Source organism: Aquarana catesbeiana, linkage group LG08 (assembly GCF_042186555.1).
Source record: "Aquarana catesbeiana isolate 2022-GZ linkage group LG08, ASM4218655v1, whole genome shotgun sequence".
NCBI lineage: Eukaryota > Metazoa > Chordata > Amphibia > Anura > Ranidae > Aquarana > Aquarana catesbeiana.
In genome coordinates, this window is record NC_133331.1 from 51,800,142 (window position 1) to 51,872,230 (window position 72,089).

Here is a 72,089-nt window from a genome sequence, read left to right on the forward strand (position 1 = left end):
GTTGACCAGAAGGAAGATATGGGGCTAAAAAACCCAGGTTAGAACTGCTACTCCAGAGGTCTTACCTTGTGAGTAAATAGTGGCTCAAAGGGTACAGGACAGTGTCGGCTGGTGCTCAAAATTTTGGGGGGGGCGCAAACAAACTGAAAAATTCTGAAAAAAAAACATCAATTGCAGCCTCACTGTGCCTATAAAATGCAGCCACTGTGCCATCAAATCCAGCCACTGTGCCATCAAATCCAGCCACTGTGCCCCATAAAATGCAGCCCCTTTGCCCATCACATGCAACGCCTGTGCCCATCATATGTAGCCTGTGTGCCCATCATATGCAGCCTCTGTGACCCCTCATATGTAGCCTGTGTGCCCATCATATGTAGCCTCTGTGCCCTTAATATGTAGCCTGTGCCCATCATATGTAGCCATTGTGCCCATCACATACAGCGCCTGTGCCCATCATATGCAGCCTCTGTGACCCATCATATCTAGCCTGTGTGCCCATCATATGTAGCCTCTGTGCCCATCATATGTAGCCTCTGTGCCCATCATAGGTAGCCTGTGTGCCCATCATACGTAGCCTGTGTGCCCATCATATGTAGCCTGTGTGCCCATCATATGTAGCCTTTGTGCCCATCATATGTAGCCTGTACCCATCATATGTAGCCTGTGCCCATCATATGTAGCCTTTGTGCCCATCATATGCAGCTTGTGTGCCCATCATATGTAGCCTGTGTGCCCATCATATGCAGCCTGTGCGTTCATCATATGTAGCCTCTGTGCCCATCATATGTAGCCTGTGCCCCTCATATGTAGCCACTATGCCCATCACATGCAGCACCTGTGCCCATCATATACAGCCTGTGTGCCCATCATATGCAGCTTGTGTGTCCATCATATGCAGTCTGTATGTAGCCTGTGTGCCCATCATATGCAGCCTGTGTGCCCATCATATGTTGTAGCCTCTGTGACCCCCCTTGCTCGCTGTCTGACCGGCACACACTTACCCCATCCTGGTGGTGGGTGGCGGCGGCGAGCGGTGCGACATGCAGCTGGTGACGGCGGCAAGCTCCTGTGTTCTCCGTGGCTCTCTGTCCTCCCGTTCTTTCATTCCAATCAGGATGCCCATGCCTTCAGCCAGTTAGGGGATCAGTATTAGATCCACGCCTCCTTATTGGCCGAGAGGCGGTTAAGTGTTAGCAAAGCAAATATTAAGCCACTCTGCCCATAAAATGAAGCCACTATGCCCCATAAAATGCAGCCCCTGTGCCCATCAAATGAAGCCACTGTGCCATCAATTGCAGCCACTTTGCCCATCAAATGCAGCCACTGTGCCCATCAAATGCAGCCACTGTGCCCATAGTGATAGCAAAAATTATACATATAATGAGATCAAAAAACCTCAAAAATCTAATAAATCAAAGTGAACTATCAAATGATTGGAATTGATAGCTGTATAGTAAACAGAAATATGTGAAGCAAAAAATATATTAATGGAATAATATCAAAGCCCATATATGACAACATGGTGACTTGAAAAAACTTGGTACAGACAGTTTGTCAGTAGACAATCCACCACCGATATATAAAAGGCTTACCGGAAAAGTTGAACCCAAATAGGCGTACGCCTAATGAGTCAATAAGGCTTGTGGTGTAATACACCCAAGGGGATCATTCGGCACAAACGATATCCAATGGAAGGGAGAGACTTCTATAGTCCTTCTCTGTATTTTTTAAGTGGATGCCCACCGAAGGAATATTGGCCAAAGGATATATCAGAGAATTTTCCTCCCGGGTATATATTTATAAGAAGAAGGAATAGGCCACATAGTGTCATTCCGTTATGGATAAAACATTTATTTGTATATAAAAAAAGGGAACACTCACATTTTATAAAGATAAAAAGCGCTTTGCAATATTGGTAAAAAGTGACGCAGTGGCATCAGCAGAGTCCTTCTAACGCGTTTCGTCTAATAAGACATCATCTGGGGTCAGAACCCAAAAAGGCGTATGCCTATTTGGGTTCAACTTTTCCGGTAAGCCTTTTATATATCGGTGGTGGATTATCTACTGACAAACTGTCTGCACAAAATTTTTTCAAGTCACCATGTTGTCATATATGGACTTTGAAGTTATTCCATGAATATATTTTTTGCTTCACGTATTTCTGTTTACTATACTGCTAACAGTTCCAATCATTTGATAGTTCACTTTGATTTATTTGATTTTATGAGTTTTTTTGATCTCATTATATGTATAATTTTTTGCTATCGCTATTTGCAGTTACTGCATTGGCGATTTAATCATTTTATCTTGCCATACAGTAATTTGATATGATTGTGTTCTTTTACATGTGAGGTTTTGCGCTGCACCTGTGGTCACATTTGTTGTCTAGTATATCTGACATCATATTAGCCATTCCTTAAAGAGACAGCGAGGTTTTGTTCACATATATTTACACAGAAGAGGGTGGCTGGAGAGAGAGAGGGTGGCGCCCGTGCGCCCTTATGGACGCACCGCCACTGGTACAGGATCTGTCCACATCAGGCTGGGGAGTGGGATCTAAACCATTTCCCCTAAAACTGCTCTTTACACCTGAATCCCAGGATGTTTTTTTTTTTTTGCATAATTACATTGGCCCAGCTGGCCAATACCTGACCAATCCCTGAAGAAGCGAAGAATCACTTTAAACGTTCTTGCTACTACAACGATCCTCACTGTCTTCTGGTTTCTGTGCCAAGCAGGTGCCCCTCTGCATAGTGGACACCAGGGGTCTCTATCTTGGCACAGGCACCATTCAGAGAACACCTTGCATTTTTCTTAATGAATGGATGAGGGGGAGAGGTTGGACGGTGATGTCATGATATGGTCCTATCCAATCAGAGAACGCTTTGCATTAATTGAGGAAACTGCAAGGTGTTCTCTAAATTGTGTCCATGCCGATCAAGCAACTCTGGGTTAACTATGCAGCAGGCCAGCCGCTTGTCCCAGAACGCAGAAGATGGCGAGGCACATGGTAGTATGGTGGTTCCTACAGCAATTCTCTGCCTTCTGCAGGTCTGGCAGATGCACACTTAACATTGGTCCAAGCTGGAATTCAACTTTAAATCCTCCAAAAGAGGATGTCTATTATAAAAGGATGTTCCTAAATGTCCACATCAAAAATTCACTCATTATGTTTGGCTTGTAGGGAACAAACCAGGTTGCGTGTGCGTACTGTCTGCACTCTCCTATTGTGGTGCTTTTCACCTTTCCAAACTTTACATATAGAGCTTCTTGGTTATGAAGGTCATTTGTTTTTTTTTTGTTTTTTTAACAATTTCCATAAAATGTAATTTACTTGTAACAATTAATAATATGAAACTTCAGTGAGCAGATGGATGTTTCTTTGTCAGTCACCCGTTCAGCATCTTCGCCATTTTTGTTCTCTTTCACAACAACAACAAACAGAGCAAAACATTTGAAATTTGTCTGCCAGCTTTGGAGCAGAAGGTCCTGGAGAATGAAATGTTTATTGGGATGTTTACGCTTTGACTTTCCTGTAAATCAGGATGGGGGGGGGGGGGGGATGGACGCGTTGGCCAATTTCCACCAATCTCATGGAGCGTTGTCTCTTGTGCTGGCACTGTGATCGCTGATGCTGGGCACTGTGCTGTGCCCTGCGGACTGTACATCTTGTAATCAGGAGTGGGAGGGCCCTCCAATATTTCAGCTTGTTCTGTCCATAAAATATAAAAAGAGAGTTTATGATATCATCTAATAATAAAGCTGGTGGAATTGAGCCTGGAAATGTTACCAGAAATACCACCCCCCCCCCCCTCTTCCCTTCCTTCCCCCTTTTTATTTTTAGTGCACCTCATCCTTGCTACTGCATAAGAAACCTGTCATTGCATTATGTCTATACCCTTGGTAACATTATTGTATTCTCATTCTATTATACTCTTCCTCTATATGTCTCATTCGCTGGATATGTCAGGCATTGTATCATGTCACCATGTATGACTTTATATTGTATCTCTATTGTCTCAAATAAAGCACTCCTTGTTTGTTAAAAAAAAAAAAAAAAAAATACCATTAACACCTATGCATTTTTTAGTGCATTTTCAGTTTTGCAGAAACACCCTACAGTCCATTTAACATTGTTTCCTATGGATGTAGTTCACATCTGTGCATTTTATGGAAAGGGCCAGGGACTTTTTTCTGTTTTTTGGTTCCATAGACTTCAATGGATCAAAAACGTGTATTGAAAAACGCAAAATGCACCTGCAATATGCAAACTGCAACCTGCATAGGTGTGAACTAGGCCTAAAAGTGATTGTAAACGATCACCTTGTATAGCAACCCATTCAGTTTAAAACTGAAATGAAAGGCAAAACATTTTTCTATAGATATAAAAAAACATTATAAATACCTTTTTTCCCCCTTGATCACATTCCCTCTGTTCTCAGCTGCATAAGAGCTGGGGGGGGGGGGGGGGGGGAGGGAGAAGCAGCAGCACACTAAGCTTTTCAGTGAATGGCTGTGCAGGACAAGCCTGATCATTGGAGGAGAGCAGGCTGAGTTCCCAGCATAGCTAGAGAACTGACCACGGTGTGCTCTCCTATGTTTTTCTTATATGCATAAAGATTTAAAAAAATTAAAAAATCCCCCCAGCCCCGCCTTATTACCTGAGTCCAATCTCGATCCACGCTGTGCCCCAGAGCTGTGGCTCCCTCCCTCCTTATAGGCTCACAGACAGCAGCGGGAGCTGCTGTCAATCACAGCCAGTGAGGAGGGAGTAGAGGGGTGGGGCTGAGCTGTTCTTTGAGTGGACACACAGATCCGGCTCAGGAGCGAGCCCACACGAGCGCTCCCAGTGAGGAGGGAGAGGCGGGCCGAGCTGTGCTTTGTGTGGACACACAGATCTGGCTCAGGAGCGAGCCCACACAAGTTGCCCCCATAGCAAGCGGTTTGCTATGGTGGGCACTTGGCGGTGAGATGAAACAGGAGCACCAGATGGGGACCTCAGAAGAGGAGGATTATGGCTTTACAATCACTTTAACACTTGTTATAGAACATTACCATGCATTATGTTGACAGGGGTAGGCAACCTGGGGCCCTCCAGCTGTTGTGGAACTATATTTCCCATGAGGCATTGCAAGGTTTCCTGTTACAATTACTCCCAGAGGCTTGATGGGACTTGTAGTTCTGCAACAGCTGGACGGCCCCAGGTTGCCTACCCCTGCTTTACGGTAAGGCAGCCCACTTATTATGAACAGGCTGCCAACAGAACACGCAGTTACATAGTTAGCTAGCCAGGTTGAAAGAAAGACACAAGTCCATCTAGTTCAATAAACATACAGAAAACCTATATACACACAATTGTATACCTTCAGTTGATCCAGAGGAAGGCAAAGAAAAAGCTGAACTTATGGCAATTTTTTTTTAAATCTGTCCAATGCAATTGTTGGGATACAGGAGTTGATGTGGAGACGTGAGCGCTAAAACTGAAGTATGGCCTGAAGAGACTTTTGTACATTTGCACAGTAAAAATAATTTAACTGTAGAGAAGTGTGCCCCATCTCTGGCTGCTACAGCTTTTGTTAAATCTCTTTTATTAAAACCATGGATGTTTAAAAGAAAAAAAACCCTGCAAAGCAATGGCATAATGTGCTAGTATGCATCGCATACTAGCACATTATAAAATACTCCCCTTGGAACCAAGCCTTCCAGCGTTGTACTGTCAGCGCTGAGACAGCTGACATGTTCCCCCGGTCTTTCTTCTGGTTTTGCGCTCTCGGGCTATGCGATTGGCAAGGTATGCCGGACCTTCAGAGCGCATGCGCCAGTGAGGTCCCTGGCTGCATCCGGGTAAGATATCACTTTTAGGAGATATTCATTTTATCTACTGGTAAACCCACATATAGTCGCACCTGTAGGTAAAAAAAAAAAGCGTGGTTTAAAAACTGCTTTAAGCCCGCAGTCTCCTGTGAGTGCTTCAGTGCAGAGACTTGTAGTTCCAGCTGCAATGTACTGATCACAGTGGGTCACTCACTTGGCCCCTCCTCAATCCAGAAATATTCTTGCGTTCTTTTCACAAAATGCAAGGTGTTCTGTGAATGGAGGAAGTGTGGATGAACATCACAGTCTCCTCTCCTCCAATCACAGAACGCCTTTCATGTTGTAAAAAGTGCAAGGAATATTCATAATGGAGGATGTGGGTACAACAAGCGACCCACTGTAATCTGTGTCCTACCACTGGAATTACAAGTCCTGACTCTGGTAGGAGACTGTGGGCTGAATAACTTATTACCCTTACTGCCAACCTGACCCCACTGCAACCTGGCTTGTTCCACTATGCAAATCTCGACATTCACAGAGAAAAGTGGAGGGCTGGTAAATCTGCCTTCACTACTTCTTATTGGTTCTTCCATGTGCTGGGAGACCTCAGTGTCCAATAGGGAGCTGTTGGAAGGGGGGGACTTGCCAATAATTTTTTCCGAAAAATCTGAAATTTACATATTAGAGAGCCCCGCCTCTGAGGGCTCCTGGCACACTACTGAAGATAATGAGAGGTACAGCCACATCTGAGGCTATATGCATTTCATGCCAGCTTCAACTGAAGTCACAGAAATAGATATGCAACCAGATAGAACTTGTACTCAAACACTGCCCAATTCCATATTCCCTTCTCTACATTCTGTTACAGCAGTTGTGTCGGATGTGTAAGCATTATTGCACAATGCAATAGGCACCAGAGCTAGACCTAATACACCCAGTACAGTGTGTCACTCTGCAACAGACCAGGTCAGACACACCCCTCCACTTCTTAGCATTATAAGTCTATGTGGAGGGGTGTGGCTGTTACTCAGCTCCGCCAGCACATAGCACTGCGGTGTGAGATCAGGAAGCAGCATTTTCAAGCACAAATCATTACACATGGGGGTACAGGACTTAAAAAATAAAAGCAGTTATACTAACAAGGATCATTTTTTTAATTACTGTTTTTGTGAATAAACTTTTCCTCAAATGTTGTCAGATTTTCCATCAAACTGGTTAATGAATACAATTTTGGAAAGCGAAGTGGTAAATCACTAAATTAGCTGAATCAAACTACTTCCTTATAATTTACGGTTTATACTCATCCGGAGGAGATACAACGAAGGGACGGGGTGTGCGATTCTTGCAACGCTCTCTCCTTTTCCATAATCTGTCTGCTCTGTGGAGATAATGTTGAAGCTCTCGCTCACCCACACTAGGCTGAATGACATTTTTATTGTAATAACAGATAAAATTTATACACAAATCTCAGCAAATCCACCTTTTCCAGCAGTTGGTGAGGGGATTTACAGTTAATCTGTCTCTAGCTGCAGTATCAGTTATTAGCAAGAGAGCATGGGGCAATGTGGTCAGTGTCACAGGGCGGGGGGCACCAATCAGTGTCACAATTGCAAGGGAGATCCCTGTCATCAGTGTCACAGTGCATTGGGACCCTGTGGTCAGTATCACAGTGCATTGGAACCCTGCGGTCATTGCCACAGTGCAGGGAGGCCCTGCGGTCAGTGTCACAGTGCATTGGGGCCCTGCCATCAGTGTCACAATGCATTGGGACCCTGCGGTCAGTGTCACAGTGTATTGGGGCCCAGTGATCAGTGTCACAGTGCATTGGGGCCCTGCAGTCACTATCACAGTACATTGGGGCCCTGCGGTCAGTGTCACAGTGCATTGGGGCCCTGCAGTCAGTATCAAAGCGCAAAGGGGCCCTGCGGTCAGTATCACAGCGCATTGGGGCCCTGCGGTCAGTATCATAGCGCATTGAAACCCTGCGGTCAGTATCACAGTGCAGTGAGGCTCTGCGGTCAGTATCACAGTGCACTGGGGTCCTGCGGCCAGTGTCACAGTGCATTGGGGCATTGCATTCAGTGTCAGTGCATTGGGGCCCTACAGTCAGTATCATAGTGCATTGGGACCCTGCGGTCAGCGTCACAGTGTATTGGGGCCCTGCGGTCACTGTCACAGTACATTGGGGCCCTGCGGTCACTGTCACAGTACATTGGGGCCCTGCGGTCAGTGTCATAGTGCATTGGGGCCCTGCGGTCAGAGTCACAGTGCATTGGGGCCCTGCGGTCAGAGTCACAGTGCATTGGGGCCCTGCGGTCAGAGTCACAGTGCATTGGGGCCCTGCAGTCAGTATCAAAGCGCAAAGGGGCCCTGCGGTCAGTATCACAGCGCATTGGGGCCCTGCGGTCAGTATCACAGCGCATTGAAACCCTGCAGTCAGTATCACAGTGCAGTGAGGCTCTGCGGTCAGTATCACAGTGCACTGGGGTCCTGCGGCCAGTGTCACAGTGCATTGGGGCCCTGCATTCAGTGTCAGTGCATTGGGGCCCTACGGTCAGTGTCACAGCGCATTGGAACCCTGCGGTCAGTGTCACAGCACATTGGAAGCCTGCGGTCAGTGTCACAGCACATTGGAAGCCTGCGGTCAGTGTCGCAGCACATTGGAAGCCTGCGGTCAGTGTCGCAGCACATTGGAAGCCTGCGGTCAGTGTTGCAGCACATTGGAAGCCTGCGGTCAGTGTTGCAGCACATTGGAAGCCTGCGGTCAGTGTCGCAGCGCATTGGAACCCTGCGGTCAGTGTCACAGCGCATTGCAACCCTGCAGTCAGTGTCACAGCGCATTGCAACCCTGCGGTCAGTGTCACAGCGCATTGGAAGCCTGCGGTCAGTGTCACAGTGAATTGGAACCCTGCGGTCAGTGTCACAGTGCATTGGAACCCTGCAGTCAGTGTCACAGTGCATTGGTACCCTGCGGTCAGTGTCACAGTGCATTGGTACCCTGCGGTCAGTGTCACAGTGCATTGGAACCCTGCGGTCAGTGTCACAGTGGAAGGGGTCTACAGCTACAGTCAGAAGGACAATTGTCTCAGGAGCTCTTCATACAACCTTCTACAGCTTTTTATCCTGGGAAGAAACAAGTGCCCAACTTGTGGAACATCAAGAAAGAACAGGAAATTGCGCTGTATTGCATTTACCATCCACACTGAGCCGGCCACAGACAGACATGAGAACATGCCCTCCAGCCTGCTTGTGTCCAACCCATTAGGGTTGAATCAGTACCATATACAGTACTGTCCTCAAGGACCCTTAACAGCACATCAGTATCAGTTCTGTTCCCAGATTGACCTGAGAAATTAGTGTTTTCTTATCACACAAAAATGTAAATTCTACATTTTTAATATAACTATTTTATTATAATGTATTTGCTTGTTTGTGATTTCAAATTATGATTGCAATTACATGTAAAGTCAATCTCTTGAACAAAATCATTTATTTTTTGCACACTGTAAAGGAACAAATTTGCTCTTTTATTCCACAAAGTATAAACAGTTCATACTTTACAATAATCAACAAAAAAAGGACACAAAAATAAGGCACAGCTGCTACACCATATATACAAGTAAATACATTAATGGTATACAAGCAGTGACTTCAACCAACAAAATAAATCCCAGTGTCAAAACACATGGAGATCAAAAAGTACCATTTACAGTTCATATACAACAATCATCTTGTATTGAATATTTATCCAAATCCCTGAGCTTCACCTTCACATGTAAAATTTACCCCTTATCCACTTGCCCTCTGGAAGATTTACCCCCGTCATGACTAGGCCATTTTTTGCTATATGCTACTGCATTACTTTAACTTACAATTGCAGTCATGCAACACTGTACCCAAATAAAATGTATGTCCTTTTTTTTCCTGCAAACAGAGCTTTCCTTTGGTGGCATTTGATCAAATCACCACTGCGTTTTTTTGGGGTTTTTTTTTTTGAGCTATAAACAAAAAAAGGCTGACAATTTTGAAAAAAACAAACAATATTTCTTACTTTTTGCCAATATATCCAATAAGAAAAAAAAATAAAAAAAATCGAACTTCTTCAAAAAACTTGAAGCCAATATATTCTGCTACATATTTTTGTTAAAAAAAAAGTGTATATTGATTGGTTTGCGCAAAAGTTATAGCAGCTACAAACTATGAGATATATACTGGAATTTTTATTTATACTAGTAATGGTGGCGATCAGTGGCTTATAGCTGGACTGTGATATTGCGGCAGACAATCTGACACTTTGTGGGAACCAGTGACACTAATACAGCCATTAGTACCAAAAATATACACTGTCACTGTACTAATGACACTGGCTGGGAAGGAGTTAACATCTAGGGCGATCAAAGGGTTATATGTGTGCCTAACCACTGCTTTGTGTTTACTATGTGGTGCTTGTACTAAAGGATGTGCTGGATTTTATTCCCTGCTTTGTAGAGAAACAAAATCCAGCTCATCCCCGCTGACAGGACAGAGCTCTGCCTGGTTTACGTAGGCAGAGCTCTGTTCTGTCGTTCACCTCGCTGATCAGCGTGTGCCGGCAAACATCCATTGGCCGGCACACGCTGATTGGCTTGTGCTGTGACTAATCACAGCACAAGCAGTGCGCCTTCTACCTGGAAGTGGTGCAGGAGAGCCACTCTGCCACCGTAGATGGTCGTTAGGCGGTGAAAGCCAAGTGAAGGGAAATCTCTCCAAAAAGGGGCACAGATGGCAAAAAAAATAAATAAAAATTGACAAAAGTTATAACCTACCTTACTCTATCCAAAAACAGAAAAAAGTTTTGCCTTTTATTGCGCTTAAATGAAAACGAGGTCTGCAATGCTATCATTGATGCTCCACACCATTTACCACTGGAAACCTTTCCTCCAGGTCCTCTAACACATTAAACTTAAGAAAATATTGTCTAAATAGATTTATCATGTGTATTTTTTGAATCTCGGCGTGCTTTGTGTATTTCTTCCAGATCTGTGCAGTAACGCAGTGTGAGACTTTTCCTGTAATGAAGACCTCTCACTGCTGCTCTCTTTCTTTGTGCAGAGTGACTGGTCAGGTCTCCGCCCTCTCCTGTAGTTTTCTGCAGGCAGCCTGCAGTGGGTGGAGTTGATGGGCCCCTCCCACAGCTCTGCTCTCTGCACAGGCTATGTACAGCACAGTAATGATGGATCAAATATCTGGGTTTGCAAAGGGTTTTGGTACACACAAACTGGATTTATATCTTTTGTGGCTAATAATCAAACAGTTTTATGCCAGGAGTTTAGCTATAAAATAGAACCAAGGTTTTTTTTTTATTTAAACACTTTGAAATTGAATGTTTTTGCACAGCAGCTGGGAAACCTATTGAGAAAACCACAAGACATAATTTTGCATGCATTTTTTTTTTACTTGCTATTTCAGAGTGTTTGCATTAGAAAACCATACTTTACAGAAGACAATTTTAGTCATGTAATACCTTTGAAGTGTTTTCCATAAAGGAAAAGCAGATTACTCACCAGTAATATGTGCACTAAGCACACCATGCAAAGTTTTAAACATCCAGCACAGTGTCATGACGTACAATACTGGAATTCTTTTGTTTTTCAGTATAATTCTATGCATTGCTGAGCTCTTATAAAGCCGAGGTTTAATTTGCTTGGAGTTACCCTTTAAGTGAAATAAGTTTAGAGTGGCTGATGGTGCAGAGAGTCCATTATAGTGCAACAGTCCTCCTCTCAGGTTTTATTTTTGTCCGTGTTTCCGAAGGGGGAGATTGTCCCTCTCTATTTGCCCTGGGGACACCGAGACAGAAATGGGATGGAAGACCCAAAATGTTACAATTGTCACTAGAACAGGAATAGAGAGGAGATCTTCCAATAGGGATACCTGTACCAGTGATACACTGCTTGTTCACACGAACATTACTCTCTAAAAAGCACTGAACATGCAGCGAGGGGGTGTTGTATTTCCTCTTCACCCCCTGCAGCAGAGCACTGCAGTTGCAGAGCAGCTCCATTCACTTGCGACAGGTGGTATAATTCTCACTGCAGCTGCAAAGCATCACAACTGCAGCACATGTACATCCCTGGCCGCTGCCTCTGCAGCTTTACGTGTTTGTAAACCTTTGTTGTTTTTATTTTTAAAAATAAAATTTCAAACATGTGATACTTACCTGCTCTGTGCAATAGTTTTGCACAGAGCAGCCCCAATCCTCCAGGCCCCTCCCCTTCACCGGATGCCCCCATGGAAAGCCGCTTTCCCTGGGTGCACCCGTGTGAGCTCGCTTCTGGGACTCACACCCCCCCCCCCTCGCGTCACAGGATTTGATTGACAGCAGTGGGAGCCAGTGTCTCATACTGCTATCAATCTGTCCAATGAGGAGAGCGACAGCTGCACATCACTGGATCTGATAGGACTTAGGTAAGAAAAAAAAAAAAAAAAGGGGGGGGTGAGCTGCAGGTTTTTCACCTTAATGCATAGAAAGCATTAATGTGAAAAACCTTGAGACTTTACAACCCCTTTAATAGGTAGGGGTGAAGGAGCCCTAAGGGAGGACGACTCATTCTTTGGAAGAGATTTGCTTTGCTGTGTCTCTTGGACAGGAAGTGAACAGAATAACGGAATTCAGGCAGCCAAAAATAAAATACTGACTGGGTTCTACCCCTACCCCCCCAACAAAAAAAAATGGCTACAAATAATGAATGCTGTGGAAAAGAAAATACATTATATCCCAGTAGTGATTAAAGTTTTTGGGTAAAAAGGAAGCCGTTTTTGACAATGTGGTTGGAGATGCTGCACAGAGCATGACAATCAGTAGTCAAAGGTAATAACATATGAAAAAGAACATGTTATAAAACAAGCAGGCACTAAAATAGTACTATAGGTTAGGGTTTGGTGCCAAAGAGTGAACGGCCCCTCGTGATTGTTCTCTATTCAGGGGTGTCCATGCATCATGAAGGGGAAATATGTTTTTATTCAGTATGAAGGTTTCCTACACTGCTCTGCTGCCCAATTCCTGAAGCACCAATGATGCTGATAAATGAGTCTTCAAACCGATTCCCAGGAAGACGGGGCTCATGAATCTGCCAGATTGAAATCTCTTTTGAAGGGCTTTTTTTTCTCATCTTTCTGGATGTGCAATTCACATGTGGACAGTTTATAAAGTGGCAATCCAGCGTCACTCTCCGGCAGGCTCGCGCACCTCCTCTGTTCTAAGCCGTTTGGCCCCTGGCTTTGCCGGAAGGAGTTGGGAATACTCCTGTAAGGACTGGGCGACCTGTTCAATGCTCCAGCTGTCCTCTCTAAGCGCATGCACCTCCAATGTGAAGGGGCCCTGCTTGGTGCGGATCAGCTCCTTCACGCTGGCACAACTTGACAGGGCTGTCAGGAAAAGAAAAAAAAAAAAAAAAAGACATGAAAACCACAAACACCAACACTGTGAAATTATCAATGTCTAAGGATTTAACTCTCATCAGCTGAAAATCATCCAGATGAGCAGGGAGGGTCTGAACTGGCAGACACGGGGCTTCGCTAATGCGGGATTAGAGACTGTCATGGGTGGGGGAAGGTTTATCCGTTTATGCCCAGAGTAGTAGGGGGCGGGTGAGGTTGGAAGAAAAATTCTACTGCGGATCAGAGTTATGCTGAATAAAGACAAGAAGTTCATTGGGATTAACCAATAAAAAAAAAAAATATATATATAAGAATAAATAAACCTGCATTTACAGAATGTTTTACCCACAGTTGATTCAGAGTAAAGCAAAAAAAAAAAAAAAAAAAAAAACAACCCTTATAAAGCATTGTCCAATTTGTTCCAACAGGGAAAATAAAATCCTTCTCCTGACCCTCTAAGTCAGCTGGATATTTCCTGGATCAACAACCTCTGGTGTTATTGCTTACATGTGTTAACATACAATTATATTGTAATGCGGGGTCGGCAACCCGTCGATTGCAATCTACCTGACGATTGGGTACAAGTTGATCGCCTCCCTGGCTTATGGACCCCCCGGTCTAAACTGCTTTTCAGAGGAGCAGGGAAGAAACATACCTTGCGTGCACCATTGATACCCACCCCTTTCTCTCAAGTCAGCTGACCAGAAGAACAAATAGAGTGTAGCTGGCACTTCACTGTTCTACCTGTGCAGGAAGTTTCTGCCCTGCTGTAACCGCTGCACACACTCTACATCTGTATGGGCTGTGTCTCTCTCTCAGAACCCCCCCACCACCACCACCACGATAGCGGCCCTGTGTGCAAATGACTGCCATGCTGAGCACCTCCAATGCCCCACCCACTGCTTACTGGCCACCCATTGCATACTGACCATCCACTGCCCCACTGCTTACTGACCACCCACTGTTTACTGACCGTCCACTGCCCCACTGCTTACTGATCACCCACTGCATACTGACCGTCCACTGCCCCACTGCTTCCTGGCCACCCACACATACTGGCCATCCACTGCCCCACCCATTGCATTCTGACCATCCACTGCCTCACTGTGTACTGGCCACCCATTGCATACTGAACATCCACTGCCCCACTGTGTACTGAACATCCACTGCTTACTGGCCACCCACTGCCCCACTGCTTACTGGCCACCCACTGCCCCACTGCTTACTGGCCAACCACCCATACTGGCCGTCCACTGCCCCACTGCATACTGGCCACCCATTGCATACTGAACATCCACTGCCCCACCGCTTACTGGCCACCCATTGCATACTGAATATCCACTGCCCCACCGCTTACTGGTCACCCATTGCATACAGAACATTTACTGCCCCACTGTTTACTGGCCACCCACTGCATACTGACCGTCCACTGCCCCACTGCATACCGGCCATCAACCGTCCCACTGCATACTGTCCGTCCACTGCCCCACTGCATACTGGCATACCACTGCATACTGTCCATCCACCGCCCCACTGCATACTGGCCGTCCACCGCCCCACTGCATACTGGCCGTCCACCGCCCCACCGCATACTGGCTACCCATTGCATACTGAACATCCACTGGCCCACTGCCTACTGGGCGTCCACTGCTAACTAAATATATTTGTGTCACCAGCGCAAACAATAATATTCCCTTACACTTTGAGTTGCTGCATTCAAAAAAAAGAGGCTGCTGGGAGATTTTCTGTCACGTGATTACATTACGTCCGGTTTTGACGAGAAAGAGGGGTGAAGCGCAAGCCGAGTGCGGACGAAGCTCACATCGCACACCGGTAACCACGCTATTACTACACCCATCCTTAACCGCTGGAATAGCTTAGTGCCGGCTCGAGGGCACTTCTAAATGTGAGTTTGAATTTACTTCTTTTATTGGGCTAAATAAACAGCTTTTAAACATATTGCGCAATGATCGCTGTTTACATATTTCCCATGAGGACAAATAAGGCTCATATGTAGCGCATTGGGGACAACATATATACAATCCAGGTGGAGTTGTTATCCCTATTGATGAACCGAAGGCGCATTGTTCATTAACATCTGGTGAGTGGCCAATTCATATGGTGGTGGTTTGTCACGGAAGTGGTGATCATGTCATGATAAATCACGGATAACAAAACGTCATACATCTAAAGAAAGGTCGCACAACTATTTCTTAAGTCATTACACACTGCACTTTGCACATGGACTTTGGACACTATTTATTTTAGTAAATTTTCTGTGATATTCATTTTTTTAAATTTTTTTTATTTTTTAGATTTTTTGGATTCTTTATTTTTATTTTATATTTTTTGAAATCCACACTTATTCAATAATTTTTGCACATCGAGGTGGAAATCTGTTTCGCATGCTGGAATATTTTGAATTTTGTGCTATACTGTTCTATACACTGTTAATTATGGAGAGACTATTTAATTAAGGTATATGTTAAACGTTTAGGAGGTTTATGCGCACACAATGCTAAATGGAGTGGTGTATTGCAAGTAGAGTAGCGCATTCAACACACACATTACTAATTTTTTGTCCACTGCTAACTGGCCGTCCACTGCCCCACCGCCTACTGGCCGTCCACTGCCCCACCGCCTACTGGCCGTCCACTGCCCCACCGCCTACTGGCCGTCCACTGCATACAGTCTGTCCACTGCCCCACCGCCTACTGGTCAACCACTGCATACAGTCTGTCCACTGCCCCACTGCTTACTGGCCGTCCACTGCCCCACCGCCTACTGGCCAACCACTGCATACAGTCTGTCCACTGCCCCACCGCCTACTGGCCAACCACTGCATACAGTCTGTCCACTGCCCCACCGCCTACTGGTCAACCACTGCATACAGTCTGTCCACTGCCCCACTGCCTACTGGCCGCCCACTGCCTACTGGCCGCCCACTGCCTACTGCCTTCTGACCGTCCACTGCCTACTGCCTTCTGACCGTCCACTGCCTACTGCCTTCTGACCGTCCACTGCCTACTGCCTTCTGACCGTCCACTGCCTACTGCCTTCTGACCGTCCACTGCCTACTGGCTGCCCCACCGCCTACTGGCCGCCTACTGCCTTCTGACCGTCCACTGCCTACTGGCTGCCCCCACTGCCTACTGGCTGCCTACTGCCTTCTGACCGTCCACTGCCTACTGGCTGCCCCGCCGCCTACTGGCCGTCCACTGCCCCGCCGCCTACTGGCTGTCCACTGCCCCGCCGCCTACTGGCCGCCTACTGCCCCGCCACCCACTGCCCCGCCGCCTACTGGCCGCCTACTGCCCCGCCACCCACTGCCCCACCGCCTACTGGCCGCCCACTGCCCCACCGCCTACTGGCCGCCCACTGCCCCACCGCCTACTGGCCGTCCACTGCCCCACCGCCTACTGGCCGTCCACTGCATATTGACCGTCCACTGCCCCACTGCTTACTGGCCACCCACTGCCCCACTGCTTACTGGCCACCCACTGCGTACTGACCGTCCACTGCTTAAAGGCCACCCGCTGCGTACTGACCGACCACTGACCCACTGCGTACTGGCTGCCCACTGCGTACTGGCTGCCCACTGCGTACTGGCCGCCCACTGACTCACTGCGTACTGGCCGCCCACTGACCCACTGCGTACTGGCCGCCCACTGACCCACTGCGTACTGGCCGCCCACTGACCCACTGCGTACTGGCCGCCCACTGCATACTGGCCGCCCACTGCATACTGGCCGCCCACTGCATACTGGCCGCCCACTGCATACTGGCCGCCCACTGCCCCACTGCTTACTGGCCAATCACTGCCCCACTGCTTACTGGCCAATCACTGCCCCACTGCTTACTGGCCACCCACAGCATACTGACCGTCAACTGCCCCATTGCTTACTGGCCACCCACTGCATACTGACTGTCCACACACCATCCACCGCCCTAATGCCAAATTTCTCACTGAAGCTAAATTTTAAGGTAGGCTAAGTTTATATTTGTACAGAGATGTTTGTTTTCTTATATTTTTATAAGTTTTCTTCATGCCATCCTTACTATTTGTTGGAGGTTTGCTATTTATTTTTTCTAACAAAAAAAAGTATTACAAAAAGGGGCTGAACCCCGATTATCTTTTTCATGTTGTTCAGAAAGATCTCTGCCTCTTAAAGGTTGCCTACCCCTGTTCTAATGCATCCAGCTTTAAAAATAAATAAATAACTGAGCTGACTAGAACTAGTTTCTGAAAGGTCTATTTCACATTTTTACAGCTCTTACTGTGAAGAAGTCTTTCCATATGCAGATGTTAAACCTCATTCTTCAAGAGTGTCCTCTGGACTGATCTCAAAGTGAAAACTTCCATAATGTACTGTGTCTGCAGCCTTTGTGAAAATAGCTGAATAATAGACAGCACCTGCTCCACTTATTAGTGCTAAATACCTATGCTGTAATATTCTGTGTCTATAACTAAATCATAAACCAACTTATACTAAACAGATCTATTAAATCAAAAATTAATACAGTCAACAATGAAAAATAGCATATAAAGTGCATACATGAATGACTGGTGTACCAAAGTCCAATCTTAATAGTGAATATCATTAAATACATTAATAAGAAGTCAATAAACAATTATTAGAAAAGAAAGTGACATATATAGTGCAAAATGTGATGGCAGTGCAAATCAAAATCTATTCCTTGTGAAAAAGTGCTGTCATGCTCTGTACAGGGGGTCCCCTAGTTACAAACATCCGACTTACAAACGACTCCTACTTACAAAGGGAATGAGAAAACAGGAAGTGAGAAGAAATCTACCCCTAGGAAGGGAAATTCACTCCTGTAAGAGCCATTATGGGGAAAAGGCACCTCCACTGATGCTTTATCACCAATCCTTGTTTCCACAACAACCCAAAATTTCCAAAATCTAATTGTCATAGGGACAGAAAGTGAGGTGAAATCTTCTGAACAGGGGCACACACAGCAAAACAAATGTTACAGGGGTGTTAACCCTTCCCTATGCTATCCAAAAAGCTTAAAAATATTTTTTTTTTTGGCTGGAGCTACATCTAAAAAAATGTACCTGTTCCGACTTACAAACAGATTCAACTTAAGAACAAACCTACAGTCCCTAACTTGTTTGTAACCCAGGGACCCCCTGTACTACAATGGTGTCTGTGCATCCACCTTGTGTGGGGACTGGCAATACTCTGCACTCACCAGATATGTTGGACTCCCTTACCATATAGCAAGAGGAGTCCACTGTGCTTGAAGGTCTTTAGGGGGACCTATCCCTCTGCAAAATCCTCTGGTTACTCCTGCTGGTGTGGGTTACCGCCAAAAAGTGCAGGTGTGCAATATATAGAGAGAAAAACGAACCATAGTGTAAAATCATCAAACAATTTATTAAATGTCAGCATTGTACATAAAAAAGATCCATTTAAAATTGTAATCCTATAAAATAAATGGCCAAATATGACCAAAATAGATATATCGCACACCTGCAAGTTCTATAGCATCACAATTTTCAATGGATTTTTATTTTGTACGATGCTGACATTCAATAAATTGTTTGAGGAGTCACCATTTGAGGTAACCCACACCAGCGGGAGTAACCAGAGGATATTGCAGAGGGATAGGTCCCCCTGAAGACCTACAAGCACAGTAGACTCCTCTTGCTATATGGTAAGGGAGTCCAACATATCTGGTGAGTGCGGAGTATTGCCAGTCCCCCACAAGGGGGATGGACAGACACCATTGGAGTACGGAGCATGACAACACTTTTTCACAAGGAATAGACTTTGATTTGCACTGCCATCACATTATGCACTATATGTCACTTTAATTTACTTTGGCACACAGTCATTAATGTATGCCAAACAACATCTAAAAAGCCTTCCCAGTTCTGGAACAACATCCTGTGGACAGATGAGACCAAGATCAACTTGTACCAGAGTGATGGGAAGAGAAGAGTATGGAGAAGGAAAGGAACTTCTAATGATCCAAAGCATACCACCTCATCAGTGAAGCATAGTGGTGGTAGTGTCATGGCGTGGGCATGTATGGCTGCCAATGGAACTGGTTCTCTTGTATTTATTGATGATGTGACTGCTGACAAAAGCAGCAGGATGAATTCTGAAGTGATTTGGGCAATATTATCTGCTCATATTCAGCAAAATGCTTCAGAACTCATTGGACGGCGCTTCACAGTGCAGATGGACAATGACCCGAAGCATACTGCGAAAGTAACCAAAGAGTTTTTTAAGGGAAAGAAGTGGAATGTTATGCAATGGCCAAGTCAATCACCTGACCTGAATCCAATTGAGCATGCATTTCACTTGCTGAAGACAAAACTGAAGGGAAAATGCCCCAAGAACAAGCAGGAACTGAAGACAGTTGCAGTAGAGGCCTGGCAGAGCATCACCAGGGAAAACCCAGCTTCTGGTGATGTCTATGCGTTACAGACTTCAGGCTGTAATTGACTGCAAAGGATTAAAAAGTGAAAGTTTGATGGATGATTGTTAATCTGTCCCATTACTTTTGGTCCCTTAAAAAGTGGGAGGCACATATACAAACTGTTGTAATTCCTACACCGTTCACCTGATTTGGATGTAAATACCCTCAAATTAAAGCACATCTTGTTTGTTTCATTTCAAATCTATTGTGGTGGTGTATAGAGCCAAAAAGATTAGAATTGTGTTGATGTACCAATATTTATGGAACTGACTGTATATGAGACTTCCAGGTATCAGGGGGAGAAGAGTGCTGGCTCCACACAGTGCTCCGTAGCCATGTGGAGCTGGCACTGTCCACCAGAGATGGCGTGCTCTGGGGCACGTTGTCACTAAGTGATGAGACAGCTGCACAGGGCTGCAGGACAGGAAAGTGGGATTTTTTTTTTTTGTTACAGTGCCCTAACAGGAAATATAAGGGACACTTTCCCTATTTGGCCACTTTGGATTTTTAATTTTTTTGGTGGGAGGGAGGGACAAGGGGCCCAACAGAGGCCATAAGGGGCTACACAATTTTGATGCATGCCCTCTCTGCACTAAGGACAAAATGGTGAGTTGGATACAGGAGGTAAATTTGCTGTTGGGCTGGGACCAACCAATAACAGACCAAGCAACTTTCCAGCCAGGAGAGGAAAGCATACTCACCTGCCACATGTGTTCCAAAAGGCGCTGTGTTTGCAAGCAGCAGCAGGAAGTGAATATCTGGGTCAGGAGGACAATAGCAGCCAGGAACATAAGACAGGAAGATCCACTGACCTTTTCATAAGGACTGCAGATAGCAAAAAATCAATATTCTTCCTCTGCGACACCCCATGTATGAGGCTAACAATCGGCTTCATCCAAGAGGTAACAAATGCAGAACAATAAGCACATCCGAGACTAGAGGGGCAAGAAAAGCCTAGCTGACCTAGTTATACTGAGCGCAATGGAGACCACAAATTATTCCATTCATTTACACTGTATTTTTGTCAGAGATGAAAATACCCAAGCAAAATCTATTTTATCAATATTTTTTTTAGAAATATTTGTATAATTTGACATATCAAATTGACACTTTCTCTAAGGTAAACTATAAGAACAGCAGCAGTACCAGATAAAGCTTATAGTGATACTAAATCCAGGACCCTGCATTCACTATATCTGTTCTCCCACAGTACACAGAACATGGAAATGCAATTATTTTAGTAAATATAAACTGCTAAATATCTTTTCCCACCAGCAGTATATAGCAGTCTTGTGACTTCTATCAGTGTCTGGTTAAAGCTTGTAGGAGGAGTTTTCATTCTACTCTGAGTGTCAAATGATGCTGCAGGACCCCTGACCCTCTGTCTGGACAGTACTGATTGGCCCTGTGCTGATCACATGCCCCCTCACAAGCGGGAAAAAAAAAAAAAAATACACACCAAACTGACCATGTGCAGAGTGACTCCAAAGGCTTCGTCTTATCAGGAGATGGATTGTGGACAGTGGAAGAAGGGGAGAATCAGAGAAGACAGGAGCCTTTTTACACAATGCGGAGGAGTAACCCCTTAGGTTCCATAGTGTGTATGCTTTACTGCATATGCACACTGACTTTACTGTTGTGGGTTTTGTAACACTTTCATTAATGTGCATTTGAGAAACCTTTTAAAGTAACAGAATTTACCTATTAGAATTATGTCCAAAGCCTGTTTTTTTTTCCCACCTGATCTGCGCAGTGGTGACAACAAGTCCGCCTCCTCCCTAAATACCCCATTTATTATATATAATTATATATTTATTTATATTTTAATTGTCCTTTAAATAGCTTTCCAAAGTGACTAATATAATGTCCTTATAAGTGACTTATGCAGTAAATCGATCACAGCTCCTGTGCAGAAAAGTGAATAGCACTTATGCTCCCCTCTCGGTTCCACACTCACCAGATAGCTGCATCCCTGCAGGGGTAAAGCCCATGTAACCAGATCTGCCTTGGATCCTGGTGTCCAGTAGAAGAGCCTCCTCCGCGGCGTATTAAATAATGGGCTATCCACATGTGGATGGATGGAAAAAAGGGACACTCCTAGTGCAAGTCCGAAATGCAAAAAACACCATTTTCAGCTGATATGTTTCAGCGGCTGAAATTCCAGTGCACCTTTAGTATGCAACGCAGACTGCAGGGGTCAGCTGTACTTAACGCACAGAGCAGAGGTCAGGTGTAACTAACACTCATATTCTCTCACAAACAAAAAGCCCCCCCCCCCCCCCCCCCCCCCCCGGAAACCAGAAAAATAAAAAGCGACACGCAAATGCAGCAGCTACCAGAAAGCCTCCCTTTGGCTTGTGTCATATATCAGAGGACTTCTACCAGCTCTGCAATGCTTACTGGCTGCTTTGATCTGAGAGGCTGTGGATAGGGTCAGGAGCTGGCACAGTAAGAGGGTTACCCCTTACATGGCTGTTATAAACAAATAGATCTAGATTGACCAGTTGCTGATTCCTGGTCTAACATATTTCAAGTACTAGGGACTGGAGGGGGAAGGGATGGGGAACTACAGAAGTTAAGCATTGGCACAATCCTCTGTGGAGATGTGACACTCATTCATAGACTAATGTGCATATGGAAGGATAGAGAACATACTGTAGGAAGATGAGAATCTACAGGCTCCAAATAACAGTGTCATCCTTTGATTATACTGTATGTATTTAGCTCTTTGGGCAGGAGCCCGCTTTAAGGCACTCACCTTTGCCAAGGTCTCTAACCAGACTGCGGACATAGAATCCGCCTCCACACTCGATGTCTGTGGGGAGAGAAAAGCATATTTTATTGGCAGACTTAGTACAAGAAAAGCTGGAGTTAAGACAGGAGCAGAACTGTTTTATGTCTATAGGAGGTTATACCTGAATAATTCATTTGTCAGTGTGATATAATGTTCAGGAAAAAGAACAGTATTTAAATATGTGCAATAAAGTTTTGAATGACGTGAACAGCCATCCACATAAACTCTAAAATTTTACTCTGTAGTCTCATATTAACAATGTTATCGGGAAGCGTGCTAGGATTACAGAACCCATCCCCAAGAGGGGTCAGGAGGGGTTTTGTAGTCCTGTCCTAGGGTGACAATGCTGATCCTCTATAGACACAATACAGAGTGTTGTCACCTTAGGACAGGAAGTGTGTTATTAGTATGATCACCAGGTGAAAATAAAATGAATAAAATGTAAAGAAAACAAATTCAGTCAACACATCTAGAGACTTGTAAGCTGCAATATTACATTTTTGATCTTGGGTTCGGATACATTAAGGAACTGCAGGTACCATTCAATGCAAAAATAGTCATTTTTTAAACATATAAAGAAAAATGCAGCACTGCATTTTTATTTATGTGTTTAGTACAGTGTTCTGTATATCTACATTGATTGCACGCTGCTTTACACTGACCCACACTTGTCATTTCTTAAAGTTGAAGTTCATTCTGCTGATATATTTTCTTTTCAAGTGCATGTAAACCTGATTCATGAAATTTGAGCTGGGCACATATCTGTAGTGTTATCTTATCTCTCTCCAAAACCCCAAGTCCTGTGTCTTTCTGCAGTTCCGTTCCTCTGTGATCAGCATGATAACTTCAGATAAGTTCTCTGAGACGGGAGATAAAAGCAGCTTGGGGTGGGTGCTATAAACAGATTAGCAGAGATCTGGTCTTGTCACAGCACAGCTCTGAAAATATCTTTGTTCTTCTGTGAAGGGGGGGGGGGGGGGGGGGGGGGTGCCTTTCCTCCAATCAGCCATCACACAGTGTATGCCCAGACTCCACACCCAGTGGTGAACAGGAAGAAAAAAAATCTCTAACACGATGTGCACTTTCTAAAGAATACAGCAAGCTGAAGACATCAGATATAAATGTAAAACTTATGTAGGGAGATTTGTTTCATCTCTGTGTATTATCTGAAGCTGTTCACTTCACTGGGTATAGGAGAGGGTTTACATCCACTTTAAGGGATGGCTGGAGTTCAGTGCAGTGCATCGAATGACTTTGGGACAAAGCGCCCCAAAGTCATTCAATGGATAGGACAGAACCTCCACAATTCGGAGTACCTAATAAGGGCCAGATCACACCACATGCAGTCCAATGCATTTTTTCTGCTTCATAAACACATAGATAGTAGGTTATATGGTTTCCATAAGGCATAGTTCACACCAGTGCATTCGCATTCCAGAAAAAAAAAAAAAAAAAAAAGTAGAACATGCTGCAGTTTTTCTGCACTGAACTGTACTGGAACACAGCAAAACATAAAAACGCACTGGAATGCATAAAAAACGCACTGGAACGCACATGTCACCATTGAGCCTAGGTTCACATTGGTACGATTTAGCATGCGATTTGACATGTCAAATCAGATGCAAAATTGGAGGCCATTGCCGGCAATGGCACCGTCCGAATCAGGGCGGCGCCGCATCGATTCCCAAAAGTAGTTCCTGTACTACTTTTGGCGACTTCGGGGGCCGATTTGTATAGACATCTGTGCTGGAACACGCACGGATGTCTGTCAATTCGCCGCTGAAGTCGGACTGCATTGCCGTGTTAGAATTGTGTGAATTCAGCTGAACTTACATGATTTCTAACCTGCTCCAATGTGAACCTAGGCTTAAGGTGAAGAAAAAAAAAAAAAGGGGGGGGGGGGGGGGGGGAGTGGGGATGCACTGGAAATCACTTAAAATGCATCAAAAACGCACACGCAGAAATGCATCCGGATCATATCTGGACTGTGTTTCTCTCTTCCTCTCTTAATGCACCTGTGTGACATGGGGAGGAACCCGTGGGGTGTGCCGTGTGTATTTAACACTCTCACTCTGTGCTAGCCAGTCCACATGGAAGCAACTTTTTGTGCACACTACTTGGAATTCACTTTTCTACATCAGTAACAGGTAATTACATGGCCATTCTTTTCCTGTTCATGCCCACAGAGGCTCACTCTAAGGCCCCTCTCACAGGGGCAGATAGAATTCAGCTTTTAGGTGCGGATAGATCAAGTTCTCTACCGCAGCTAAACTCAGACAATGCTTTCCTATGGCCCCATTCACACACTGCATTTAACAACGGTTACATTACACGGGGTTTGGTGCGGTTAGAAAAAATTAAATTTGACTGCGTCCAGAACCGATTTATTGCAGCTAATTGCACATAACCACAGGTAATCTCAGTGTACTATTTCTCCTGCAGATAGCAGCGGCAACAAGGAAAGAAAAACAGGAAGCACAGCAGAAATGGCAAGAATGTTCCAATGCAGCCCCATGTAAAACGCACATAAACGCAGCTAATCGCAATGTACAACTGCAAGTGAACGCTGTGCCAGGATTCTCTGAATTTCAAAATAACAAAACATGCTGTTAACAGCGGCAGAACAGTCGCCCGTGTGAAAGGGGCCCAACTTTTGTCATCTATACCCGTTTCATGTTTTTTTTTCTTTTTCCATCTCTGATCTGCTCTTTTCTCCTCACACACCATTTTCCTTTCCACTCACTTGTTCACCTGCACCTTGGTGTTGGGCTCTAGCAACTTCCCGAATTATAGAGTATTTACAGTATATCCAGTATATTTTTCGATATGAAGCCCATGCACACCACTATCTGGATCTTTGTCCTTTGTTTTTCTTGGGGATTATGTTTATGCACCCGGTCCCTCTTCTTCTGCGGGTCCCTTCCACAGCTCCCGGTACAGATAATTTGGACAGACACTGACACCTCGTCCCCCATTTTCCAGACTTATTACGATGTAAGTACACATATCCTGCCCATTGAGGAGTACAACATTGGATCATACTGGTCTACTCATGTTTTGAGTTTTATAGATTTGTGTGCACCCGCCCCTGAAGAGTGGCATTATCCACAAAACGCGTTGGGCTAATCTGGATGCACTTATTCTTATGGAGACGCCCCTACTCAATACATTAGCTTGAGTTCTCCGTCTACCCTGTAATTTTAAGTGTTTTTACTACATTCAGGATTCGTTCCATACCACAAAGTGGTTGGCTGGTTGCTACCAATGTTTGTTTTTATATATGGTCTGTAATATGTGATTGACAATTTTATTCATTGCTGCATATCATGTTATCTTGCCATGTTCCTTGTTTTACCAATAAAAACATGTTTTAGATATCTACTCATCTTCTAGCCATGTGTACTCACCTCATTTAATGTCCCAAACCCCCACCCCCCTTTCTTTTTCTATGGTGTGAACTGGCCTTAAGATGCTAAAATGTTCCAGCAGCAGACGGTAGCTGCACATCATGAATTTTGTAGCGTTACACTGTTTTTTTCTTTGACTCCCGCACTGTCAGATGCATTCATACACATAAGCTACATTTACACTGCAGCAGATTTTTTGGGACATCCCTGGGGAAAAGGTCATAGGAGGACAACGCTGATCCAACCACGGCGTGAAACATTCACAAACCTATGTTTTATGTATATCTGGGATTTGCAGCACCTTCAACAGTGCTAATGTAGAGCGCTGTTAGAGAAATAGCAGGAGACAACCTCGTACCTTGTACCTCTTGACAGGTCTGTTCTGCACCAATTCCTCTGCATATACAGTACTGCAGGGAAACAAGATCCAAAGCGATCTGCTCAAAGCAGGAGGTTAAACAAACAAAAAAATGCTGACGCTCAACATTAAGAAGGTGATCCACTGCCGATAGCAAAAATATAGAACATGGAAGGTGATTCTGCAGATGTAAGGGTGCAGTATTTTTCCAAATATCCTTTTTGTATTTTTGTGATCTTATAGAAAGCTTTAGACAGCTTAGCTATGTGTCTGTTAAGCTGGCTATACATGGATCGAAATATAGCCAGCTCAGCAGGGACCGGACAAATTTCAATCTATGTATGGGCAGGGTGGTTGTAAAGAAAATCGATCATATGGTATGAAAGTCCTCCCCACTGTCAAACTCCAAAGACACAATGGGAAGATTCCCCCATCCACACAGTAGGGAAAAGCGAGTCATTTTTTTTCATCAACCCACTGGTAAAATTATTATTATTTTTATTATACAGGATTTATATAGCGCCGACAGTTTACGCAGCGCTTTACAACAACATTAGGGCAGACAGTACAAGTACAATACAATTCAATACAGGAGGAATCAGAGGGCCCTGCTCGTTAGAGCTTACAATCTAGGAGGGAGGGTCAAGTTATACAAAGGGGTAATAGCTGTGGGGGATGAGCTAATGGAGAAAATAATGCAGTTGTTAGATGGAGGCAGGATAGGCTTCTCTGAAGAGGAAAGTCTTCAGGGATCGCCTAAAAGTGGATAAATTTGGAGACAGTCTGACAGATTGGGGTAGGGAATTCCAGAGGATGGGCGAGGCTCGGGAGAAGTCCTGGAGGCGGATATGGGAGGAGGTGATGAGGGAGCTAGAGAGCAGGAGATCTTGGGAGGAACGGAGATGGCGTGACGAATATGTGACGAACGCGGGTGTCAGATCCCTGCCCTCCTCGCTAACTCGCGACAAAGGACCGGCCAACCTCACACCACGCTGTCACTTATGTAACAATGCCACTCTCAGCTGCGCCCAGCACAAAGATTTTCCAGCTTGCAGGACCACAATCTAGGTGCGAGCAGCCTGAGAGTGATTGTCACTGGGCTAATTACACAATTAACCCTTTAACTGCCACCACCCCCGTTTAAAAGACCGAGCCGGGGGAGACTCGTAATTTTGCAATACCAATTATAATTTTAGAATAAGCGTCTGCCACACACACTGTCACCACAGACAGGTCTGCTCAGAGTCTTACTCTACAATAAAATAAAAAATAAAAAATAAAAAAACACTGAATTATCTATGAGATACTGAGGGGGTCCTGTTGGTGCAAGCTGTGAGATTAAATATCTGGAGAACCTTCTACCACAAGGTCTTCCCTGCTGGGCTTTTGCCCTCTGAGGATGCATCTATAACATCTGTCTTATCACAGGTTTTAAAGCCTAGAAACCTGGAGTGTTGAAAAGAATCTCCCTGCATGGGAGGACCCCTTGAAAATACTGGCTACCATGGATGTTCTACTGTTGACCTAGAAGAAGCAGAGCGCAGTTGTCCCCTACATGGATGTGGGGAGTTGAAAAGTCAACACAGGAACTTTCCAAGCTGTCCTACCTTGAATTCTCAGACCGAGATACCACTAGAACCTCAGCTGTCAAGGAACCACAATTGAAGTTTAAAAATCTAGGCAGCATAGACCTGTGAGAGACTCAGAAGGTTAGGAAGATCTGCAGGTATCATTCATTTCCCTCAACCCTCCTTCATGTTCTCCATATACTGGTGCAATACAAATCTACAAAACCTTAACCAAAGTGACCTGGGGCTCACCATTCTGAGCATCCAGAGAAAATAATCCTTCCCAGAAATTAATCTGCCTGGGACTTATATTGCCAAGTAAGTGGAACAAGGGCATTCACAATATAGTGACTGATGAGCTGAAGATTAATATATAGTCATATCTCTTGAGGGTAATTACCAAAAGCACTATATAGACAAAATAAAAAAAAAAAATCAATGCTGGGCTCTGGCCTCCATAGGGCCCATCTCCACTTCTCAGTAACACATGAACTAAAGGAAAAAGCCGCACTACAAAATTTCTTAGCAGCTGTATACTTTTATTGATCCACCAGGTACAAGACAGACCACATAGTGTTCGTTACTCTACCTTGTACCTGGTGGATCAATAAAAGTATACAGTGGCCGAGAGATTTGGAGAGCGGCTCGCTTTCTCCTTTAGAACTTGGAAACATCTGAATGAGAAATAAGTGAGGTGCAACAGGGGAAAACAATGATACAAAACAAACTTTTTTTTTTTGCTGGTCAGCAACAGGCATGTAATACGGTAAAAAAGAAAAAGTTAAAATCTCTATCATGAAAAAAAGCGGAACAGCAAACAAAAACGCGAGAGTCCGATTAAACTGTATTTTCAGGTAAAATGTGACAAGAACTACTTCAGAACATGACTTGATTTAAATCATTTGTGGTCAACTTGACGTAGGGGCCCCAAGTGTTGCCGCTGACATCACCAAAGGGCCACACGTGATATTTACTGACTGTAATGCTACAGAAAGCTTTTGAAGACTGCAAACATGCGACAAGAGATGGCCAGAGACTGCAGACATTACATAAGAATTGTGAAGGATTATGGACATGGTTCCTTAGAAGCGTATGCCCATTCAAGGGCCATGTTTGCCCGCACAGGGATGCTTAAATAGTCCATGCAACCCTTTACAACCAGTCCTATTCACATCAATTGGGACGCAGCACCTGCATGGACACAACCGCTGCCCCCGATTTGACATCTGTGCAGGTATGTGTCCCTGAAGGTACACTGTCTGTGTTCAGGGACATGCACCCATTTGTATCTGCACCCACATAGCTGGCAAATTGGGAGCAGCGCATTCTCTGCACACTAGAGATGCACGATTAATTATTAAGAATCAAAATCGCCATTCTACTCCCCTCCAGATCTTAAAACATCATTCCCCAATTCTATGTAACAAGTACAGAGTTCTCTGCTCACTTCTGACAGCTGACAAAAAAAAATAAAAAATCCAGGAAAGCCAAGTTTATTGGCAAGTTTATTACAACATCTGGATAACTATAAACAAAGTAACTTTTCATTCTTAGATCAAAGGCAGGAACTTTGTCTGTAAGTGAGGTCAGTTTACCACTTAAAGACTAAACCTTTTTCAGACACTTGCAGCTTACAAGGTAAAATCAGTATTTTTTGCTAGAAAATTACTTAAAATTTTTAGCAGAGACTATAGAGAATAAAATGGTGGTTGTTGCAATATTTTATGTCACACTGTATTTGTGCAGCGGTCTTTCAAACACATTTTTTTTGGGGAAAAATACACTTTAATGAATTAAAAAAAAAAAAAAACCTAAAAAAAAAAACCTAAAAAAAAACAGTAAAGTTAGCCCAATTTTTTTGTATAATGTGAAAGATAATGTTACACCGTGAGAATCATAATCTTTATTCTAAGCAAAAAAATTGTGATTCTCATTTTAAGCAGAATCGTGCAACTCTACTGCATACCAATCGACATTAATAGCACTGTTTGCCAGAAGATGCACAGAACATCTGCCCTCGGGCAGCTGTACGCTTAAGTCTGTGTGAACAAGGCCTAAATCTTCCTTTAAAAATCACCCGTGGCACATTTGATATTTCTCTCAGCAAGATCCATTAGAAACAAAAAATAAATAATATGACAAAAGGAATTGACATCATAGAAAATAAAGTGTGAAATATATAAACCAAACCATTTAACTACTAGAAGCCGAGAAATAGGTGCCTGGGGTCACCTCAGAAGTGCCCCTGGAAGAAGGGAGAAAAGTTTGGACTATCTCGGTACCTCAAGGACGTAGACAAGGATATGTATAATTTTATATAAAAGAAATGTAATAATATATAGAATATAAAAACGTTGTGGGACAAAACCACATTGACAAAATAGTTACATACAATTGATAATTACAGCCTTGTATGCTGCTTCAAACAATTATACAAGAAATGAAGGTGACCCCCAGTGTTGAAGTGGAGTATCGAATATGATGCGTCTTGGCGATTGTCCTTAACTAGTTTCGCAGCAATTGCTGCCTCTTCATAAAAACTCTCAATTGAGGCAATATCCCATTGATAAACTACTAGAAGCCAGTCTAAAGAATATATTCTTTTACTGGCTTGAGCAAGAACCAAGACACAGACTACCATCCACAGGGAAGGAGGGCTGCAGTTTGGGTACCAGGGATATAAACAGACGATTGTTTCCTGTTCAGGTGCAACACGCCAGTGAGGAAAGAGCAGGACCGATGTCTGGCACTAAGTGCAGCACAGGAAGTTTTAATTCTGATATCTGTGATAGAGATCTTACCGAGTGTGAACAAAGGGGGCTGGAAGTCAGTTATGGACAGTCCATAGACAGTAACCAGTCTGGCAGGCTTTTCTTCCACTTTGGCCCCTTCTCTGACCAGGCAGGAGAGTCTCTTCCCATCCTTCTTCAGAGCAGAGAAACTTAAAAAAATAAAAAAAAAATAAAAATAAAGTTCCAAAACTCTTACATTGCATCCCGCTGTCAAACTAGGGTATGGAGAGGGGACCAAACTTGCCATGACTCTATAATCACGTCAAGACCCAGTTGGGGTGCAGACACATTGCCACCAGTCCCTGGATACCAAATTGTGCAGATATAAATCACTTAGGCCCCTTTCATACTGGCGGAGTCTGCCAGCGGATCTGCCTGCTCAACAGGGGATCTCTCCTCTGAGCAGGCAGATAACAGGTCCGTGTTCGCTTTGCTGATGCAGAGCGGACACGGACATAGCCTGCTCTCCTCTATGGGCTGTTGGATGGAAATGGACCGCCTGTCCGTTTCCATCCAAGTGTCATCCGATCAGACGGATGGGGAACGAATACCCATTAGCCTGTTTGTAGCAGACAGGATCAGATGCTGACGGGTGTCAGACGGTCAATCAGCGCTACCCCCCTAACAAATGCCAAAAAAAAAAAAAAAAAAAAAGTGTGTGTGACTAAATATTCCTAAAATAACGTGAATAAAGAAGCTGCAACCTAGAAAAAAAACTAAACATAAGATTTTAACAAGATACATAAACAGCACTAGGCGCGCTACCTAAAAAATACAAACTTGTACAAAAGTCAATATTCTTAGCCCAAAATAGACGTGAAAACATATAAATAAATATAAGTAAAATCAATTATATGTAAAATCCATCAAGGGGCTTGATAACGTCCTTATAGGCTGACACCCAGCGGTATAAGCCTTCACTGGGAACAAATCCTTCAATCAAGTTTGTATTTTTTGGGTGTCAACAGACACATGTCCATATAGAGCAATGGATGGTCTGGTCGGCCTGAAAAACTGACAGGTGGACCCGATCGGTCCGTTTGTATGAAAGGGGCCTTAAATCACTTCCCACATCTTCATAACTCCTAAGGACCAGAACAGAATTGCAGGCCCGGAAAATTGACCATAGCATGTCCACTTTTACTGATGGCACAAAAAGAACTGTGGATTGCACTGGCTGGGATTCATCAAGCTGTGCTTTGAGGTATTCCATCTGGATTTAGATCTCCTCTCCATAAAACACAGTCAAATAAATTCATGTGAATGTACAAGTAATTTTTTTTTTGTTTTCTATTAAGGAGGGAAGGGTTAGGCATAGCTCCCAACTGTCCCTGATTTGGAGGGACTGTCCCTTATTTGGAGAAATGTCCCCCTGTCCCTCCTCATTTGTCCCTCATTTTGGTCTGATCTATATAAAAGTGTTTCCCGGTGCTAAACCTTTCATACAATTTCTAAATTGCTGCATTTGTAAACTTCAAAAGCCAACATAAAGGAATAGTAGTGGCTAAAATTAAGCACTTGCAATAAAGCAATCATTTTTCTGTATAATTCTCCTTTAAGGGGGCCTGGCAGGGTGTGTGTCCTATGCCTACATACATTTGCTAATAGGTGTCCCTTGCTCCCATCTCAGAAAGTTGTGAGGTATGGGTGAGGCCCTTTGTAAAATGGTATTGTTGTCGATGTGAAACATATGGGAATATATTGGAATGTTCTCATGCCAACTCCATGGCTACCATGATTCTCTGGCTTTAATGAACCAGATTAAATGATGCAGCCAGTGAAGACAGAATTAATCTCCACAGCTTACAGGCACAAGGTATTTGACAGGGAATTCATTCTTCCTCTCTCTTTTTTTCCTCCCCTTACTTGTTATACAGATTTGCCCTCAATTCACAAACTTACCTGCCTAATGAGTCCAGCTGCTCCTTTGTCCCAGTTTAGGTCCAGCGCCACCATCTTTCCCTCTGACATCAGGCGCCCAGCTGCCTTGTTCGGGTTGTTGCAGCCAGCCCCCAATGCTATGCACCAGGCTTGCCCACCAACTGCTGAAAGTCCCTGCTCCCGCAGCCTCCTGCATACAGGGTGAGGACATCCCAAGAGGCTGCGGGAGCAGGAGAGGCCGTTCACACCTGGGTAAACATGGGAGTGGGGCTGTAGAAAAAAAAATACTGCCTTTTCGTATTGTGGAAGATGGGACGTTGCAGGGAGCAAAACATTATAAATACCTTTTATTTCCTTTTTTGTAGGGGATCACATACCCTCTGTGCTCAACTGCTTAAAGCAAAACTTTTTTTTTAGAACAACTTGGATATAAAAAGTCTACACACCCCTGTTAAAATGTCAGATTTCTGTGATGAAAAAAATGAAGCAAAGAAACCATTTCAGAACTTTTCCCACCCTTAATGTGAACTTTTTCCACCTTTAATGTGACCTACAACTCAATTGAAAAACAAATAAAATCCTAAAATAATATGGTTGCATACGTGTGAACAACCTCTTATAACTGTGGATGTAGCTGTGCTCAGAATTAAGCAATCACATTCAAACTCATGTTTAATATGAGTCAGTACACACCTGCCATCATTGGACGTGCCTCTGATTAACCCCAAAAGTTCAGCTGTTCTAGTAGGTCTTTCCTGACATTTTCTTAGTCGCATCCTACAGCAAAAGCCATGGTCCGCAGAGAGCTTCCAAAACATCAGGAATAATCTCATAGTTAAAAGGTATCAGTCAGGAGAAGGGTACAAAAGAATTTCCAAGGCATTAGACATACCATGGAACACGGTGAAGACAGTCATCATCTAGTGGAGAAAATACGGCACAACAGTGACAATTCCAAGAACTGGACGTCCCTCCAACATTTATGAAAAGACGAGAATAACACTGGTAAGGGAAGCTGAAAGAGGCCTACAGCAACATTAAAAGGAGCCACAGGAATATCTGGCAAGTACTGGCAGTGTGGTACATGTGACAACAATCTCCCAGATTCTTCATACGTCTTGGCTATGGGGTAGAGTGGCAAGACAGTACCCTTTCCTTACGAAGAAAAACATCCAAGCCCAGCTAAGTTTTGAAAAACAAATCTGAAGTCTCCCAAAAGCATGTGGGAAAATGTGTTATGGTCTGATGAAACCAAGGTTGAACTTTTTGGCCATAATTACAAAAGATATGTTTGGCACAAAAACAACACTGCACATCACCAAAAGAACATCATACCCACTGTGAAGCATAGTGGTGGCAGCATCATGCTTTGGGGCTGTGTTTCTTCAGCTGAAACAGGGGCCTTGGTCAAGGTAGAGGGAATTATGAACAGTTCCAAATACCAGTCAATATTGGCACAAAACCTTCAGGCTTCTGCTAGAAAGCTGAACATGAAGAGGAACTTCATCTTTCAGCATGACAACAACCCAAAGCATACATCCAAATCAACAAAGGAATGGCTTCACCAGAAGAAGATTAAAGTTTTGGAATGGCCCAGCCAGAGCCCAGACCTGAATCAGATTGAAAATCTTTGGGGTGATCTGAAGAGGGCTGTGCACAGGAGAAGCCCTCGCAATCTGACAGATTTGGAGTGTTTTTGCAAAGAAGAGTGGTCAAATAATGCAGAGTCAAGTTGTGCCATGCTGAGACTCATAACCAAAAAGACTGAGTGCTGTAATAAAATCAAAAGGTGCTTCAAAAAAGTATTAGTTTAACCGCTTCCGGACCAACCGCCGCAGTTATGCTACGGCAGGCTTGCTCCACTGCGCGAGCCGTCGTAGCTGTATGTTGGCTGTTTAAGATGCTTTAGCGGGCACACACGCGCTGCAGCTCGTCTCCGGAGTCGATGCGCGTGCCTGGCGGGCGCAATGACCGCCGAGCACCCGCGATCGCCCGTGACAGTGTGAGAACCGGGATCTATGTGTTTAAAACACACAAATCCCGGTTCTCTCAGGGGGAGAGGAGACAGATCGTGTGTTCATACTAAGTATGAACACCGATCAGTCTCCTCCCCTAGTCAGTCCCCCCCCCCCCCACGGTTAGAACACACCTAGGGAACACAGTTAACCCTTGATCGCCCCCTAGTGTTAACCCCTTCCCTGCCAATTACATTTATACAGTAATCAGTGGCTGTTTTTAGCTCTGATCACTGTATACAGTGGGGCAAAAAAGTATTCAGTCAGCCACCAATTGTGCAAGTTCTCCCACTTAAAAAGATGAGAGAGGCCTGTAATTGTCATAGGTATACCTCAACTATGAGAGACAAAATGTGGAAACAAATCCAGACAATCACATTGTCTGATTTTTGAAAGAATTTATTTGCAAATTATGGTGGAAAATAAGTATTTGGTCACCTACAAACAAGCAAGATTTCTGGCTCTCACAGACCTGTATCTTCTTCTTTAAGAGGCTCCTCTGTCCTCCACTCATTACCTGTTATTAATGACACCCGTTTGAACTTGTTATCAGTATAAAAGACACCTGTCCACAACCTCAAACAGTCACACTCCAAACTCCACTATGGTGAAGACCAAAGAGCTGTCAAAGGACACCAGAAACAAAATTGTAGACCTGCACCAGGCTGGGAAGACTGAATCTGCAATAAGCAAGCAGCTTGGTGTGAAGAAATCAACTGTGGGAGCAATAATTAGAAAATGGAAGACATACAAGATCACTGATAATCTCCCTAGATCTGGGGCTGGTCAAAATGATCACAAGAACGCTGTGCAAAAATCCCAGAACCACACGGGGGGACCTAGTGAATGACCTGCAGAGAGCTGGGACTAACGTAACAAAGGCTACCATCAGTAACACACTATGCCGCCAGGGACTCAGATCCTGCACTGCCAGACGTGTCCCCCTGCTTAAGCCAGTACATGTCCGGGCCCATCTGAGGTTTGCCAGAGAGCATTTGGATGATCCAGAAGAGGATTGGGAGAATGTCATATGGTCAGATAAAACCAAAGTAGAACTGTTTGGTAGAAACACAACTCGTCGTGTTTGGAGGAGAGAGAATGCTGAGTTGCAACCAAAGAACACCATACTTACTGTGAAGCATGGGGGTGGCAACATCATGCTTTGGGGCTGTTTCTCTGCAAAGGGAACAGGACGACTGATCCGTGTACATGAAAGAATGAATGGGGCCGTGTATCGTGAGATTTTGAGTGCAAACCTCCTCCCATTAGCAAGAGCATTGAAGAGGAAACGTGGGTGGGTCTTTCAGCATGACAATGATCCCAAACACATCGCCCGGGCAACGAAGGAGTGGCTTCGTAAGAAGCATTTCAAGGTCCTGGAGTGGCCTAGCCAGTCTCCAGATCTCAACCCCATAGAAAACCTTTGGAGTAAGTTGAAAGTCCGTGTTGCCAAGCGACAGCCCCAAAACATCACTGCTCTAGAGGAGATCTGCATGGAGGAATGGGCCAACATACCAGCAACAGTGTGTGACAACCTTGTGAAGACTTACAGAAAACGTTTGACCTCTGTCATTGCCAACAAAGGATATATAACAAAGTATTAAGATGAACTTTTGATATTGACCAAATACTTATTTTCCACCATAATTTGCAAATAAATTCTTTGAAAAATCAGACAATGTGATTGTCAGTATTTGTTTCCACATTTTGTCTCTCATAGTTGAGGTATACCTATGATGACAATTACAGGCCTCTCTCATCTTTTTAAGTGGGAGAACTTGCACAATTGGTGGCTGACTAAATACTTTTTTGCTAGGGTTGTCCCGATACCGATACTAGTATCGGTATCGGCACCGATACCGAGCATTTGCCCAAGTACTTGTACTCGGGCAAATGCTCCCGATGCTTCCCCCGATACCTGGAAGTCAGCTGTGATCGGCGCGTGGGGGAGTTAAAAGATTCTCCCCCAGCGGCTTTCAGCAGCTTTAGTGACATACAGCGGTGATCGCTCACCGCTGACTGTCACTGCATCCTCCTCCATGCCCCCTCCGTTCCTCTGTCCCCCTCCACTGTCCCCCTCTGTTCCTCTCTCCTTCCCTGTGTCTCTCCGCTGTCCCCCACCGTTCCTCTCTCCTTTTCTGTCCCCCTCCGCTGTCCCCTCCGTTCTGTGTCTCTCCGCTGTCCCCCTCCGTTCCTCTCTCCTTCCCTGTCTCTCCGCTGTCCCCCTCCGTTCCTCTCTCCTTCCCTGTGTCTCTCTGCTGTCCCCCTCCATTCTGCTGTGTCTCTCCGCTGTCCCCTCCGTTCCTCTCTCCTTCCCTGTGTCTCTCCGCTGTCCCCCACCGTTCCTCTCTCCTTTTCTGTCCCCCTCCGCTGTCCCCTCCGTTCTGTGTCTCTCCGCTGTCCCCCTCCGTTCCTCTCTCCTTCCCTGTCTCTCCGCTGTCCCCCTCCGTTCCTCTCTCCTTCCCTGTGTCTCTCTGCTGTCCCCCTCCATTCTGCTGTGTCTCTCCGCTGTCCCCTCCGTTCCTCTCTCCTTCCCTGTGTCTCTCCGCTGTCCCCCACCGTTCCTCTCTCCTTTTCTGTCCCCCTCCGCTGTCCCCTCCGTTCTGTGTCTCTCCGCTGTCCCCCTCCGTTCCTCTCTCCTTCCCTGTCTCTCCGCTGTCCCCCTCCGTTCCTCTCTCCTTCCCTGTGTCTCTCTGCTGTCCCCCTCCATTCTGCTGTGTCTCTCCGCTGTCCCCTCCGTTCCTCTCTCCTTCCCTGTGTCTCTCCGCTGTCCCCTCCGTTCCCCTCTCCTTCCCTGTGTCTCTCCGCTGTCCCCTCCGTTCCCCTCTCCTTCCCTGTGTCTCTCCGCTGTCCCCCTCCGTTCCTCTCTCCTTCCCTGTGTCTCTCCGCTGTCCCCCTCCGTTCCTCTCTCCTTCCCTGTGTCTCTCCGCTGTCCCCTCCGTTCCTCTCTCCTTCCCTGTGTCTCTCCGCTGTCCCCCTCCGTTCCTCTCTCCTTCCCTGTGTCTCTCCGCTGTCCCCTCCGTTCCTCTCTCCTTCCCTGTGTCTCTCCGCTGTCCCCTCCGTTCCTCTCTCCTTCCCTGTGTCTCTCCGCTGTCCCCCTCCGTTCCTCTCTCCTTCCCTGTGTCTCTCTGCTGTCCCCCCTCCGTTCTGCTGTGTCTCTCTGCTGTCCCCCTCCGTTCTGCTGTGTCTCTCCGCTGTCCCCCTCCGTTCCTCTCTCCTTCCCTGTGTCTCTCCGCTGTCCCCTCCGTTCCTCTCTCCTTCCCTGTGTCTCTCCGCTGTCCCCCTCCATTCCTCTCTCCTTCTCTGTCCCCTCCGTTCTGCTGTCTCTCTCCGCTGTGTGTATGGATAGAGTCAGCTGACTCTGTCCATTCACATAACTGATACATTGTAATCTCCTGTGATTAGTTTATGAATGGAGAGGAGCCGCTGTCTTCTCTCCATTCATTCTCAGTGCAGCTGAGGCTGCAGAGAAAGGGACTGGGGAATCTCTATCCTCTGTCTCTTTCTTTGTCTCAAGGGGGAGATATCAGAGGTCTGTTAAGACCCCTGATATCTCACCAAAGCCCCCCAACAGGGCTGATTAAAAAAAAAAAAAAAAAAAAAAAAAAAAAAAAACACCATATAAAGAATAAAAAAAATATTATTGTAAAAAAAAAAAAACACACATACACCGTTCACCCCCCCCCCCCCCCAAAAAAAAAAAAAACACTGTCACGTGACATTACAAAAAAAAGTATTGGTAATCGGTATCGGCGAGTACTTGAAAAAAAAAGTATCGGTACTTGTACTCGGTCCTAAAAAAGTGGTATCGGGACAACCCTATTTTTTGCCCCACTGTAAATGTCAGTGATCCCAAAAAAAAGTGTCAAAGTGTCCGATCTGCCCGCCGCAGTCACTATAAAAAAAAAAAAAAAAAAAAAATTACTAATAATTAGTAATTACCATTACTAGTAAAAAAATAAAATAAAAATTCCATAAATCTATCCCCTATTTTGTAGACGCTATAACTTTTGCGCAAACCAATCAATATATGCTTATTGCAATTTTTTTACCAAAAAATATGTAGAAAAATACATATTGGCCTAAACTGAGTAAAAAAGTTGTTTTTTAAAAAAAATAATTGGGGATATGTATTAGGACAAGCAAAATTACAAAATAGTGTGTTTTTATCAAAATTGTCGCTATTTTTTTGCTTGTAGTGCAAAAAATAAAAACCGCAGAGGTGATCAAATACCACCAAAAAAAAAAGCTCTATTTGTGGGGAAAAAAGGACAGCAATTTTGTTTGGGTACAACATCGCACGACCGCACAATTGTTAATTAAAGCGACGCAGTGCTGTATCGCAAAAAATGTCCTGGTAGGGAAGGGGCAAATCCTTCCGGGGCTGAAGTAGTTAAGGGTGTGCACACTTATGCAACCATGTTATTGTTTTATTGTTACTTCCCTCCACCTAAAAGATTTAAGTTTGTTGTTCAATTGAGTTGTACAGTTTATAGGTCACATTAAAAGGTGGAAAAAGTTCTGAAACGATTTATCTGTGTCTCATTTTTTTACATCACAGAAACCTGACATTTACACAGTGGTGTGTAGACTTTATATCCACATTACTTAATAATTATGCCACCCAAATTAGTGTGTGCTGTAAATTGCCTTCAGCATTGCTCCTGTTTCTTCTTGCCGAAGGCTGCCATTTTGCTGAAGCCCAGAGCCCCTGAACAGCAGTAAATCATAAAGCAGAACTAAACCCATCGATTTGACGGTTTAAAAAAAACAGATACATTCCTGGAATGCCGGGATTTCTAACTGTCACATTTGCTTGTTTCCTCAACTAAACTGTCAGACCATCAAATGGCTGGTGTCCTTGGCTGTAAAGGTCAGGAGGGTTTAATTCTGCTTTAAGGCTGTCAGCCTCTACAAACTCAGCAGTGCCTAAAAATACATAGCAACTGAGCATGTGCAGAGCAGATGTGCCGAGCAGAGCAGTGTATTAGTGGATTTTAAACAGTATAGGCACTTATTTGTAATGTTTTAGCAGCTATACCTGCAAAAGGGGCCAGGATAAAGTCATATAGCAGGACTTAACTTTTTTACTTCAGTCAGAAAATTAAGATTTTAGAGAGCCGGGGGAGGAGAAACAGCAACACACTGATCTTCCCAGTGAATGTCTGCGCAGGGGAAGGCATGATAGAGCAAGTCAAACCATTGGAGAGCAGGCTAAGTTCCCAGCACAGTTATAAAACTGACCACAACGCTCTCATTGCCTAGCTTGGTCAGTTTTTAATGGGAAAGCAGAGGGACTGGCAGCAACACCAGGGATTTCGCACAAAGAAAGCAATACAAAGAGCAGGATACTTTTTCATACAAAGTGCATGGTACAGCGGACACATATCAGGAATATGAAATGTTGGGTTTACAGACTCTTTAAGCCAGCGTATTAACAAGCCAGCCAGGCAACCAGCATTTGCAGAAGTAGTCAGCAATCTCAGCCCCTTATTTTCTTTTACAAGTTATAATAGATACACATACAGCGGAGGAACCTGCATGATGTTTCCTGTAAATGTCTTCAGTGTCTTCTCCAGGTCCTCTCTAGTGATGTGATCTGCAGAGAGAGAAAACACAACTATTACTCAACTTTTATATAGACACAGAGAAAGGGGTCGGGGGGATGGATGGATGGATGGATTCGTTGTGCAGGACAGAGCAGCTCATCCAGCGTTTTCTCTGTACATTTTAGCGATACGGCGATATTTCAGCGTTGGCTAGGTGGAAGGAGAGATGGGAAATTTCCGAATTGTTCATTTACGGTGAATTGCCCCCCAACAACTTTCTCAGCAGCTGCCACTTTCTATTACTACAACAAAGACACCTCTGTAAGTAACTAGGAATGGAAATTCACACCCAGGCGGCACATTTCTGCGCTGGTTTCAAGGAATTGTCACAAATACCTGTCCAGTCCTACCATCAATAATATGTACTGTGTATTAACAACGGAATGTATTTTTCCATAAAATCCTTTTCTTCACTTTTTTTTTTTCTATCCTTTGTTACATCTCAGTGCTGCAGATCTCCTGTAGCCTTCCTGTCTATATGCACTCCAAGGATGGCTGCATGGCATTTCTCAGGACAGGTTTCCCCAATGGATGGTGACAACAGACCATGCCTGTGTACTGTGCGACAGCATGGCCACTTATAGTCATAATGGGAAGCCTGTGAGGCAGGGAGATAATGCAGAAACACTGACAAGAGTCCCTCCATAACAGGGAGGTCCTGAACACGGACTCTCTATCAAGATTCAGATAATAATGGAAAATAACCCTAAAATGACATGAACATGTTAAAGCGGCGTTCCACCCAAAAGTGGACGCTCTGCTTATCTGCCTCCTACCTTTTGACAGGCCCCCGTCCCCACTTCAGAGAGATCTTGCCGCAGCGAGATCACTCGGTAGTTCACCCTCCTCTTTCTCCACGCCATTCAGATAGTGCAGCACGCTTCACGCATGCGCAGTAGGGAATCGGCTGCGAAGCTGAAAGGCTTCACTGCCAGTTTCCCTTACTACAAATGGCGGCGGCAGCACTCTAGAGCCGATGGAAACATCAGCTTGGGGTTCCAACATCTCTGGATTCCAGGACAGGTAAGTGTCCTAATATTAAAAGTCAGAAGCTACAGTATGTGTAACTGCCGATTTCTAATTTTTTGCTGGGCCGGAACAACGCTTTAAAGGGGAACTGCAGTCTGCTCACATGATTTGTAATAAAAACACCTTTGCCATTCTGAAGCTTCCCTCCAACCACTTTGCATATTATTTTATATATACTGTGATTCTGTACTTGCCAAATATGCTGCAGAAATCTCCCTCCACTGAGTCTGGCTGCATCCATTGTAACTGTGGGCAGCTGAAGCTGCGGCCTGTTCACTACCTGGAATTACACAGAGGCAAACCTCCAGCTCTGCAGCTCTCATTGGAACTCTTATGACTCATCCCCCCCTCTCTTCCTGGCATGCTCTCATGAGAATGAGAGAGAGGGAGCTGTGCATGATGTCATAAGCCTAGGCTTTTTACCAGTCAAGAAACAGGAAGTGGGCTGTATAAAAGGTATTTACTGTCAGAAAAAAAAATGTTTTACTATCCAAAGTTAAAACAACAAGGGCAGAAGATTTAATAGATGCAAAGATGAAAAAATTACTAAGGTTCCGCTTTAACCACTTGCCGACTGCATAACTTAGCTATTTGGCGGCAGAGTGGCTCTCCTGTGGCGGATCACATACCGATTACGTGATCCTGGCAGTTCCGGGTAGGGAGCGCGCACACGCTGGTGCCTTGGCTGTGCTGTGATTCGACACAGCACAAGCCATTCAGTGGGTCCCGGTAAATAGATGTCTGCCGGCACCCACTGATCGGTGAGGAGAGACACAGAACAGAGCTCCGCCTACGTAAACAAATCCTGTCAGTGGGGATGTGATGGATTTTCTTACCCTGAAAAGAAGGGAGTAAAATCCAGCACATCCCTTAATGAAAACAGCACACACAAACACTGGCTAGGCACACATTCAACCCTTTGTTTGCCCTAGAGGATTAACCCTATCCCAGACAGTGTCATTAGTACAGTGACCATGCATATTTTTAGCAATGATCACTGATATTAGGATCAATGGTTCCCACAAAGTGTTAAAAGTGACTATTCACCAAAATATCACAGTCCCGCTATAAGTCGCTGATCGCCACCATTACTAGTACTAAAAAAACACAAAACAAAATTCCAGTATATATCCCATAGGTTGTAGACGCCATAACTTTTGTGCAAACCAATCAATATACGCTTATCTGGATTTTTTTTTTACCAAAAATATGTAGCAGAACACAAATTGGCATAAATTTATGAAGAAATTAGATTTTTTTTTTTACATTTTTTTATTGGCTGTGTTTTATAGCAGAAAGTCAAAAATATTGTTTTTTTCAAAATAGTTGGCCTTTTTCTGTTTATAGTGCAAAAAAACCCCAATTGTGATTAAACACCGCCAAAAGAAAGCTCCATTTGTGAGGAAAAATAATGAAAATTTAATTTACGTACAGTGTCGCATGACCACGCAATTGTCAGTTAAAGGGGTTGTAATAATCATGTTTTTTCACCTTAATGCATCTTATGCATTAAGGTGAAAAAACACCTGTGAGTGACCGACCCCCAGCCCCCCCGTTTTACTTACCTGAACCCTCGAACTTGACCCAGTAGGGACGCGCTGTCTCAGCCCGTGGTTCTCGGCTCTTGATTGGATAGATTGATAGCAGTGCAGCCATTGGCTCCCGCTGCTGTCAATTAAATCCAACGACACAGGTGCTGAGACCGAGTCATACATTCGGCGTCTATAGTATGCTGGATTCGGGAGCGCGCCCACAAGGTAGCCCCCTCTGGAGAGCGCTTCTCCTAGGGGGGTTATCTGATGTGGGGAGGAGCCGCCGGGGGACCCCAGAAGACGAGGTCGGGGCTACTCTGTGCAAAACGAGCTGCACAGTGGAGGTAAGTATATGTTTGTTAAAAAAAAAAACCAAACCCTTACAATCACTTTAGAGTAACACAGTGCCATATTGCAAAAAATGGCCTGGTCATGAAGGGGGTAAATCTTCCAGAGGGTGTGATTAAAGGTTATTTTTCAGTGGTTGAGTTTAGATTTACTTTAAGTAAAACACACATCAGCCAAAAGGTTACCCACCGCAGTGACCTTACATGTAATGCAGCGATTCCCAACCTCAGTCCTCAAATTTCCCTAAACAACTCATGTTTTCGGGATTTACTTCACCCTTGTACAGGCGCTTTAAACAAAAAAGTCAATGCTTGGAATTTACGACAGCTATTTTATCTAAGGGAAATTCCCAAAACATGGTCTGTTAGGGGTACTTGAGGATTGAGGTTGGGAAACGATGTAATGAATTGCATCACACAACATTCATTCCTAGTATGGCAAGCTGGATTGGGAGCGCCCCCTGCTGTCTCGGGACACAACATCTCCAGAAATGCTGTGTGCTTCCCATATGACAAATTGCTGGACTTCTCAGATGTCACACAGAGGGGCTGAAAAACATCAAAAACAGGGCAGACTGCCACAATTCTTACTAGCCATGAAACAATGATGCACAATGTATGTTCCTTTGGAATGCAACTTGTGTGCCAAAAATAGAAAAAAAATCCTATTTCACGGAAATGTTGCAATTTGGTTAACATATAATAGAAATGATTGCATACAATTTCTACGGAGAGAATAAACACATCAGTGTGCCAAGTGGTAGGTGGTTCAAGACTCCTTCTAACCTCGGGTCACTGTGATGTAATAGATAATCTGTTGCAAATTTTTTCCCCTGACAATTCCCCACACAATTTCTCTGTTGGAATGTATCACGCTCAGGGCCACCAATAGTTAAAGCTGTAAGCCTTGTTTTTTTTAAAAACAAAAACAAACATGTTATACTTACCTGCTCTGTGCAGCGGTTTTGCACAGAGCAGCTCTGATCAGGTCCCCTGCCCATGCTTCTGGCTCCTTCACCCTCGAGCATTCCCCCCAAAGAAAGGTGCTTGCTCTGGGGGCACCGCTGTATGCTCGCTCCCAAGCCACTGCTCTATGCGTCCATCCAGACACATAGAGCTGCGGCTCGGCCCCGCCCCCGCTCTCTACTCACTGGCTGTGATTGACAGCAGTGGGAGCCAATGGGTTCCCGCTGCTGTCTCAGCTAATGAAGGAGAGTCCTGAGCTATTGTGAACATTGCTGGACTGGAGGGAGCTCAGGTAAGGATTGGGTATTGTGTATGCACAAAGGTAAAATGCCTTCAGCCTTTACAACAACCACTTTAAATGGTCCCAAAGTCTTAAAAGTGACTGTAAGCCCTCACCTTGTAAAACAACCTGATCAGTTTAACCACTTCAGCTCCAGAAGATTTACCCCTCTTCATGATCAGGCCATTTTTGCTATTCGGCACTGCACCACTTTACCTGACAATTGCGCGGTCATGCAATGCTGTACCCAAACAAAATTTATATCATTTTTTTCACACAAATAGGAGCTTTTTTGGTGGTATTTGATCACCTCTTGGTTTATCATCATATAAAAAGACTGACAATTTTGAAAAAAAAAAAAAAAAAATTTTTTTCTTACTTTTTGCTATAAAACATATCCCATAAAAAAAAAAAAAAAAAAAACAATCAAATCTCTTAATAAATTTAGGCCAAAATGTATTCTACTACATGTCTTTGGTAAAAAAATCCAAATAAGTGAATATTGATTGGTTTGCGTGAAAGTTGTAGCATCTACAATTTGGGACAATGGGACAGCAATAGTGCAGCAGACAAGCTGACACTAACTGATGCTGGAGGGGGACTAACTGCCACCGACATTACCAGTGCCATTATTACAATGATCAGCACTAATAATGGTGCTGCTGCCAGTCCCTCCGCTTTCCTATTAAAAAAACTGACCACTGTGTGTACTCCTGCTTACTGTGGTCAGTTTTTAACAGGAAAGTAGAGTGACTGGCAGGTGTGGCGTGCAAGCTGACACTAACTGATGCTGGGGGGGGGGGGGGGGGGGGAAACTAACTGCCACCGACATTACCAGTGCCATTATTACAATGATCAGTGCTAATAATGGTGCTCCCGCCAGCCCCTCCGCTTTCCTATTAAAAGCTGACCACTGTGTGTACTCCTGCTTAGTGTGGTCAGTTTTTAACAGGAAAGCAGAGGGACTGGCAGGAGCACCAGGGATTTCACACAAAGGAAGCACTACAAAAAGAGAACAGGATACATACTCATACAAGTAAATGGGGCATATCAGGAATATGAAATGTTGGGTTTACATATTTTTTTAATAATTAAAACTGAGCAGCACATAAAATTAACTATTTCCGCACTGAAGAATTCACTTCATCTTTTTTTTTTGTGTGTGTGAAAGGGTGACAACACAAGAGAGGAACTGGCAGACAAAGATAGACTGTTAACACCCTATAACAGAAAGTGCCTAAAAAATGGACCTTCAAGGCAGACCATTAATTATTATTTTACTGAAAGCTGATTAAAAAAAACAAAAAAAAAAAACAAAACAAAAACAAAAAAAAACACATGACTTTTGAAATGACATTAGCATGTTATCATGTTACAGATAACGTGCAATTTTAGTGATTTGGGTTTGCATCTACTTTAAAAGTGCAGCCCATACCATAAGGTTTCTCTTCTGTTACGGTCCCTGATGCATCCAGAGTGTCAGTTTCCTTTCCCAGCTCACCAATTACTGTGTATTTCTGTAGAGTGGAGAAAAGGAGAGAAAAAAATAAATAAAAGTACAACAGCAGCTAAAGTTCCATAACATTCAGGTAGAAGTGAGGAAGGCCAAGCACGGTCACAACCAGATCTGACAAATGTGCGGCCACCCAGTGATCAGTGCAGCATGTGGGCATTAAAGCCCACTCCATTGCCACTAAACATACTGTAGTGTGTTACACAAGAGGCATCAGGTTAATGGTGGTCACTACATCTATTAGGAAATTGTTACAAAATATCATTCATTAAAATCATAACCAACCATCGCCAGCTTCCATAAATAAAACAATCCATTAAACAATTATGCACATTAAAAAAAAAAAAAAAAATTCATAAACAATATGAAGCTGTGATTATTACACCCCCACTTACTTTCTTGTACCAAAGTAAGAAGGGTAAGCACAGTTTGATATATTTGTGGATAGTTCCTTTTTTTACTTGATTTTAAAGTGGACCTTTCCCTCCGAGACTCCCAAAGAAAATCCCAAAGCATGCCATTAGGTAAATCAAAGTGTTCGCCTGTCACTTACATTTAGTTGTTACTTTGTTGATTGGGGCACTGGTCACGTAGCCAGGGCCTTGCAACGGCCCCTGGGAAGCCTACATCATCAGTGCCCCTAAAGTGGTTGTAAAGCCTCAAGATTTTTCACCTTTATGCATTCATGCATAAAGGTGAAAAACTTTGTGTGCTGCAGCTCCCCCCCCCTTTTTTTTTCTTACCTTAGCCCGATCCAGTGATGTGCACGAGAGCAGCGGCTACAGCCGCTGCCGCTCTCCTCAATGGACAGATTGATAGCAGCAGGAACCATTGGCTCCCGCTGCTGTCAATCAAATGCTGTTACATGGGTGTGTGTGTGTGTGTGTGGGGGGGGTGTCAATGGACACAGCAGCGAGACTTGGGAGCGAGCGGCTTACCGTGGGGGCACCTGATGAAGGGGAGGGGCTTGGAGTACTGGCGAGGGACCCCAGAATAAAAGAATCAGGGCTGCTCTGTCCAAAACCATTGCACAGAACAGAGCAGGTAAGTATAGGCATGTTTGTCATGGAAAAAAAAAAAAAAAAAAAACAACAAAACGTTTACAACCACTTTAAGGGACTTTTTGCCTGTAACAGCATGATTTCACCATCTCAGAGGGATCGTAGAGAATTTTTTGGTTTTTATGTATACTTTGCTTGCCATGGCTTTAGTAACAGGAGTGCCAGGTTATGCATACTGCTAAAGCCATGCCAACGTGTTAACAAATACATGACCGCGAAGAACAAGATCTGCTGCCAACGGTGGGCTGGCGCAGAATATGCCAATGAAGTCAGCTTTGAAGATGGTGGCACAGTTTCACAGGAAGGGGTGAAAAGCAGCACAAGGTAAGGGGAAGAGAGCAAGACAAAAGGCAAGCAATAATGGTTTGTAAGTTTTTAATTAAGCATATTGTAATCTGTGTTGCTGGCACATTTATAGGACGGGTGGGACTAAGGTCCACTTTAAAAAGAGCAGTCCCCCCCCAGCAAAAAATTAAAAGTCACATACTGTAACTGCTGTCTTTTAATATTAGGACACTTGCCTGTCCTGGAATCCAGCGATGTTGGCACCGCAGCCAATATTTCCATCGGCTCTCGCATGCTGCCGCCACCGCCATTCGTAGTAAGAGAACCCGGCAGTGAAGCCTTTCAACTTCAGAAAGCGCAGCGCGCATGCGCAGTAGGGAACCGGCATTTCAACTTCACAGCAGGTTCCCTACTACACATGGGCAAAGTGCGCTGCGCTTTCTGAATGGCCCGGGGGGGTTGGGGGGGGCACTGGAGGGGGGCTGATAAGGGTACCACAGGGTAAGAATTCTTTTGTTTCAGTTGTTTTCTGTGGTCTTCTGGTTCTTTTGGTGTTGCTGAGCTCACCAGTGCGTTCTTTCTTTTTAAGGATGTTCCAAACAGTTGATTTGGCCACACCTAATGTTTCTGCTATCTCTCTGATGGGTTTGTTTTATTTTTTCAGCCTAATGATGGCTTGCTTCACCGATAGTGACAGCTCTTTGGATCTCATATTGAGAGTTGACAGCAACAGATTCCAAATGCAAATAGCACACTTGAAATGAACTCTGGACCTTTTATCTGCTCCTTGTAAATGGGATAATGAGGGAATAACACACACCTGGCCATGGAACAGCTGAGCAGCCAATTGTCCCATTACTTTTGGTCAGTTAAAAAGTGGGAGGCACATATACAAACTGTTGTAATTCCTACACTGTTCACCTGATTTGGATGTAAATACCCTCAAATTAAAGCTGAAAGTCTGCAGTTAAAGCACATCTTGTTCGTTTCATTTCAAATCCATTGTGGTGGTGTATAGAGCCAAAAAGATTAGAATTGTGTCGATGTCCCAATATTTATGGACCCGACTGTACGTTTGGCCCAACCTCCCGGGACTTGTCACACATTCCAGAAGGCTGCAGGACTGATCTGACAGAGCGGCCTTGCTTATGAGCAGTGGAGAGCCAGCTGTATAAAAGTAGGAAGTCACAGCTGGTGCCCGCAGCCAAGATGGTGGCGCCGGGGAGCTGAACACTGTTCCCTTTATTGACCATGGTGAAGACAGCACTGTACAGTTCTGGGCTGGTAAGTGTCGGTTTCTTAATGACTGGCGTTTCTCTTTAATGCCCAGGAGGCGGTACAACTTCTGTCTCATGTGTACCCTGTAATTGGCTCTCACAGCGGTCACACGATCAAGAACCTGTCCCGCTGGTTCCAGATCAGAAGCCTTGCTGGACAGCTGTCAGCAACAGGTCAGTCAGTGTACTGGCACAACATGGTGAGAACACTCCCAGCACACAACCTCATGGATGTGTATGTGTGATAGCTAGGCGTTACAACCCATCTTTCTTGCTGCCACATAAAACACTCACCGGCCACTTTATTAGGTACGCCCGTTCAATTGGTTGGTAACACAAATTGCTAATCAGCCAATCACATGGCTGCAACTCAGTACATTTAGGCATATAGACATGGTGGGGACGACTTTCTGAAGTTCAATATGAACATCAGAATAGGGAGGAAAGGGGATTTAAGTGACTTTGAATGTGGCATGGTTGTTGGCGCCAGACGGGCTGGTCTGAGTATTTCAAAAAATTCTGATCTACTGGGATTTTCACACACAACCATCACTCGGATTTGCAGAGAATGGTCCGAAAAAGAGAAAATATCCAGTGAGTGACAGTTGTGTGGAGGAAAATGCCTTGTTGATGTCAGAGGAGACTGGTATGAGATGATAGAAAGGCGACAGTAACTTAAAGTGATTGTAAACTCTATATAACCACTTTTCCCTACAGGTAAGCCTATATTAAGGCTTACATGTAGGTGCTGGAAATATCTCCTAAACCTGCACGGTTTAGGAGATATTTATAATATACGCATGCGCTGATGTCATCGGTGCATGCGCACTTTAGAAAGGGCACGATCGTGCCCTTTCTAAAGGGATCATGCCGTGACTGGCAGCTCACACGCGCATGCACGGGAGTGATGTCATGCGACTCCGTCCAGTCTAAGAGCCTGCGGCCCTGGAAGGAAGAGGGGTGAAGATGGACGCTTCCAGCCAGCGGGGACATAGTCGACATCGCAGGCTTCGTTTTCAGGTAAGTGACACATAATGGGCTACTATGCGATGCATAGTAGCCCATTATGCTTTACCTTTGCAGGGAAATAAAGAAAAAGTAAAACCCATCAGGGTTTACTTCCTTTTCAAACAACCACTCGTTACATCCAAGGTATGCAGAATACCATCTCTGAACACACAACACACCGAACCTTGAAGCAGATGAGCTACAGCAGCAGAAGACCACACCGGGTGCCACTCCTGTCAGCTAAGAACAGGAAACTGAGGCTACAATTCTCACAGGCTCACCAAAATTGGACAATAGAAGATTGGAAAAGCGTTGCTTGGTCTGACGAGTCTCGATTTCAGCTGCAACATTCAGATAGTCGGGTCAGAATTTTATTTAAACAACATGAAAGCATGGATCCATCTTGTCTTGTATCAACGGTTCAGGCTGGTGGTGGTCTAATGGTGGGGGGGATATTTTCTTGGCACACTTTGGGCCCCTTAGTACCAATTGAGCATTGTTTAAACGCCACGGCCAACCTGAGTATTGTTGCTGATCATGTCCATCCCTTTATGACTACAGTGTCCCCATCTTCTGATGGTGCATTATTCTGCTGGAAGTCGTCATGTCATAAAGCTCAAATCATCTCACCACTGTTTTTTTTTGAACATGACAATGAGGTCACTGTACTCCAAAGTCATCAGATCTCAATCCAATAGAGCACCTTTGGGATGTGGTGGAATTGGAGATAGGCATCATGGATGTGCAGCCAACAAATCTGCAGCAACTGTGTGATGCTATCATGTCAGTATGGACATGAGCAGTGGAGAGCCGGCTGAGGAATGTTTCCAACACCTTGTTGTATCTGTTCCACGAAGAATGAAGGCAGTTCTGAAGGCAAAAGGGGGTCCAACCCGGAACTAGCAAGTTGTACCTAATAAAGTGGCCGGTGAGTGTGTATGTTACTCAGTTGGCAAGAGGTTAAAGAAGCATAGATACTGTCTGGTGCTATAGGCTTTTCTTCTCTATATCTTTACTTTAATCGTGAATATATAGTAAGTAACTTGGTGTCTGCACTGCACTCAGGGAATATACATTGTACTGTAATGCATTTTCTGTGACCAGCAGCATTAGCACAGCGCTGAGGAATCGACCAGAAGCCGCAATACCACCACCTTTCATCTGTGGGCAGCCAAAAAGGATTTTACAAAGTACGGGAGAGGATTATGGAAAACAGGAAAAAGATGAAAGGATGCCCGGGAGCTCAATCCTTTCCGATGCAGCAGCTGCTCCGTCCAGAACTGTAATCGGACTAAAACGGATATTCTCACTTCAAGTGGAGCAGTCAAAAAAATTCACACATCACATGTCTGCACTTCTAAATCACATTATTATTTTTGGATACAAAGTCCCTCGTTTGTCATAAAAAAACAAAAAACAAAAAAAAAAAAAAACAAAAAAAAAAAAAAAACACAATAAACTCAAGCTCTTTTATGCAACTTAAAGCTTGGGAAAAGAACTCGGTCTATCAAGCACATTGTAAGTGTTTCTCATGATCAGAGAGTCTATTGGCGATTAGACAGACCCGGTCTGATACATTTGCATTGAGGTAAGAGGATCTGCAAGCCACACTCACTGCGCAGCACTACTAAGCCAGCAGCAGTCTGCATATGTACAGCCGTTGCCAAAAGTTTTCAGAAAGACAAATATTACATTTTCAAAGTCTGCTGCCTCCGTTTTTATGATGGCAATTTGCATATACTCCAGAATGTTATGAAGAGAGATCAGATGAATTGCAATTCATTGCAAAATCCCTCTTTGACGTGAAAATTAACTTAATTCCATAAGAAACATTTCCACTACATTTGTGAAGAAGGCTTCAGGGTGCCCAAGAAAGTCCAGCAAGCACCAGGACCGTGTCCTACAGCTGAGGGATCGGGGCACCACCAGTGCAGAGCTTGCTCAGGAATGGCAGCAGGCAGGTGTGGGTACATCGGCATGCACAGTGAGGAGAAGACTTTTGGAGAATGGTCCGATGTCAAGAAGGGCAGCAAAGAAGCCACTTCTCTCCAGGAAAAAACATCAGGAACAGACTGATATTCTGAAAAAAGGTACAGGGATTGGACTGCTGAGGACTGGGGTAAAGTCATTTTCTCTGATGAATCCCCTTTCCGATTGTTTGGGGCATCTGGAAAAAACCTTGTCCGGAGAAGAAAAGGTGAGCGCTACTATCAGCCCTGTGTCATGTCAACAGTAAAGCATCCCGAGACCATTCATGTGTGGGGTTGCTCCTCAGACAAGGGAGTGGGCTCACTCACAATTTTGCCTAAGAACACAGCCATGAATAAAGAATGGTCCAAAACATCCTCCGAGAGCTACTTCTCCCAACCATCCAAGAACAGCTTGGTGAGGAACAATGCCTTTTCCAGCATGATGGAGCACCTTGCCATAAGGCAAAAGTGATAAGTGGATAGGGGAACAAAACATCAACATTTTGGGTCCATGGCCAGGAAACTCGCCCTAGACCTTACTCCCATTGAGAACTTGTGGTCAATCCTCAAGAGAGAACAGAAAACAAAAAAAACACAAATTGTGACAAACTCCAAGCATTGAATATGCAAGAATGGGCTGCCATCAGTCAGGATGTGGCCCAGAAGTTGATTGACAGCGTTTCAGGGGGAATTGCAGAGGTCTTGAATAAGAAGGGTCAACACTGCAAATATTCACTCTGTATATAAATGTAATGAAATCGTCAATAAAAGCCTAAGACACTTATGAAATGCTTGTTATTATACCATAGTAACATCTGACAAAAAGGATCTAAAAACACTGAAGCAGCAGACTTTGTGAAAATTAATATTTGTGCAATTCTCAAAACTTTTGGCCACAGCTGTAAATGAGCAAATAAGGCAGCAACTATGTCCATAGAGAATTAAAAATCATAAACAGAAACAAAGTTATTAAAGCACTCATATACTACTCACATCTTACCTTACTTCCGCCCAGCATGGTGCCCAACATTTTTGTCCCTTCTCCGATGCCAACCACTGCATAAAGAGATCAGGTGAGATTCAGGGGCGAGCGGAAACAACCAATGCCCTGTATACACATAGAGCCACATAAAACATGAGAAGATTCTACAGCCTATCAGAGCTTAAAGAGAACCGGTCTAAAAGAATAAACATAGGGCTGCCATTGCGGCCTTCCTGACAATGCTAGGTGCCTGGCTGTTATGTTGACACTCAGCGACTTCTTGGCTCACTGATCTGGTCAATGATAAAGCCAGGGTGAAGTTTGAACTCCAAATGTGTGTAACTATGTAAGATGTCACGCATATGCACATTTCTGTGCAATGTCGCGCTACACAGAGTGGCGTAACTGCCAGGGACGCAAAGGTCCCAAGTATGACTGGGCCCTGATGTTCTGCCACGTTGGGGGGCCCCCCCCAGGATGGCAGGAAGGTGGTCCCCTGCAGAACACATGAAAGTGTCCCGGTCAAGAATAGTAAGGCTTGGTTCACACTGCTGCAACCCCAAATTAGTGCAACTTGCTTGAGATTTCCTTGCAACTTTTGTGATTTAACATTGCAGTCCATTGCACTTAAATCACACCGAAGTCATAGAAAATGATTGCAGGAACTTTTTTTTTTTTTTTTTTTAACCTTTGTGACTTGAGTCGCATTGATTACGACGGGACCTGCTGAAATAAATGTTTTGACTTGTCATGTGACTGTGTGTCGCAAGATATGTCGAAGCAGTGTGAACACGGGCTTACAACGGTTCCCTGGACTGATGGAAAATGCCTCGGCAGGCAGGATATCCCTTGATGGTTTCTTGCACCAGGGCCCTGAAGGAACTAGTTACACCTCTGGCTATACACATAGGAAAGCCTATTAATTAAATGGGCTGCCCTATGCGCGGCAAAATAGTTAAGGCACCCTGAGGTTCACGCATTTTTTTTTCATGTGAAAAAAACGTGCATCTGTTTTGCCATGCTTGGGATGCCATTAACACTGAATTGCACGGCAAGCACAACATGCGTTTTTGCACAGCTCTGCAAACGTCATATTGTAAATGCAGCATCAGAAAGTACTGAAGCCAAAGAATCCACACGACAGCCAAACATCAGGCAATTTCAGAAGGTGATCAGCAATGGCAGGCCTTCCATTCTAACAGGTTTTTTCTAAAGGGAAGGAGAAAGAACACCTGCATGAAAAGCCTCAGATGGAAGCCGCCATTGACTCTATCTTTGGCTTTACATGTCAGTCTGGTGGTGGTGAAGCTGAACCATCCCTGTTCTGGATCTAATGTGATGCTGGGAGGCTGGGCAATGGCTGCTCCAATCCAAAGCTTTTAACATCGACCTTAGACCAAAGGGAAAATTATTTTCCTGCACACAGCCCACTTCTAGTAGCCCTAGTGGAGGGCATCTGAGACTATTCCATATTCAGTGCGACACCCCTCCAATCCCCTATAGGAGTGTACAATTCTATACACAATTTACAAACTCTGCATAAGTCATTATTAGCCCAATTTATAAAAAAAAACCCTCTACAGGAGCTCACCCAGCACGCCGGAGGCGGTGCAGTCCAGGGTTCCGCCATGTCCAATTTTTAGCGTCTGCTTCTTTTTCTTCCTGTGTTCCTTTACACCGGCCTCTGGAAGTTGGGGACAAGCACAGCGAGTAAAAGAGTGAGACAACTTTGCCTGGGTTCACACTATAGCGATCCCAGGAACCAGCGCGATTCCGGTGAAACACTGAGACCAAGTGATATCAATGGGACTAAAATAAGCTATGTAATTAAAACAGAGATATTATTTAAAGAGTAACTCCACGTTTGTTGATATATAAAAAAACAAAAAAAAAAAAAAAAACATTCCCCTTTGGGTGATGTACATTGCAATGATTTTAAATGCTGCCTTTTTTTTTTTTTTTATTTGCTGCTGTCCTGCAAAGTACAGGCATAATGTGCAACCCCACCTGCAAATGAAGCCCTCGTTGTCATCACTGAAGGCCATATTAATTTTCAGCCATCTTCTTTCCGGTTCCACGGACTCCAGCTGTGTGACTGGTCGAAGCAGCGTGACATCACTCCCGCGCACGTGTGCGGGAGCTGCCGGTCACAGCACATGGCTCTGAAAAGGGGCACGGGTGGCCGTTCCTTCAGAGCGCATGTGCCAATGACATCATCAGCGGCATATACAGTAAATATCTCCTAAATGTTGCAAGTTTAGAAGATATTTACAGTACCTATAGCTAAGCCTCATTATAGGCTTACCTATATGTACAAACTATCCAGGGAAGTTTATTTCTTTACAAACTTTGTTGCAGATTCCTACCTTGTGTTATTAAGAGATCCATGTGTGTTTGTCAGTGTCCATGTTGTGAGTGAACCCAATGGGAGTGGTCTCATACTTAGCAATCAGCTGCTGCACCTGTAGGGCTCTAATGAGGAAATTGCCAGGGTTTGCATCCCTTTAGATGCAATTTCCTATTGGGAGTATCTTACCAAAAATTAAATTTTTGTTGCAGGGGATGCCGGATATCTGACTTGTATCTTAGTGTAGCCAATCACACAAGTGTGAAATAATGTTTTCTGGGGGCGTTCTGTATACATTCTGTGTACAGAACACCTCTAGGTTGCCATATTGCATTTTACAAAAAATTACAGAGCTACGGATTAAAAAGGAAAAGTCATTTTTAATAGCATTCAATTACAATATTATTATTTTTATTTTCTATTTATTATGAAAGTGGAGTTACCCTTTAAACAATGTAATTAGCATTTTGATCCGGGGGGAGGAAGCAATATATAGGCAGGTAAAACTTCAGCTTTAAGGTGGCACAAGCAATCACAAATAAGTAATTATATAAGTAATCATTTATAATTGATAAAAATATCAAAAGATGCAACAGACATGGTACTGATCTGCATTATTGAAAAAAGGTGATGGATGATTTATTAGTCATACATTAAACAAATGTTTTATAAATCTGATATTTGTTCAAGCAATCAGAAGTGATCGACATGTCAGGAGTATTAAGTGAGCAAGTGCTCATTGAACTGGATGAATGGAGGGCCTTTGGTTTGTGATGGTTAGTAGTTTTGATTAAAAGTCATACAGAATGGTCAACTGAATGAACATGTGTGCGGGAACCATTAGGGCTTAGTAATCCCTATGCTATTACTCGAATACATCATGCATGTGTAAGCGTGTCGCAGCATCATTCATTTTTAATAGAGCCAAAAGCAATGCACCTCATACACGCATGCATTGCACCACACTACTATACATTGCAGTACACTGCGTTAATGGCTACCTTAGCATAACATGCATTATTGCACCGTATTCGACCAGATAAATTGTAAATAGGCCCTTAGTGGGTGAGGACAAAAAGTTGGGCAGGGACACCCAATACTGTTTTTTCTCTGCCCAGCTTTGTGTGTTACAGCTACTCCTGTTACATTGTCCATTATATAAGTAAAAAAATCCAGCAGTGATGGTGGGAACTTCTCATAATGCACACAGCTATTGTGCAAACCCAGGAACCCCCCAAAATGAACTCAGTACAGGGATGGTGGGAGCTCCTTATAATATGCACAGTAGGTGTGCAAACCCAGGAACTCAGAGTAGGGATGGTGAGAACCCCTATAATGGGCATTGTAGGTGTTCAGACTCGGAAGCTCAGGGCAGGGATAGTGGGAATCCCCCATAATGGGCACAGCAGGTGTACAGGGCCAGGAACTCCAATGCGGGGATGGTGGAAACCCCTCATAATGGGCACAGCAGGTGTACAGGGCCAGGATCTCCAATGCAGGGATGGTGGGAACCCCTCATAATGGACACAGCAGGCGTACAGGGCCAGGATCTCCAAGACGGGGATGGTGGGAACCCCTCATAATGGACACAGCAGGTGTACAGACCTGGGAACTCAATACAGGGATGGTGGGAACCCCTCATAATGGGCACAGCAGGCGTACAGGGCCAGGATCTCCAATGCAGGGATGGTGGAAAACCCTCATAATGGGCACAGCAGGCGTACAGGGCCAGGATCTCCAAGACGGGGATGGTGGGAACCCCTCATAATGGACACAGCAGGCGTACAGGGCCAGGATCTCCAAGACGGGGATGGTGGGAACCCCTCATAATGGACACAGCAGGTGTACAGACCTGGGAACTCAATACAGGGATGGTGGGAACCCCTCATAATGGGCACAGCAGGCGTACAGGGCCAGGATCTCCAATGCAGGGATGGTGGAAAACCCTCATAATGGGCACAGCAGGCGTACAGGGCCAGGATCTCCAAGACGGGGATGGTGGGAACCCCTCATAATGGACACAGCAGGTGTACAGACCTGGGAACTCAATACAGGGATGGTGGGAACCCCTCATAATGGACACAGCAGGTGTGTAGACCCAGGAACTTCACACAGGTATGATGGGTTCCCCTCATAACAGGGAAGGCAAGTACGCAGACCTGGGAATTTGGAGCAGAGTTCTTACCAATAAAGTCTCTGAGAGAAATGAAAATTAATCGATTGGGTATTACGTATAGTTGGTACACGTTATTAAATCCCCCTGGGCCCCTTTACACTATTCCATTCTGGTGGGTTACGATAACTCTGGACTGGGTACTAATGCACCAGAATAGACATAATAATCTACACCTGAAACTCTTCTTTCCCCAATGTGGTGCAGGGAAGCACACTACCGTGTGTTTGGGTATAACTGAGAATGAATGGCACCACACTAACAAATGCACTGTGCATTTCTCTGTTACTGCAACCTATAGGTGTGGAGGGGACCTTCACAAGGAAAATAAGAAACATACACATATAATCATACCACCCCCCTCCTACCATTCAGCAGCTTCATCTTCAGCTCATACAGGCTCTGGGCTGAGGTTGGCCCTTTAGGTTTGTAGACAGGGAAGAGCCCATTCAGGGACAGCAGTCTTGCAGCCTTCTCTATAGCAGCCATGCCTTCTCCTGGAGGAAACACAGCTGTGACATCATCAGTAGGAGCCCAGCCCTGGGGGATTCTGGGAGATGTGGTCTGTCTTGCAGGAAGAGGAAACAACAGATCTCGTCTCGTCTAATGTGTGAATTCTGCTGTTCCATGTTACTCTCCTCTCTGCTCTGATGTCTAAAGAGAAATAAAAAATGATTTGTGATGGTTTGCAGAAAAGGGTGATAGTGAAACAATCCTTTGTTTGCAAAAATCGATATTTACTAGTCTGGTTAAAAAAAAAAAAAGTGTCTGAGCATTTTTTTTTTTTTTTCACGTGATTCTGGAGAAGGCCGTACACGGAACACGTAACCAGAAACATTGTTGCAATATTACACAATATTACCAAAAGTATTGGGACACCTCCTTTACACGCACATGAACTGCCATCCCAGTCTAAAGCCTTGTACACACAATGCGAAATTCAGAAGAGGATTGTCGTTTGACAGGCTGTTGTCCCAAATTCTTACCGTTAGTACGCTCCTTTCGACAACTGTCTTCCAATTTCCGGACAACAAATGTTGGATGACAGGCTAGTAAATTTTTTGCCAACGACAGCTCCACGTCTGATTTTCGTATGGTCAGTACACAAGTCCGTCAAACAAAAGTCAAAAGTACAAACACGCATGATCGGAACCAAGGAACGACTGGGAAGAGTTCGGTATTGTAAACTAATGTTCATAATGGAAAATTAACATTCGTGACGTGGCAAATTATGAAATGTCAAAATGCAGCGCACAATTCTCTTCTTCTTTAATGGGATAATAATGAAGCTGCTTTACTGGTGATACTGATGGAGTTCTGCCAAATGTATTTTAAAAGGCTTTTGTTTTGTTCGATCTGAAAATCACGAATCAACGCTCACCAAACTTCTACTAACACAATATAAGCATAAGGGGCCCAAAGGGTGGCGCTTGAGAAATTAACTTCCTCTTTATACTTTCATAGTACCTCACTACGTTCGTGTTTGTCAAACGACCATTTGTGGATTTTTAGTATGCTAGACAAAATCAGACTGTGTGTAGGAGGTAGGGCTGGGAAAAAAATCGATTTGAATCTTGAATCAAGTTAAGAGGTCAAATCGAGTTTTTAGATTTTTTTTTTCACCAGGACTGGCGCTGACACTGCAACAGTCCTGAGGAGCTGCGGGCAGGAGTTTTTAGGTGAGGCGGCAGCTTCGGCCCACTCCGCGAGGCCGGATGCTGCGGACTAGGCCGAAGCTGCGGCCTCGCCTAAAAACTCCAGCTCCTCAGGACCGGCGCAGTGTCCATCAAAAAAAAACTCGATTTGAATCATGAATCGAGTTTTTTTTTAAAAATCGCAGATTTTTTGGGGGAGAAAATAGCCCAGCTATAGTAGGAAGCTTAAGTCCGTAGGGTTCAATATTGAGTTGGTCCACCCTTTGTAGCTATAACAACTTCAGCTCTTCTGGGAAGGCTTTCCACAAGGTTTAGGAGTGTGTCTATGGGAACGTTTGACCATTCTTCCAGAAGTGCAAGGTCCATAAAGACATGGATGAGCGAGTTTGGGGTGGAGAAACTTGACTGACCTGCACAGAGTCCTGACCTCAAACCGATAGAACACCTTTGGGTTGAATTACAGCGGAGACTACGAGCCAAGCCTTCTTGTCCAACATCAGTGCCTGACCTCAAAAATGTGCTTCTGGAAGAATGGTCAAACATTCCCATAGACGCACTCCTAAACCTTGTGGACAACCTTCCCAGAAGAGTTGAAGCTGTTACAGCTGCAAAGGGTGGGTCAAAACACTATTGAACTCTACGAACTAAGACTGGGAAGCCATTAAATTTCATGTGCGTGCAAAGGCATCCCAATACTTTTGACAATATAGTGTATATAGCGCTGTCACAAGCGTCATGAACATACAATGGAAATTTCAGAAGGACTCCGGGTGACAAATGTGTAGGAACATCTCCAAAACATGTAAATCCCCCCAATTACACTCCTGAGCCCCAACCACTGTCTTTAGCAGGGGTCTCCAAAATTTTCAAAGCCCCTTCCCCCATATCAAATCAGAAACACCCTATCACATTCATAGTCATCCCTACGGATCAGAATTCCTCCCCTTCACATCAGAAGCCCCCCATTACATAGGAACCTCATATTATATCAGAGCCCCCCATCACTTTAGAGCCCTTCTTACAAAGCAGAGTCCCCCTTTACATCAGGGTTCCTTCCAGCATCCCCCCTTACATCAGGGTCCTCATCAGAGTTCCCCCCCCCCCACATCAGGGTTTCCATCATGTGGAGACCAACTGATCTGAATCCTGAATCAGGAATATGCCATTGTCCTTAGCTGTGGGCCAGATAAAAACTCGTAGCAGCTGGAATGTGGTTTATGGGCCATAGTTTGGAGACCTATAATCTATAGATCCTTCAAAAACTGTTACTACCCTAATGTAGGTTTGGGGAAAACTGAGAGTTTTTCTTTTTATGTCCCTGAAAGTTCAACTAAAATTAGGAGATTTTGACCTGCCCCCTCATATCTCAGTTCTGGGCAGAGGTGGTAAAAATGATTATTAAAGTGGCCTTGTCTCATATCAACCTGAATTCCAAGCTGTACCTTTTGGGCCTTGTAGAACCCATGGCCCCCCACAACTGCTGGGAGAACTCTACTGGGCCTCCTACTTTACTACTCCAGGAAATCAATCACGATGCATTGGAGAAAAGTAGCCACTCTTTTAATCACCTTTTGGAAGCATTTAGTTAATTTGAATCTTTCCTTTTATTAGGGCATGTGACAGACCTAGCCGGGACAGAGACTTTTGTAGAGGACTGAATGCTAGCCTCTTGCCTTGTGATTATGGGCCCTGGCATTTGGGGGAACGGTGCTCTTTGTGAGCTGTATGCCTGGGGACCCCTGAGGTGATGTTACTTTGGATTCAGGTCCATGTCCCCCCAAGACACATAGACTCTGGGAACCCTTTTTATGCCATATTAGAAATAGTGGCTGATTCATAATGCTGGGACAAATACTGTTAAGAGATGCTGATGTCAACTCCAGCCACCTGTCTATCTGTTGTCTGCTATAATGTAAATTAGTCTAGTATGACTTGTGACAGCTTCTAAGAGTCTTTCACCCATTGTTGTTTGTGCTAATTAACCCTTGCAATTGTATGAAGGAGTTCTGTGTTGAGATGTATGATAATGTGTATTGTAGTTAGGGAGTCACATTGGCTGCTTTAAGGGATTAGTTAATTAGCTCATGATAATTTATGTTTCTGGTTACAGGTGTATTGTTAGAGTAATATGAGCAGGAGGTAGTTACTTGTATTCTTGTTCTAATAAACGGTCTGATGTTTTACCCTACACTGACCTACGACTAGTGAATGGGAAAGCTAAGGGGTCTTGGATTGTGTGGTACCAGACAGAGGAGCGATACGACGGACAGACTCATCTTGAGTACAGGAGGTCCGTCACAGGGCACATATGAGAACAGGGCAAAAAAAAAAAGTCATAAGATATGGGCTTGTTGGTTGGAGGACTGATATGAGCTCATAATGCCTCATTGAGAACTCAGCCTTATAGTCAATCTACCTCCTTTCATTGTTCTCTACAACGTTCTCACCCATAAGGGTGCATCTCGGAGCTTGTCCTGGAGCGATGTGGACTGTTGTGTGAGCCAACTCTTTTTAGTTTTTATTTTATTCTTACTGTATGGTCTACCCTACTTGTTCTTCACACAAGTGCTCTCCCCTGTGAGGGTAGCCCATTTGGCGCAGACCACCAGTCAAGAAATAATTTATAGTAATTTATTGCACTTACAACATCTACATCTATAAAAGTGTATAGCACATATGTTCTGTTAAAACCTAACACGTTTCACCTCCTGGCTTCCTCAGGGGACCTCCTGCAGATATTGGAATTAACCAAATATGCTTGTACAGGGTTACACCATCTTGCCCTCTGTAGTAATCATCATAGAGTGCCACCAGGTATGCCAAGGCTGCTATTGTGTTATGATTACAAATTGGCTTATTCTCAACCTCTGTTAGTGTCAGTGAGATGGGGAGGAGCGAAAGTGATAAAACAAAGTAGCATTAGGATATAATTCTCATTTAGAAGCAGCAAAACACCCTCCAGTCTGCTAGACTCACAACCAGCATCTCAGAGCAGGAAATAAATAAATTGGTTTCTATACAGAGCTGCACCAGATTTTGCACACTCCAATTTTAGTAAATCATCTCCACTATGTCCTAATTTAAGTGAAACGTTGAGACCTTAGGCAGGAAGGAGTTTCATGATCTCAAAACAACCTTGTCCTTCTGAATTACAAGAAAATGTTGCTTACAGGACAAGCTGCAAGCTCAGACGTTTTGCTAATCGAGGTGATAGAAACGAGAAAGGCAACTGTACATAACAAGAGCGAGGAAAAACATCCCATAGAGGTTCAAATGGTACCCTCTTAAGGGCCAACACCACCAGATTGAGCCACCCTTTTGCACAAAGGCTCTGACTACAGAGTGAGAAGCTAGGGTCTTTAAAAGAGCACCACTAATGAAGAAATCTGACTTTTTTATAGCCCTCATGGCTATGGGCTTGCCCAGTCCTTACTGAAGAAAGAGTAAGGCTTGGTTCACACTAGCCAAATTCAAAGTTGTCTGATTTTCAGTGCAACTTTGGAGTCCAACTTTGATAAGACTTTTACACTCTCTGGCTTTGGAGCCATGTCAATGTCGACTCAAAGTAAGGCAGAAACCTTTTCTGAAGACGCTGCGACTTCAGTAGTGTCAATTAGAATGGCTCTCAGAGATACATGGCATTTAACATGTCCCGCGAAGTGGGATCCTAAGTCATAGGTGTGTGAACCGAGCCTAAAACCTGTGCCAGAGTATTACCTGTGATGAAGCTTGAACCAAATAAAGTACACTTAACACATGTGTTGTTAACCCAATGGGAGGAGGGATTCAGCAAGGTGGAAACCACAAAGTCCCCAAATCCCTGTCCCACAGGGCTAAGGCTTCAACAGCCAAGCTGTCAAAGCCAGCAACCATGAAGCAGACTGCAACATTGAACCTTGGCCTCATGCACACTGGAGTGGTGCAAACTAGTGGGTCTGGAGGAGTTTTTCAGCTGTAAAAACGCTCTGTCAAAAAACGCTGATAAACACTGATAAACACTCCCCAGTGTTTTTTGACGTTTTTGATCCATTGAAAAAAAAAACTAAAAAAAAAAAAAAAAACAGAGTTAGGTACCTGGTAACTCTTTTTCTAAGAAGTCTTCCAGGGCAGCATCCGAGAGATAGGCTCCTCCTCCCTAAAACAGGAAACACATTAGTCCACCATTATAAATTTCACAGTCTTACCTGTGTGCCTCAGTTATGTTAAAGCACCGAAGGAATTCCCTGTAAGCTGCAAGCTCCCCCGCTGTACCTGGTTTTTGTCATTTCAAGGGTGGGAAATAGTGCTGCCCTGGAAGACTTCTTAGAAAAAGAGTTACCAGGTACCTAACTCTGTTTTCTCGAATCGTCTTCCAGGGCAGCATCCGAGAGGATGTATCAAGCAATACTTACTAGGGTGGGGTTAGAGACTGGAGCACTTTGCGACCAAATGCTTGGTCTTGGTCAGACAGCTGGTCTATGCGGTAGTGCTTTGCGAAAGTACTGAAGCTCGACCATGTCGCTGCCCTGCAGATCTGCTCCGGAGTTGCCCCTGTTTTCTCTGCGGCCGAGGTTGCCCAGGCTCTAGTTGTGTGCGCTCTGATTTCACTAGGTGAAGTGAGATTCTGTGCCTTATAGGTAATCTGTATGGCCATCCTTATCCATCTACTGATGGTACTTTTTCAAGCTTGTTTCCCTCTGTTGATTCCTGCATAGAGGATGAAGAGGGAGGTCGTTCTACGCCATTCCTTTGTTCTTTCGAGATACGTTATGAGCGTGTTCCTTACATCTAGTATGCTGTAAATGTCCCTTTTCCTACTATCCATGGTTGTTGGAAGTGAGGGTATGATGATGTTTTGGGTTCTGTGGAATGTAGAAGAGACCTTGGGTAGAAAGGCCGGATCTGGAGAGAGAATTATCTTGTCCAGATGTATTAGACAGTATGGTTCTATTGTTGACAGAGCTTGGATTTCATTCACTCTTCTGGCGGATACTAGGGCCAGAAGGAGCGCAGTTTTTAGCGTGAGGTTTTTGTCTGAGCTGTCCTCGATAGGTTCAAACGGAGGGGAAAGAAAGCCCTTAAGTACCGTGCCCATGTCCCAGGTGGGAGTTCTGTACATTTTGGTTGGTTTGGATCTTTTAAGAGCTATGAGGAATCGTCTTATCAGCGGGTCCTCCGCTAGTCTAGTATCCATGACCGAGGAAAGTGCTGCAACTTGTACTTTCAGGGTACTAGGTACCATCTTGTAGGAAGTCCAAAACTATTGGAATTATCCCACCGTTGGAGGTTGGTCTGTCTTTGTACCAAGAAACAAATTTTTTCCTTAATTTTCTCATAGATAGCTCTCGTTACCGGCTTTCTGCTGTTTAAGATGGTGTTGATTACTCTGTCTGACAGGCCTTTGTTCTGGAGTTTTACCCTCTCAGTAACCAAGCCGAGAGCTTCAGGATTTTGTGGTTCGGGTGGTTGACTGGGCCTTGTGACAGTAGATCCGGGCGGTCCGTCAGTGTCAGCTGAGGTTGTATGCTGAGATTTTTTAAGTGACTGAACCATGCTCTCTGGGGCCAGTGTGGTGCTATTAGTATCACTGTTGTTTTCTCTGCCTTGATTTTTTGGATTACTTTTGGGATTATGGCAGTTGGAGGGAATGCATAGCACAGATGCCATTTCCAGTTTTGGTTGAAAGCATCCACCCCGCTGTTGCCATCTGTAGGGTCCAGGGAGAAAAATATCGGAGATTTTGCGTTCGCCCTGGAAGCGAATAGGTCTACTTCGGGTATTCCCCACTTTTGGGTGATTTGAGTAAAGGTTGTTTGGTTTAGTGACCATTCAGTTTGTTTTATTGTTTTCCGGCTCAGGAAATCTGCCAATGTATTGTCTGTTCCTTTCAGATGAATACCGGATATCGATCTTATGTTCGCTTCTGTCCACAGTAGGATTGATTGTGTCAGTCTCATCAATTTTTGGGATTTTGTACCACCTTGTCTGTTTAGGTATGCGACGGTCGTGGCGTTGTCTGATTGTATTTTTACATCTCTCCCCTGTAATGCTGGCTTGAAGGCTTTTAGCGCTTCCCCCACAACTTTCAGCTCTCTCAAGTTTGAGGAGGCTTGTGACCATTTGGGTGTCCATTTCCCTTGTGAGAACAGCCCTTCCATGTGGGCTCCCCATCCTAGGGCGCTTGCATCGGTGGTGATCCTGACTGGATTGACTTGAGCCCATCTGTGCCCCTCGATGACCCGAAGTGGGTTGAGCCACCAGTAGAGTGTTTGTTTGACTGTGGCTGGTACGGGAATGGACTTGTCTAGGGAGGCTTGCCTGCCATCCCACTGGGACAGAATGTAGTTCTGTAAAGGTCGCATGTGAATTCGTGCCCAGGTAATGGCTGGAATGGAAGACGTCATCAGTCCTAGTATGGACATTCCGTGCCTGATTGTTGTGGAATGATTCCTTAGCAGGGATGTAATTGCTTGTGTAATTTTTTCGTCCTTTTCCTTTGTTAGGAAAATTTTTGACAGTCTGGAGTCCAGCACATATCCCAAGTATACCACTCTCTGGCTTGGGGTCATTTGAGATTTTTCTGCGTTTATTAACCATCCCAGGTTTTGCAGATAGGTCATACTCGTGCGCAGGTTGTTTTCTAAGATTGCTGCTGAGTCCGCAAAGAACAGTAGGTCGTCTAAGTATGGTATTATACCAATGCCCTGCTGTCTTAGACCTTTTAGTGCTTCCGCTATTATTTTTGAGAATATTCTTGGTGCCGAGGAGATTCCGAAGGGGAGAGCTGTGTACTGTAGGTGCAGAGTAGCTGCTGGCCCCTGGATTGCGAACCTTAGGAACTTTTGGTGATCCTCCCTTATGGGGACATGTAGGTAGGCATCCTGTAAATCTAGTGTTGCCATGAATGTCTCCCGCGGTAGGATGTTCCTGATTGAATAGATAGATTCCATTCTGAATCTCTTGTATTTTATCCCTCGGTTGAGCGGTTTGAGGTTTAGTATCAGCCTTAGTTTGCCTGATGGTTTTCTTTTTGCGAAGATGTGTGAGTAGAAGCCCTTTTGTTCCTCCTCTTGAGGAACGTGACGAATCACCTTCTGATCCAGTAGTTTCTGCAGGGATTCTGAAAACACTTTTGCTTGATTGCTGTCCTTTGGTAACATGGTCGCTAAGTATTTGGTTGGGGGGCGGGTGGAGAATTCTATTGCGTAACCGTCCGCTATGGTGCGCAATATGAATTTGTTTTCTGTTATCTCCTCCCATTGGTGGGAGAAAGTCGCCAATCTGCCCCCCACCTGAAGGCAGTCATTGTTTTTTGTTCTTTTGGGTATTAGGCTTGAGGATGAATTCACCTTTGCCTTTCTTGTTTTGTTGACCCCAGCGCTTTTTTGCCCCTGGCTTATTAAATTTCTTGAAATGCCGAAAGGGCGCCTTCCCTTGTTTCTTCTTGGTTTGAGGGAACCCCTTAATTTTTGCTGCCGTCCTATCCAGGACTGTTTCTAGCTCAGGACCAAACAGTAGGTCTCCAGTAAATGGGATTCCACATAAACTGTTCTTGGAAGGGGCATCCCCCCCCCAAGATTTTAACCACAGGGCTCTGCGGGCCAAGTTCAGTAGTGCCGTGGTCCTAGAGGATATTCTGACAGTTTCTGCTGAAGCATCTGCTAAGAAAGCTGCCGCTCTAGTTAGTGTGGGGATGGTTTTAATTAGTTCTTCCCTGGGCGTGTCGTTTTCCAGTCGTTCTTGCAGCTGGGTTAGCCAGATTAGCAAGGTTCGGGCTGTGCAGGTGGACGCAATAGCCGGATTTAGGTTTGCCGCCCCTGCTTCCCATGCCCTTTTCAGGAGGGCTTCTATTTTCTTGTCCATGGGGTCGCTTAGGGTACCTGCGTCGTCAAATGCCAAGTCAGATTTGTTCGTGATTTTTGCCAGAGAGGCATCCACCTTGGGGCATTTAGCCCAGGTTTTGATGTCTGCTTCCGCAAACGGGTATCTGCGTTTGATTGTGGCGGGGATGAAAAGCTTTTTCTCTGGGTCTTCCCATTCTTTTTTGACTATGTCTTTAAGGGTTTGGTGTACAGGGAACGTTCTTGGCTTCTTGGGCTGTAGCCCCTTGTACATTCTGTCATGTATAGTGAGTTCTGCGGTCTTCTGTTCTTTAATGCCTAGAGTGTCAGTGATGGCTTTGAGAAGACTGTCTGTATCCTCTGAAGGAAACAGGTTGCAGTCTGTCGTGTCATCTTCCTCCTCTGAGTCTGAACAGATACCGTCTTCTGATTCAGATTGCTCGGATTCATCTGAATCCACCTCTTGTTCTGCCTGTACCTTGTTATCCCCCGGAATGTGTGTTCCGCTGGTAGATGGGATACTGGCCTGAGCGACACTTGATGGCGTTTCTAATTTTTCAATAGCTGAGCGTAGTGGTGCCATGGTGCTCTGAATTTCTTTCTTAAAAGAATTGAGCAGGTCTTTCAAAAATCCCTGTGATTCTTTTGCCACCATTTTGTCTATGCATTTCTGACACAGGGGCTTTTTCCAATCTGGGGAAAGCCTGTGGCTGCATGAGGCACATGTTTTGCCTTTAGCCTTCCTTTCCTCAGGGGTCTTTGCCTAGAAGCAAGCATAGAGAACAAAAATCCCCGTGAGATAGGTGGTCAAAAGGACTGCCTGTAGGTAGGCAGTTTTGTAGAGAGGTTAAGACAGAGATAATTCAAGAGTATTCTGGCTTACCTTGGAGCTGTCCTGACTTGCAGGATCTGCAGGGCAGGGTTGTGAAGCGTCAGACATGATCAGCCACCAGGATCCTCTGCTTAGAGGGCCTTTTTAACTGCTTCCTGCATAAGCTCCGGCCCCGCCCCCGGGTGACCCCATGCAGGTTGGTGGACACACCTGCACATGCCGCTGCATTGTAGTGTACCCATGCTGGTAGAAAAGGGTAGCATTAAAAAATTTTTTACTTGTATTCTAATTTTTTGTTTTCTTTCTTTTCCTCTTTTTTTTTTTTTCAAAAATTCCCGCCCCTGGTGTCCTGTGCGTCCCGCTCTATCTCCTCCTGGAGATAGGCTACGGGAAAATGGCCGCCAACCCGGAAGCGGAACCTCCTCCCGGCGCCATCTTGGTACACCCCCAGGCTTCATGTAGCGGCCTGTGGCGGCGAGGACGCCGCTGCGCTGCCCGGAGAGCAGCGGATCCGTTCTGGGGAGTCAGCCGCGGCCACCAGGGACCTGTATGGAAGGTAAAAAACACTCCCTCCTTGATCCTCTGTTGCTGTGGTTTCCGGCGGCGGCCGGCGGCGACGGCGAGGGGGGGGGGGGGCGGCCATCTGTGCATGTAATCCATCCCCCCTGGCGGGCTCCAGATTCTCCGGAAAGCCAGTGAGGGGGGTGCTTTCTGAGGCAGACACAGGGCCTAGACAGCGGCATGGGGTGGGGATGACAGAGTCCTCCTGCAGCCTGGGGGGATGATTGCAGACCCCTCAGTAGGGGCGAAATCTCAGGCTTTGAGCAAAGTTGCTCAGTGCTGCGCCTGCTCGCCCTCCCAAGGCCCATTGGGCTGTATGGGATGCTGGCAGGGGGTCTCCTGCAACAAGCACAGAGACAGATGAAAATAAAATAACAAATGTTTTTCAGCTCCTGTGGGTCCGGAGGAAACACAAAACAACTGAGGCACACAGGTAAGACTGTGAAATTTATAATGGTGGACTAATGTGTTTCCTGTTTTAGGGAGGAGGAGCCTATCTCTCGGATGCTGCCCTGGAAGACGATTCGAGAAAAAAACTCTAAAAAACGCTAATATAGAAAACTGCTAATAAACAGTAAAACTATATTGCACAAATGTTGAAAAACTCACTGCAAAGCTACTGGAGTTTTTATAACATTATTTTAACGTCCAGTGTGCATGAGGCCTAGAGAAGACTTGCACAGTACAGTGGGGCCCACGGAGAGCCTGTTAGTAGTTTATGCCCGAATACCACTCCCTTTCAGGTCAATTCAGTGCAATGGAAATCACCAAAATTGTCTTCCCTCTCTATCTACCATAGCAGGTGTGGCAGGAGCTTGAGAGGGAGGGGGAGGAAGTATAACTCGGATTAAAATGATTCCAGAAAGTGACTAGGGAATCTACCCTGAAGGTCCAAGGATACCTGGACCTGGACATGAGCTTGTCTTTTTTGGATCAACATATCCTATCCAGAGCATTGCCACAATGGCATTTACTATCAAAAAGAAAAAAGGGAAAGTTCTGTCAACCATCAATTTTGACACATCGGTCACCTTTGTGCACTGAGAGTTCCTTTAGAGAAACTCCCAACCCATTCACACAGAATCGTAATATTTCAGGGAAAAGCACCAAGCGCTGCCAACCCGATAAACCGGACCTAAAGGCTCCAGGTTATTTTGCCATGCACTTAACAAATCCCCACAGATGCAATAATGAGTTGCATGGCCACATTGGCCATTGAAGAGGAAGCCTCAAAAAGGTATTCAAATGTTTAATGGTACCCCTATTAACATGAATCAGTGGTGCAGCCATGGTGGGAACAAACTCCCTCTAATAGGGAATAAGTACACTGTCAGGTGGGGCCCAACATCCTTCAGAGTGTTTCTAGTCAACATAGAGAAATAGACCCAGGGCAGCAAGCTGATCCCCAAATGCAGGTTAACATGCACTGAATCATAAAGGTTTGAAATATTCCCCTGTGAATGTGGGTCAAAAGCAGCAGACTGTGGTGCCCCCCAAAAATCTACTTAAAGACAGACTGTTGGGGATCTGAATCTGGGAGAGTAATAGAGGGCCTCAAGGCTTGGTTTGATTGAATGGCTCAGGGGGGTTTAGAGAAAGACTCTGCATGGCATAGCACCAGAGTATACATAGAGCCTCGGCAGAGTGTTCTAGTGGTTGAGCACATACAGCTCCAGAGTGGACATAGAGAAGGTCTCTCCCACATTCAAAGTAGCCCTTGGAAGACTCAGATGATTACAATTCTTTAACAATGGAAGTCCTTAGGTTCTGTATTACTGGTGTTGGTTCCTTCTGGGCATTTTGGGTAAACATTCCCAGATGGGAAGTATGGGCTGAGTTTATCACCTGTGGGCTTTGAGAAGACACATGGCACAGAACTCTCTGAGGATCTGAAAAAAAACAATTGTCGCTCTACATAAAGATTGGCTAGGCCAAGGGTCTTCAAACTATGGCCCTCCAGTTGTGCAAGAACTACAATTCCCATCATGCCTAGCCATGTCTGTGCATGTCAGAGTTTTACAATGCCTCATGGGATGTGTAGTTCCGCAACAGCTAGAGGGCCGTAGTTTGAGGATCCCTGGCCTAGGCTATAAGAACATTGCCAAGACCCTGAAACTGAGCTGCACGGTGGCCATACAGCGGTTTAACAGGACAGGTTCCACTCAGAACAGGCCTGGCCATGGTCGAGCAAATGAGTTGAGTGCACGTGCTCAGTGTTATATCCAGAGGTTGTCTTTGGGAAATGAGTGCTGCCAGCATTGCTGCAGAGTTTGAAGGGGTGGGAGGTCTGCCTGTCAGTGCTCAGACCATACATGGAACACTGCATCATTTAGTCTGCATGGCTGTCGTCCCAGAAGAAAGCCTCTTCTAAAGATGATACACAAGAAAGCCCGCAAACAGTTTGCTGAAGACAAGCAGACTAAGGGCATGGATTACAGGAACCATGTCCCGTGGTCTGAGGAGACCAAGATAAACGTATTTGGTTCAGATGGTGTCAAAATGTGTGTGGCGGCAACCAGGTGAGGAGTACAAAGACAAGTGGGTCTTGCCTACAGTCAAGCATGGTGGTGGGAGTGTCATGGTCTGGAGCTGGGGCTGCATGAGTGGTGCTGGCACTGGGGAGCTACAGTTCATTGAGAGAACCATGAATGCCAACATGTACTGTGACATATTGAAGCAGAGCATGATCCCCTCCCTTAGGAGACTTGGCCACAGGGCAGTATTCCAACATGACAATGACCCAAAACACACCTCCAAGATGACCACTGCCTTGCTAAAGAAGTTGAGGGTAAAGGTGGTGGACTGGCCAAGCATGTCTCCAGATCTAAACCCTTTTGAGCATCTGTGGGGCATCCTCAAACGAAAGGTGGAGGAGCGCAAGGTCTTGAACATCCACCAGCTCCGTAGTCATCATGGAGGATTAGAAGAAAACTCCCGTGGCAACCTGTGAAGCTCTGGTGAACTCCATGCCCAAGAGGGTTAAGGCAGTGCTGGAAAATAATGGTGGCCACACAAAATATTGACACTCTGAACCCAATTTAGACATTTTCACTTAGGGGTGTACTCACTTTTGTTGCCAGCAGTTTAGACATTAACGGCTGTGTGTTGAGTTATTTTGAGGGGACAGCAAATTTACACTGTTATACAAGCTGTACACTCACTACTTTACATTGTAGCCAAGTGTAATTTCTTCAGTTTTGTCACATGAAAAGATATTTTATTATATTTACAAAAATGTGAGGGGTGTACTCACTTTTGTGAGATACTGTATATATACTTGAGCTAGATTTTGTCTTTGGTCAATTTTAAGTAATTTGCTATAACTTTATACTCACATTTGATTGATAGTAGGAGCTCTCTATGTGCTGATTATAATGGCGTTTTACACCCATGAGGGGGCTGGGCAGAGAGACAGGAGAGTGCTCATTGCCTCTGGGCCATATATATATATATATATATATATATTGGGCTGGAAGCCCAAAGTGGTGATGCTCCCCATTCCGACATAGATCATTGCAGGACCCACTGTCATTGACACAATGAGGGAGATATACTAAAGCTGGTGCACACACAATCTGGTGCAGCTGTGCATAGTGACCAATCAGCTTCCAGGTTTTATTCTCAAAGCTTAATTGAACAAGCTAAAGTTAGCTGATTTGCTACTTTGCACAACAGCACCATATTCTGTGTGCACCAGCTTTGGTAAATCTCCCCCTTGGTATGTGTTATGTATCTATCGGCTCCCTGTGCAGAACTGCGATCATGATCGCATTCTTTGCCAGAGGAAGTCTTCCAGTACCTCTTTCCTGCAGTATGTACAAGCTAGCATCAGGAACCACAGAATGCAGAGCAAGTATTCAACACACCTGGAAGTGCCAAATACCTGCAGGTGGAGAGCAGAAATGCAGCAGAGTTTGAAAACACTGGCAATCAGAAAGGTAAAAGAATAGATGTTCTTCTTTTACAGTGGAGACCTTTGCATACAAATGACCCCGTGTTGACAGAGTTACCACTAAGGGCTGCAAAGTAGGAGCCCGATGGACATAAGGACAAAAATGCACCACTAAGAGATAGATGCCTGCCATTGAATAGTGACACATTTTACCTGTATGCCTCAAACATGCGACTACATAGCAAAGTTGCGATAACTCTTTCAAGTGACTTTTTCCTACAAGATTTTTTTTTCACCTTTATGTGTGCATTCCATCCCAGAATTGCATTTAAACCCACGTGCACAGGAAGCCCTGGACTCCAAACCACGCCCCCGCTCCTCCTCCTCGGTATTTGATTGACTGTGGCTCAAAAGACAGCACGGTCTGTTCAGCGTACACACAGCAACGT

At 44.7% G+C, this 72,089-nt stretch overlaps 1 protein-coding gene across 1 annotated transcript; it reads right to left on the reverse strand.

The window, feature by feature from the left end:
• Positions 1 to 9,287: 9,287 nt before the first annotated feature.
• TRUB1 (TruB pseudouridine synthase family member 1) lies at positions 9,288 to 57,425 on the reverse strand. Its single transcript, XM_073595828.1, has 8 exons — positions 57,249 to 57,425; positions 53,952 to 54,044; positions 52,379 to 52,434; positions 45,700 to 45,781; positions 40,028 to 40,100; positions 30,615 to 30,754; positions 22,445 to 22,501; positions 9,288 to 13,221 (listed from the first exon to the last, which is right to left on the reverse strand). The coding sequence occupies exons 1-8, from the start codon at positions 57,367 to 57,369 to the stop codon at positions 13,019 to 13,021; spliced, it is 825 nt and encodes a 274-aa protein (XP_073451929.1). The 5' UTR covers positions 57,370 to 57,425; the 3' UTR covers positions 9,288 to 13,018.
• Positions 57,426 to 72,089: the final 14,664 nt, after the last annotated feature.

Excerpts from the sequence above, each read along its gene's own strand:
- TRUB1 (XM_073595828.1), bottom strand. The coding sequence starts at position 57,369 with ATGGCTGCTATAGAGAAGGCTGCAAGACTGCTGTCCCTGAATGGGCTC. Across the intron at positions 54,045-57,248 it reads GAAGATGAAGCTGCTGAATG|AGGCCGGTGTAAAGGAACAC; the intron begins GTAGGAGGGGGG and ends CCCAACTTCCAG. Across the intron at positions 40,101-45,699 it reads AACAGAAGAGAAACCTTATG|ATCACATCACTAGAGAGGAC; the intron begins GTATGGGCTGCA and ends CTCTCTCTGCAG.